The 71,420-nt window shown below is 50.4% G+C and overlaps 1 protein-coding gene, 1 long non-coding RNA gene and 2 pseudogenes across 5 annotated transcripts; 2 read left to right on the forward strand and 2 right to left on the reverse strand.

The window, feature by feature from the left end:
* Positions 1-3,930: 3,930 nt before the first annotated feature.
* Positions 3,931-16,511, forward strand: LOC136513220 (respiratory burst oxidase homolog protein A-like). Its single transcript, XM_066507210.1, has 14 exons — positions 3,931-5,003; positions 5,096-5,255; positions 5,378-5,426; positions 9,121-9,234; positions 11,593-12,015; positions 12,844-13,227; positions 13,313-13,408; positions 13,485-13,600; positions 13,704-13,871; positions 13,955-14,114; positions 14,323-14,520; positions 14,616-14,744; positions 14,941-15,019; positions 15,726-16,511. Exons 1-14 carry the CDS (start codon positions 4,322-4,324, stop codon positions 15,833-15,835), a joined length of 2,868 nt encoding a protein of 955 aa, XP_066363307.1. The 5' UTR covers positions 3,931-4,321; the 3' UTR covers positions 15,836-16,511.
* Positions 16,512-21,525: 5,014 nt separating this feature from the next.
* Positions 21,526-23,148, forward strand: LOC136511783 (anthocyanidin 5,3-O-glucosyltransferase-like; annotated as a pseudogene).
* A 3,151-nt stretch (positions 23,149-26,299) lies between these two features.
* Positions 26,300-32,431, reverse strand: LOC136511787 (uncharacterized). 4 transcript variants are annotated; one of them, XR_010772849.1, is made up of 6 exons: positions 31,889-32,430; positions 28,827-28,917; positions 28,402-28,712; positions 27,947-28,148; positions 27,152-27,220; positions 26,905-27,079 (listed from the first exon to the last, which is right to left on the reverse strand). It is a non-coding gene; the product is annotated as an uncharacterized lncRNA (long non-coding RNA). The 4 variants fall into 4 exon arrangements; XR_010772850.1 differs by lacking the exon at positions 26,905-27,079 and adding an exon at positions 26,300-26,579 and having other exon boundaries at positions 28,402-28,917; positions 31,889-32,431; XR_010772848.1 differs by having other exon boundaries at positions 28,402-28,917; positions 31,889-32,431.
* A 36,838-nt stretch (positions 32,432-69,269) lies between these two features.
* Positions 69,270-71,420, reverse strand: part of LOC136511785 (anthocyanidin 5,3-O-glucosyltransferase-like) — a 2,173-nt pseudogene continuing 22 nt past the window's right edge.

Raw genomic sequence — 71,420 nt, forward strand, 5'->3', positions numbered from 1 at the left:
GAGCCTCTGGTGTTATTGGTCCATCCCCTACCCTAACTTCATCTGCTGCATCTGTTGGTTGTGAGCTCACAACTTACCTGGACAGTGACAATATCACTACATATGAAAATGACTTTGATTTGCTTCTCTGGTGGCGTGACCACAAATTAACCTTTCCTGTTTTATCTATAATGGCAAAAGATATAATGTCTGTTCCAGTGTCTACTGTGTTTTCAGAATCATGCTTCAGCTTGACAGGAAGGATACTTGAAGAGCGGCGCCGACGTTTGTTGCCAGAACATGTGGAGATGCTTGCTTGTATCAAGGATTGGGAGTTGGGAGAACGAAGACTGCAGCATTCAACAGACAACCAAGAGTTGGCAAGCTACTTCGAGCATCCATATCTTGATGAAGAAATTCAGAGTGCATCTGGGGCTCCTTCGGCTAGTACATCAGTGGCTTCTGCATCTACTTCTGCTGGTACTTAGTGTTCTCTGTTCTGAGAGAGTTGAGAGATGAGAGATGAGAGTGAGTTGAGAACTTGAGATTGAGAGGAGAGATGAGAGATGAGAGATGAGAGTTGAGATGAAACTGAGTGACATTTGTATCTGAACTTTGAACTTATCATTATAAGAGCTGTGCTACCCTCTTTTTTTCTTTCTAGGGTTTCTCACAAGAATGAATTTTACCTAGAAAGGTTTTTAATGAGACAGCATTGCACACAGCTCAATTATCTTTTTAAGTCTTGTTTGTGCATTGTTATTTTATGATTGTGAGTTGTGAATTTGTTAAGATACTTCATACTTGTGAGTTGTGACTGATCACTGGTCAATGGTCTAGTTGTTAATTGTTATCTTTGAATCCGGTCTAGTTGTGAACTTGTGATTGTGAGTTGTGATTGTGAATCTGTGATCTCTTATCCTTTATGTTTTCTGTGAAATTTGATTCTAAATTTGAAAACTGAAGTTAGAGCTGAATTTGCTGGTGTGTTTATAGAATTGCGGGTTGTGGGCTGGCACGGTCCGAAAATCAGCCCGCAGGCCCGTGTTTGGGCCGAATGCCAGGCACGAGGCCTGTGCTGGCACGGCCCGCAGGCACGACGTGCCGTGCCGGCCCGAGAAGTTACGGGCCGTGCCTGGCCCGTGCCCGGGCCGGGGCGTGCCGGGCCGGCCCGATGGCCATATATACCCCCCTGATCTTCTTATTTTAAGCATGGTTTTTACTGTTTTATTTCCAGCTGGAGAAAAAGAACTCTCTTCCTTGAAAATGTTGCTTGCCAAATGCCACTGTGTCGTCCAGCAACAACAAACAAAATAATGTGGAACGAAACAAGTGCGGTTGACATAGGAGTACTATATATAAATGATCCACGGCAGCTGTTGCGGATTATGCGCAATGTCCACCGCTTGCAGGACACGCATTCCCCTGTCCTGCTGTCTCGCTCCAAAGCTCTTTGCCATTTGCTACTCAGCTGTAGTTGCAGGAGGAGTACCATCAACTCCGCCACTGGCTTCTGGCTATGCCATTTGCTACAGTCAGATGCTGCCTGTTGAGCTTCAGACGGAGCCCCCCTCAACCTCAACTCAACAACCAATGATGCTGTCACCACACTCACCAAAGGGCTCGAGTACGCCTCGACGACGAGCTGCCGTGCCGAGCAATGATCGCCTGCCCCGCCCGGCCCCCTCAGAAACCTGGCGTCGTGGGCAGCGTCGCGCCTAGCAGGAAAGTGCCGTGCGCTCCCGCACCCGCGCCCCGCCCGCGCGGCCACACGGCACGGCACATGCGCCCGCCGGGCTCATGATGGCGATACTACTATCTTCTTCTGGGCAAGGGCAGGGCAGGGCGGCTGCAGCGCAGGGCCGGCGCCGGCACTATCCACCCCCGCGATCTCACCTCACCGGTCACGTTAGGTGCGCCCACCCAGACGGACACGTCGCCCGGCCCCGCGCGCGCGCGCGTAGGAGGTAGGATGGCGCCCGCGCGGCCGCGCCCCGAACGAACGAAGCGAACGGTCGGGTACTGGTGGTGGCCTGGTTGGTGGCTTTCCGTATCGTCGCTCGGCGAACGGCGCGGCGGGCGTGTTGGGAGCCCGCCTGGGACTGGGAACGAGACAACTCACCGTGCACGTACGTGCGCGCCCACGCGGGGGTTGAGAGTTGACGGCGAAAAGGGAAGTTTTTTTTTTTTGGGTGGGGGGGGGGGGGGGGGGGGGGGGGGGGGGGGGGGGGTGGCGGGATTGCCAGGGGAAAGGAAATGAAAGACGTGAGCACTGTCGTAATCGTAACGCACATCCTGGCGGCGAGCGCAGCGCAGCAGCCGGAGGCGGCCAGGTAGAGTGTCTGGCTCGGCGCACGCATGCCCACGCGCTAGAGGAGATTCTGCCGTGCCAGATCATCGCAGTCCCAGCAGCCATGGCAACTGGCCTGCGGTGGTTACAGGTCAATTCCGTTCTTCCCAACCGGATCGTCCCATCCATGGTCGGTCTCGGTCGGCGCTCTTCTTACGGCCTCCACTGCACGCGTCCGCTCCTTTTTCCCCCCCTCTTTTTTCAGCTCTGGAGCACGTCACGTCATCACGCAACTTCTGCATGCAAATGTGCCTGCCTATTTGATGACTCACTTGGAACGACGAGTAGTAGTATAGTACTGTAGTAGTAAACAAAAAAGTTTAAATACCATGAAAATGTTCACGGGCAAGTGCGAACGCGTACAGATCATCACACTTTAAAACCGGACAGTAAGGGTGTCTCCGACAGACTACGCATCCCATAACCCATACCTAAAATAAGCCGTATACACGGAAAAAAACATCCTCCAACGGACTACACAAACAGATTACCTATTTTATGTCCACGGTAAGAGGCAACCCAAAACTACGTTGCCTTCTCCTCGCTCTCCTCTGACGCTCCCCCTCCCCGCACTTCCCTCCCGCGCTCGCGAACGCCGGCGTTGGTGTGCTGGACCTCTCCTTCACCTCCACCTCGTCCTTCACCACCGTCACCACCTTCAGCGTGTGGAGCTCGCTGTCGCTGCCGTCCTTCTCCTCCTCCACATCGCTCTTCCCGCACCCGCACTCCTCCTCTGCGTCCCCGTACTGGGCGCACCTCGCCGCGGCATGCACGCCACGGCCGACGCGCGTGCTCCGCCTCGCGCACCTCCACCTCGTCCGCGAGCTCGGCCACGACCACCTCACGCGCTTCTTCCTCTAGCAGCGGGGTTCACAGCGCCCCGAATGTGGGTGTCGTGCGCTCCGGCGACGAGGGCCCTGCAGCGGGCACCGCGCACCTCGGCGGCGGATCGAGGCAGTACAAGGCACGGATCGAGGCGGATCGAGGCATATGCGACGGCGTGCGGCCGGATCCCTCCTTCCTCGGCCAGATTCGGCATGGAGGCGAGCAAGGAGGAGGCCAGAGTGGAGGCGGGCGGCGCTCGGCGGGGAGGGAGACGGGCGGCGCGGCGGGGAGGGAGACGGGCGGCGCTCGGCAGGGGAGAGAGGTGGGTGGCACTGTTGCAAGTTTCGCCGGTTTGGGTTCGCTGTTAGAGTTCGTCAGTTTGGGTTGCATTTTTTCTTCGCTGTGCGTGACTCAAATGCTTGTGTTTGGGTAAGGACCTCTTTGACAGTGCTCCTGCGTGCTCCGGCTCTGTCGCTATTCATGTACTGTAGCCAGAGCCGCAGGAGCCGAGAAACCGAGATTCGCCGGCTCCACGAACAGTGTTCCGTGAACCGTGCGACAAAAAAAGCAACCGAGAGAGAAAAGCGACGTTAGTGAACAGTTATGCTACAGTATAGAAGAGTGAAAAACAGCTTCATAAACAGTGCCGTGTCCGTGAAAGCCGGAGCCGCGGGAGCCGAAACAAACAGCCCGTAAAGCTGGCGGTGGCGGAGCGCATACAGGTGCCGCGGCGCCGCAGCACCACCAACTTTTTTACGTTAGTTTTCGGGCGGCGGCGTCGCGTCGGCTAGCCTGTGCTTGTCACGGATAAATTGCTAGCCCTGTCTCCCCTGTCGTCCTCCGCTCCGCTCGGCCCCCCGGCTACTAGCTTGGACTCCGCTCCGCTTGAGCACGAGCACGAGCACGAGCACGGGCACGAGGGTGGCTTTCTTTCTTTCTTTCTTTCTCCAGGCACACACGCGCGCGCAGTCGAGGAGAGAGAAAAGGAGGAGGGTGAAGGGTGATTACGAGCTACCGCGTTTAGGTCGCGCCGGCTTGGACTGTTGCGTGAGCTCTCTCTCTCTCTCCCCCAAATCGTCAAAGGGGGTTTGGTGCTGCTGGTGGCTTCATAGCTTCAAGCAGCGGCCAGTTGGTGAGGAGGACAGACAGGCGGGGAGGAGTGGTCCGATGCGAGGAGGAGGAGGGCCGGGTGTCGGCACGCCGGGGCGCCCGCGATGGGGCTCGGGCGCCACGACGCCGCGGTCACTGAGCACGGGCTCCTCGCCGCGCGGCTCCGACCGGAGCTCCGACGACGGCGAGGAGCTGGTCGAGGTCACGCTGGACCTCCTCGAGGACGACAACATTGTGCTGCGGAGCGTCGAGCCGGCGGCGGGCGCCGCCGCGGTGGCGGCTCCGCCTCGCCGCCACCCGGACCCGACCCCGTCGTCGTCCGCGGCGCCGTCGCGGTCGCGCTCGCCCGCGATGCGCCGGACCTCCTCGCACCGCTTGCTGCAGTTCTCTCAGGAGCTCAAGGCCACCGCCAGCCGCGCCAAGCAGTTCTCGCAGGACCTCACCAAGCGCTTCACGCGCACCCAGAGCCGCGCCAACCTCGCGGCGGCGGGGGAGCCGCCGCCGCCGGCCGCCGCGGCGCCGTCCTCGGGCATCGACGCCGCGCTCGAGGCCCGCGCACAGCGCCGCCGCCGCGCGCAGCTCGACCGCACCAAGTCCGGCGCGCAGCGCGCGATCCGCGGACTCCGCTTCATCAGCGGCGGCAACAAGGCCAGCAACGCCTGGATCGAGGTCCAGGCCAACTTCGACCGCCTCGCGCGCGACGGCTACCTCTCCCGCGCCGACTTCCCCAAATGCATAGGTTCACTTCAGTCCCCTCCCCCTTTCCCTTCCAGAAACCGCAGGCTGCTTCGAGCGATTAGTTCCTAACCGCATTGGAGTTTTTGGATGCAGGGATGACGGAGTCGCAGGAGTTCGCGATGGAGCTCTTCGACACGCTGAGCCGCCGCCGGCAGATGCAGGTGGATAAGATCAATAAGGATGAGCTGCGCGAGATCTGGCAGCAGATCACCGACAACAGCTTCGACTCGCGCCTCCAGATCTTCTTCGACATGTAATCCCTGCAATCTGAGAACTGCTATCAAATTAGCGCTATATGGAACACATCAGTTGTTCAGTTCTATCAATGTGTCTTCGTTTTTTATTTTGCTATATCTATTATATCATTTTAATCAGGGTGGATAAGAACGCAGATGGCCATATCACGGAGGCCGAGGTGAAAGAGGTAAACAATTCCTCGTCGTTGTGCTTGGTGTTTCACTTGCGATCTTTTTGTTTTGTTTTTGCTCTCCCGTTTGGGGATATTTTCGTACAATTATTTGGGGGTCTTTTGATAACTGGGCTGTCCATTTCCATGCCTCTGTAGTTATGTACTTGTTTTTTTGTTGCCTTACAAGTTTGTGTTCCTGGATTTACGCATAAGGATTACGGAATTGGTAGCTTGGAGAAACATTGCCGACTAATCGAGGCATCATCCCGGCGAAACTGGCGGAGAAAGCATCCCCACCACCGGCCGGTCTCCCCACATCACTATTTTTTAGCAATCGTTGTTGGTTCTAGAACGTGGGAGGGGTGTTTAGTAAATTTACTATTGATGGAGATGGAACTGACCTACAGGAGGCTGGAGGCCAGAAAGCAATAGTTGGTGGGGGCATTTCTGTCATGCTTCCTAATTAGTACTCTAATCTGCTCAAACGATGCGTGGAAAGGGGGAAGCTTTTGGATTAGAGCTTAATTTGTTTATTTAACTGAGGTCATCGTGGAAGGGGCCAGGCTAGGCTGTTTGTTTAGGTTACTTTTTTTTCCCCACTAGGTAAATACCCGTGCGTTGCAACGGGAACACATAATAGCACGATAACATATGTATGAGCGTGTGTTATATTGTTATCTAAAATAGATACCGCAATTATAATGTTCTAATCAATATTACATAAGTCTTCACGAAAGATAGATAGTTAAATTATAACTCTAAATTTGAATGCAAAACTAAAACATCAACTTCAATTGTCGCATCACTTCATGCCTACAATACGCAAAAAATAAGCTTGCACTTCTTTAGGAATCAAGTGCTACGGAAAGATAATCATAACAAGTTTGCGTTTCACAATATATGTTTTAGAATCTATTCTACAATTAAGAATCTAATCTATCAATAGTTCGACTAAGAGAACGTGCTTTGCACGAATACCAAGCTGCAGTTGGTTTGCATGGCAGGATGAGGACTGAATTGGCGATCATCAGGCAGTGCAAAAAGCTCAAAATTCCAACCAAAATGGATGGACTAAAACCAAACAAACTCACTGCAAATTACCCAAACAACACGACATATGTTCTTGTTCAAACAAATGAGCTCACTCTGAACTATCCAAAATGCACTAAATCTAAAGTATTGCCATATTGCAGAGATAGAAAAAAAAAAGAAAAGGAGCACATTTAGCTTCCAGTCGAGTAGTTGACCATGGTGTAATGAAAAATGTAATTATAAACATTATGGTCTCGATAACCGATCATGCAAAGGGAGACTATTCTAGTTTCATAAACACCCTCAGAAAATTGTCAACAACTAACATGATGTTCATTAGAATGTCCACATAAAAAACAAAACACTGACAGGTCCATGAACCATGGATCGGCAATGTGGTGTGTGAGCGGTCCACCATGGACCGAGTCCATGCTGAAGGGTATGGGTCCTTGTATTTCCAATGTATTTCCTCTTTTTTTCTTCTGAAGGAAAACGACAAGAAAGTGTGGACATGTCATCCTGATGTCATCAAGCTAGCAAGCTAGGAACGCTCGTGCAAAGCAGAGCACGGAACAGAGCACGACCGGTGCTCGGCCGCCATTTCCCAGCAACGCGAGCTTGCGGTTGCGCAGTGTGCCTTGTGCGCGCGCGTGCGTGGAGAAGGAGCGCAGGGGTGCGGGGAAGCTCACCTGCGGCTTACCAAGGGCGGAGGAGCAAGGCCGGGACTGGCTGTTCCCTGGAGCGAGCTCACGCCTGGCAATGGCGGTGCGGCGCAGGAGTTCGTGGGCGTGATGCTTGTGCTGCCCAGCTGGTAGTGGTGGGCTGGTGGTTCACGCTAAGGAGCTGGTAGTGTTGCTGTTAGGATTTGGGTTTGGGTGTTCCGTTTCGCATAGCTGGAAGGGAAGATAGATGGGGATGTAGGGTTCTGGTGACGTACCTGGTGGGTGCTCGGCGTCGTGACAGGGTATGCCAGCGTCAGCGGGCAGGGCAGTGAGGCGGCAGGTCGAGGCGACGGGGACAAGATGGGGTGTCAGACGGGGCCGGTACGGGGCAGGACGTGGACATGGCGTGATTGAATGATGGCGTTGATCGGTGGACGGCGTGTGCGATGGCGAAGGTGGCGGAGGGCCAGGCATGAGGAGGTGAGGACGCGGTGTCGTGCGCTGCAGAGTGCTAGGGAGGTCGCGGTGCAGGTGACGGCGTGGTCTCGCGTGATCGGCGGCGTGGGGTGATCGCGGAATTGATCACAATTGTTACGGGAATTGATTTTTGCCTTCCTGATTTGCTGTGGCTGTTATGGGAATTGAGCTGATCGCATAGAGCGAGTGCGCGTTGCCTTCCTGATCTGATCGCATGGAGCGGCTTTGGTGTCGCACCTGTGGACGAAATAGTTATGAATGTTTTAGTTGTAGAGATAGAGAAAAGACGACCTCAACTCCTCAAGGCTTACGACCACCCATTTTTACACGCTACGGATGCCTTTATCTGATCCGCATCAGCCAGGGAAAGCGTGACGTGCTGGCAAAGGTGAGCTCCATGATATGCAGTTATTGTGGTGTGTGCCGGCACAAAATCTTTGGCGAACACTGATCGAACTGTGCGCAAGTGGTACAGAGGATAGGGAAATTGACGTCGACGACGTGCCTACGGCGATGCGACGGCCGGATCTGTACAAGAAAGGGGTGGCAACACATCCTCAGTTATTGAGTCGTCACACGATAGTTTTTTTTTATATAGAAAAGGAGTCACACTATCAATTCAACATGTATATTTGCAAAATTGAACTGAACAAAATTTAACATCCTTTAGCATCCTTTAGCAGTATATTTGGAAATTTGCGGCACATCCTTTAGCAGTTTAACTGAACACAAAATTTGGAAGTATATTTGTTCCATGGAAGGTGTATGTATCACATCCGCCGGCAGATCAACAATGCAGCGCTTTCTTGATGTTGCCCAACGTGCAGAACACCAGACGCGTTACGACCTTCACCGCATCCGTCGCCGACGAGCCAGCCAGCGCCTGGAACACCAGGGTGACCAGTGACCCGGTGGACTCCACCGCCGTCCTGCCCTCCTCCTTATCCTTCCTCGACATTGTCACCGCCGGCCTGGCCTCCTGCCCGTCCGGCATCACGGCCACGGCGCTGGAGTCGTTCCCATAGACCACCGGCTGCAGGACCGCGGCGTCGACAGGCTCGTACGTGATGGTCGACTCGCAGGGGCTGGTGCTGCTGTCCTGGAGGATCCACTTGCCCCTCAGCTCCTCCGCGGAAGGTTCCACGGTCGCACGTCCGAAAAGCAGCAGTGTGAGCGTGACTCACATAAGTACATGGCATGATTGGAGTGGTTCCGTCGGAGACGAGCTGAAACTTACGTATGCCGTGACGCGGTTACCGCGGTCCTCCCCCTTGCGCACAGTCACGTAGCTCTGGAATTGATCACGATTGTTACGGGAATTGATTTTTGCCTTCCTGATTTGCTGCGGCTGTTATGGGGATTGAGCTGATCGCATAGAGCGAGTGCACGTTGCCTTCCTGATCTGATCGCATGGAGCGGCTTTGGTGTCGTACCTGTGGACGGAATAGTTATGAATGTTTTAGTTGTAGAGATGTGTGAAAACTGAAAAGTATGGTTTGTGATCAGTTGATTGAAAGATGCCACTGTTTTGTTTCCAGATCATTATGCTGAGTGCTTCTGCTAATAAATTGTCGAGGCTTAAGGAGCAAGCTGAGGAGTATGCAGCCTTGATCATGGAGGAAATTGATCCTGAAGGGCTTGGTTACATTGAGGTAACATAGCATGTCGTTTTATCCCATACTGTGTATGATCTGAGACAAATAACTGATTCTATGACTCTTATATTGCATGATCCCATCAGTATCCACTGATTTTGAAGGTGTTTAGGAGAAATAACCTGACTAGAAATTGTTGAATTATTGAGTAGTGTGACAAAACTAAAGAGTTTTGACTGCACGTATTTGGGTCTGTCCAGTAATAAATTGATACTGCAGGGCTGCATTAACTTGTTTTAACCAAACAACATCACAGGGTTGGTCAGTTCACCAGCTACTGTTTCTTATTTGGTGAAAATTGAAAGCGAAAGTTAACCAACTTTTTTATTGAAAGAGTCCTGGGTCAGTATCTGAAGGAAGATTTTGTTTTCTTGCTCCTGCCTAGTCAAACCCTTCCACTGATCTCCTCCAACTTTCCTACATGCCAGTCTAATTTTGGTCGTCCCTGCTTGCCTTCTGTACATCTTCTTAACATACCAGAATGCAGTGGTGTGTGGCCATAACCATCTAGCTCATGTTTGGTCTGAAAAGAAGTCTCTTATTTTATTATTTCTCCTAGTGCTTGCTCCTCCATTATTTTTAACTGTGTGGTTGGGTTTCTTTCTATGATAAAAGGAGATGGGTCAGCTGGAGCCGTTCTTTCTTTAAAATGTAACCACCTGACTTCATCTAAGGAGACTCTTTGATCTTATCTGAAGACATTATACATGGGTTCACTTGAGGTTGCATCTAGTAGCAAAACTGCAAAAGTATTTTAGCTCTAGCCAGCACATTGTAGGAGTATATTGTAACTAAAACATCTATGTTGTCAGCACTCATATTACACCAGGGAGCCTATCCATGGCAGCTTAAATTGTTTCCTAGCTGCTGTAAAATCTGATGAGAACACCAAGCTCCAGCTGCGGGGACCAAAAATCTACAGGTCGCTCTCATCAACATGATATTTAAATAATCTGAATTCTTGATAAAAACCTCTATATTTAAATAACCAGCTGTATGGAGAAACTTCAATCCATCCTCTATTTTTACTCTTCAGCAAGGCAGAGCACACAGTATGATGATTGTTTTCAGTTGATATAAGATCATGTTTCATATCTAATACAAAACTTTTAGTGAAAAAAATGAATCCTATCAAGAAAGATACGAATTACCATCCCATACTGAATCTTAGACTTAGATTTTTTTTTTTGCAAATGAAGCATTATGGTAGGGATGAAAATGGTAAGAAGCGCTACTATAATATGGAAACAAAAGCGGTCAGTATGGGATTTTCCCTTTTTTATCAAGATAACTAATGAAAAAAGGTAAAAAACGGCTGTGCAAAATCATGAAATGACAACTTGTTTTGATAAAAATGTAAACAGTATCATAATAGAAAAAACGCATTGGTCGGTACGGGATTTTCCTGTACCGCTTTCATCCCTCACAGGGCATCTGCTTCTGCATTTAGTCCCAAATGGCTGCATTTGTCAAATGCAAGACTAGGTGTCTAGAACTCTAGATGTCATTCCTTGAAGGACAACAGTCATAACAGTTGCTGCCAATAGTTCTATTAGGTGTCTAGTACTAATTATATTTTGTTGAACAAAGTAACACATCTTTTTTTATTTCCAGATAATCCTGTGCAGTATTGCTGTTTTTGTACTTGAGTAATTTCAGTCCTCGGATAGTACAACTGAGAGCTGAGAATCAAGTTCCATGTCCCACCTTTTCACAATGGAATTATTGCGTGCATGTTCTACAAGATTGTGGCATGTATGGTGGGCTCATATGGGAGCCATGTGCGCCACCAGATGCAATTATAATCTTGAGGGGACCACCTGCAGTCTGGTGGAGTGTTTGACTTTTGTCCCTTAGACTGACGTGTATGGTTAATCTGCTTCTTTTTCTCCTGAGAAGTGTAATTAAGGATTATCAGGAGATGACACTATGAACTATTATTGTTAATCAACTTAGGTGCGATCATATTTATGTGCTAATAATTGAAATTATTGTAAGCATAGAATCATTCATAAAGTTAGCTATCAAATATCTAATCATTATGCTGAATCCGAAGCTATACCTATGCAATTGAGCAGTTATACTTCTCTGAAGTCAACAAGGATATTTTTGCTTTTCCTTTTATCTACTGAGATCCTCACTGCACAATATCCTAAAAGGTTTTTGTAGTTTTGCTCTTTAATTTCAGTACTAAATTATCATATGCACCACATTTTAAATGCACTATGTTTACATGTACGTCTGTACATATTATTATTATTTTTATATATATGTGCCAAATTGGTCTGGTGTTAGGGATGTAGAGTGCAATTATGTGACATATTGATTTTTTTTTTCTTTTTATTGTCATTGCAGCTTTGGCAATTGGAGACACTACTACTGCAAAAGGATACCTATGTGAACTACAGCCAGGCCTTGAGCTACACAAGCCAGGCACTAAGCCAGAACCTTGCTGGTCTAAGGAAAAGAAGTCCAATCCGAAAAATTAGCAGCACATTGAACTACTATCTGGAGGACAATTGGAAACGTCTCTGGGTGCTTGCAGTGTGGATTGGAATAATGGCTGGGTTGTTCATTTGGAAGTTCATTCAGTACCGTAACCGTTATGTCTTTGATGTGATGGGCTACTGTGTCACAACTGCGAAAGGTGCTGCAGAGACTCTCAAACTGAACATGGCACTTATTCTCTTGCCTGTATGCCGCAACACTATCACCTGGCTGCGGAATACGAAAGCTGCACGAGCATTGCCGTTCGATGACAACATAAACTTCCACAAGGTTAGCCCTAGACTCCAATTAGTTCTTTATTGCCCCTTCAAAATGGGGCTGGAGGGTCGTGGACTCGTAGCTTTAGGGTTTACAAATGGTTGTGTGTTTGTGAGATATGTTACACATTTTCATCATCTTTACTTCGTTTCTATAGCGCATGCTGGTCGTTCTGAATTCATGTGAATGTGATTCAAGAAAATTGGTTAAATGAATTGTCCCTTGCATTGCATGGTTATCACATCTGGGGCTGCTTTATCACATATGTCTCGAAGATCGAAAAGAGACTTAGGTACTATACCTATTAGATATACAGCTCAATTGATGGATTGTTCCTCCATGCATTTTGTTTGAAAGCTTTATTTAACGTTCCTACAGTTAGGACATAGTCTAGATTGTGTTAACCCTATTAAATATTCATTTTGTGCCTTTACGGTAGATCATATTCACCTAATATTGTTCTTGATCGGTAGCCAGTGTTCTGCCTGCTCCTTGGCTTCAGCTAACAAAGAACATGATTTTGCTGATGGAAATATATTCATGCCAGTTAAAGATGATACCGATAAGCTAAAACCATTTGATTGTACGTGCGCCATGATTTGATCATAGCAATTTAGCTAAAAGTAAAAGTCGGGCAATGCCATGTCAAGGCTACTCATGGCTGACCTTTTCTTATTGGCTGTGAATGTAACAAAAAATTAATCATAAGTATAATGTGGGCATTAGTGGTGCCTGATAAGGGTTTTTTCATAATAAGGACATATATGTGACATGTGATTCAGCCAGATCAAGAATATAACTAAAAGAACAATTTTTCTTTTGCTTGTTTTGTAATGGCAGACTATTGCAGCAGCAATTGTGGTTGGTGTTGTTCTTCATGCAGGGAACCACCTTGTATGTGATTTTCCACGGCTCATACGTTCATCAGAGATGAAGTATGCTCCGCTGCGCAAATACTTTGGGGAAAATAAACCAACATATCTAGCTCTGGTAAAAGGAGTGGAGGGCATAACAGGGGTAATCATGGTTGTGTGCATGCTTATCGCTTTTACTCTAGCAACAAGGTGGTTCCGCCGTAGCCTGGTGAAGCTTCCAAGGCCATTTGACAAACTAACTGGCTTCAATGCATTCTGGTACTCCCATCATTTGTTCATCATTGTGTACATAGCACTTGTTATTCATGGAGAGTGTCTATACCTTATCCACGACTGGTACAAAAAGACGGTGAGCTAATCTTCATTTTTTATTCTGTGTACTCTGTGGACCTCAGTAACTTTTTAAGTATCTAATATCCTGTTATTTTGTACAGACATGGATGTACCTTGCTGTTCCTGTTGGTCTGTATGTAGGGGAGAGGACTCTGAGGTTTTTCAGATCAGGCAGTTATTCTGTCCGGTTATTGAAGGTAACCTTCACATATTTAGAAATCTGAGTACAGTATTAATTTGTTTACAGTCCTCTGACCCATGGTTCTTTTGCAGGTGGCTATATATCCTGGTAATGTTTTGACATTGCAGATGTCTAAACCTCCCACATTCCGTTACAAGAGTGGGCAGTATATGTTTGTTCAATGCCCTGCAGTTTCACCTTTTGAATGGTGTGTGGATCTTCTTTGTAACTAAACTCGAGCTAGCTCACAAAGTCATGTTTCTGGAGTCTGGACACTAGAATATGTAGTTAAACACTTGTTCTTCTTTCAGGCATCCTTTCTCAATTACTTCAGCACCTGGGGATGACTATTTAAGCATTCATGTTCGACAACTTGGTGACTGGACACGTGAGCTCAAGCGGGTATTCTCAGCAGCTTGTGAGCCACCGGTGGGTGGGAAAAGTGGCCTTCTTCGAGCAGACGAGACAACTAAGAAAGCGTATGTTAATTCCCCATATGCATCTCAACACTTAATAATATGTTTTTTCTATTTGAGGCTTCATGGTTTTTTGGGAAATGCAGGTTACCAAAACTTTTGATTGATGGACCATACGGTTCTCCCGCACAAGACTACAGCAAGTATGATGTTTTACTACTTGTCGGATTAGGAATTGGTGCCACACCTTTTATTAGCATACTGAAAGACCTGCTCAATAACATCATCAAAATGGAGGAAGAAGAAGTAAGCGATCTTTCTCATATCCCCAACTGGCCTCTTATATTATATTAAAAAACAAAAACTGGCCTCTTATTTTCTGTTTTGTGATCTAGGAATTAACAATGATTGTAATTCTTGTTTTCTTTGTGTTTGGTTAGTCATCTATTCAAACATTCTTCCTCATGAATACCAGACTAGACCAGTAATTAATTTATTCACGTAAAATTTGCAGGAAGCTTCAAGCGATCTTTACCCACCAATTGGTCGCAGCAAGACACATGTTGATCTTGACACCCTTATGAGGATTACCTCAAAACCAAAGAGGGTACTGAAGACAACAAATGCTTACTTTTATTGGGTGACACGTGAACAAGGGTCTTTTGATTGGTTTAAAGGGGTCATGAATGAAATTGCTGAACTAGATCAGAGGGTATGTATCATCAAGCCGTTTATCTTTTACAAATCATGCTATTTGGTTTTTCCCTTTGCAAATTTGTTCTTACAGATGCTCTTGTTCAATACTAGAATATCATTGAGATGCACAACTATCTCACAAGTGTTTACGAGGAAGGGGATGCCCGGTCAGCACTCATTACGATGCTACAAGCTCTCAACCATGCCAAGAATGGTGTTGATATAGTTTCTGGAACTAAAGTAAGTTCCAGCACTCCAATATGCATCACACCCTAAAGCGTTAAATCTTCATTGTAGTACAGGTTAAGAAAACATGTGGAATAACTTGTCATTTGGTACCAAATGATATGTTGTTCTTTCTTTTTTTTTTTGCCTACCCCAACTCGCTTGGCAGAAAAATCTTTGTTTTTGTTGTACTGATAAGCTGTTTTTGCAGGTGCGGACACATTTTGCAAGACCAAATTTTAAGAAGGTCCTATCTAAGATAGCTACCAAACATCCATATGCTAAGATAGGTCAGATACGTTTCATATTCCTGATATAGTTGAAGGCTATCTTTTTTCATTTTTAGCTGTGAATATCCTTCAGGATGGTTTTGTTAACTCCTTTATAAAACTTGAACTAGCTCATGCATATAACTAAAGCAAGAAACTTCCTAGATCTCAGTAAAAGTAGGTGGTTACTATGAACTTAGGGTGTGTTTGGTTGGAGGAATCACTCCATTCTAGATGAGGTGGTCATGAATCCATTCCTCATACTATTACTAATACTTAGCTTGTGAGGAATGAGGTGATGATGCATCAACCTATTCCATTCCACAAACCAAACAAAAAAGTGAGGAATGAGTAGATGATGGACTAATTCATTTCTCAAACCAAACACACCATTAATGAGCAGACATGGGTAAGGACTTGAAAGCCTCCTTGCAGAAACAAGGACTGTTGGAACTCTATACTTTTGTTTCTGGCTAATTTTGGGCCTGTATAGTTCAGACCATGGGAAAGCTGCCTGGCCCAGGCAGCAACCCCAGCCGTCTGATTTTGAGCGCCTAGGGTGGGATGGTGCTGCCTGGGCCTGGCCAGGGCAACGAAGCATGTCCATATATCCCAAAAAGAAATATTTAGGGGTAAACAACGGCCACTTCTGGTCGAATCAGTAATCTTGGTCCCATCTTCTATGATATGATCACTGTAAGAAGGTAATTGTTGTTATTGTGTACAGGAGTGTTCTACTGTGGGGCTCCAGTTCTGGCACAGGAACTAAGCAAACTCTGTTATGAATTCAATGGCAAGTCTACAACAAAATTCGAATTCCACAAGGAACATTTCTGACATATAACAAGGTGAATACAAAATAGGGGAACAAGGGGATGAATAATGTTGTATGTAAGTCGCTTCTGCTTTAACATGTTGCTTTCTTCACAATGAGTTGGAAAGAGCAAGGGATTCTGCTCATGGTGTTGTATCGCCACGGCTTACTCCACACTTGTGATACTACCTCCAGTTACAACTGCGTTATCTATTGCTTGAGATACTAAAATACAATAAGATCGCATAGAAAGGGAAATGGGGGTCTGCTGGCACAATACACAAGGCTTCCATAAAAGGTTGAAGAGCATATTTTCCAGGTGGAGTAGCAAGGGAATCTCTCCCATGGAATCCACAACCATAAATTGTGATTATAAGCAGCGTGATGTAGGACATAGAATGAAGGCCAGGATGTCACAAGGCTATCTAACTGTATATTTGCATGCAGCTGAGTGGCTGACTGAGGCCACAAGTTTGATCTAACTTTGTACTTATACACAGGGATGAAAAACAGGAAAAAAAGTATAGTTAGTTTTTGTAAGTAGTGTAGGTTGGTAGTGACTAGGCCCAGATTGGGGGGCTCAAGTTTTATTCAAGCTTGTTTCGTTGCCTTGTCGAGTGAGAAGTTGCAATTTTTTGAGGATATGGCTGATTCATTGTATTGATGTATATCTTTAGTGAAGCCCATGTTTTTAAAATTTATGCTGTTGTCGAGATGTTGATATGGAAAGGATTAAATGTGGAAAAGGATATGTATTCCTGTGCTAATGTGGCGGCAGATTTCGATAGGCTGGCCTTCGTGTCAAAATCCGAGCCACGTGAATGTGTCAGTGATTAACTAGAAAGCGCGACGCTGTCACGTGGGTCACAAGCAGTGTTTTCAGATCAGACGACTAATTGTGATTAGTCGTCCGTAACTATGTGCTCGATAAGGGTCCTCGTTTAGTTTAGACTGACTAGAAAACTTATTGTCCGATAAGATGCGACTAATCACGATTAGTCGTCTGATCAGACTAGCCGGACGACTAGTTGGGTAGGAAGAATTCGGCTCAGCTAAAGAATTTGGCCCACCTTTAGTTGGCCCATTAGGGTAAGAAGAAGAGGAGTGAGCAGTGACTTAGTGAAGGAGCTGCAGTCGCCGCACATTTCTAGCTCCCGCTCGGCACGTTTCCAGCTTCCGCTCTGGCTCTGCTCTCTCGCAGCCGTCGGCACCTCCGCCCGCGTCTCCTCCGCCTACGGCCTGCCTCTCTGGATCTCCCTTGCCGGCGTTCGCAGCTCCGTCCACGCCCCTCGTCGGCATTCGCAGCTCCGTCCGCGCCTCTTGCCGACGTCCGCAGCTCCGTCCGCGCCTCTCGTCGGCATCCGCAGCTCCGCCCACGCCTCCACCTCCGCCCGCTCCTGTCACCTTCCCTGCCGGGACCCAGTAGCTCCGCCCGCCTCTGAGGCTCCGTCGCTTTGAGCTCCTTCCTCGACGCCTGGAGGATGGACGCGGGAGGCCTCAAGCATCAAGATGAGCCACCACTCTGCTTCCTCTGAAGGTTATTGTCTATGTCTGCTACTCTGCTGTTGTGTATTGCCTGTTGCCACCAATTTGTGACACATTTGTGTGGCTTTGCCGCTCTGCAGAGGATGCTCGACGGCGTGCAGCTGTTGAGGTAATTCTACCTAAGAATGAAGCTGTCTCAGGAGAGGCTACCTCAGCGTCGTTAGCTGCTCCAACTGAAGCATCTCTGATAGCTCAAGCGATAGCTAAATTGCCGCCAGATCTTGCTGCCATGGCTGAAGATAAGAAGAGGAAGGCAAAATCATCAGATCCTAGATGGAAACATGGGTTTTGGCTAGACATAGGGAAGAAAGAGTTCATCCAATGTATTTTCTGCAAAAAGGTTGTCCTTGCAGGCATTAAAAGGTTCAAGCAACACCTTGCTGGGGGCTATTTTGATGTAGTGAAATATGGTGAAGCACCTAGACTAGTTAGGCGTGAGATGAATGGTTACTTGGTCACAAGGTCAAGGACTCAGGTTCAGGTACCTGCGGACACTGGGGTGGAGACAGAAACAGAAGAAACAGATCAAGGTGGAGGTGGTGCTTCTGTTGCTGCTGAAAATGAACCAAATGCTAGGACAAAGTCAAAGCAAGTTCCAAGTTCTGGGACAAAATCAAAGCAAGCGAAAAAGATAGCTCAAGCATCAATCATGAACTTTGTGGTTTCTGCTCCACCAAAACCTCACACATACAAGCATTCCAAGTCAGTGTGTTCTTTGCTTTGCAAGTGTCCAGAAGAAGTGGTAGAAGTGGTTGTAGAAAGGCACAAGTCCAAGATGTCACAGCCCACTCTTGAGTACTCCACAAAGAGCAAGGAAGCAAAGCAAATTGTAGATGACCATGCGGCTGATTTTTTATGAGAATGGAATACCATTAAATGCTATTAACTCAAGAAGCTAGAAGATTATGCTTGAGTCCATTGGGCAATATGGTCCTGGGTATCGCTCACCTTCATACCATGAGATCAGGAATCCACTACTTGATAGGGCAGTGAACTAAGACAAAGGAGCTGAGAAAGAAGCATGAGGACGCTTGGAAGGAATATGGCTGCACAATCATGTCAGATGGATGGACTGACACTAGCCACCATCATCTCATCAACTTTCTTGCGAATAGCCCAGCTAGAACATTCTTCTTAGGTTCAGTTGACGCTTCAAGTGAGATAGCCAATGCTTCTATGTTAGCAGACTTGTTAGAGAAATAAATTGACAAGGTTTCAAAAAATTCGTGAGCTCGGTTCTAAAGGCAAGAAATCCAACCCATTGCTGCTAGAAGAGTTTCAATGGGAAAATGAGTGGGTAGACATCAACCGTGACCCAGTTCATGCATGTAATGGCAGTGATATGCTTTGGACACATGTTGATGAAGCTGTTGGTGCAACCGACCAGCTTAGAGGCCGCAATATGTCTAGGGCGACTTCTGCTCGTGCGAGGAATACTGTCACCCACACATATGGGAGGAATAACAAAAGGAAGTGTCCAACTCCAAGGTCAGATGCACCAGCAACTGAAAGCAGTGATCATGAAGAAGAGGAAAACAGAGTTGCACCAGAACAGCCACAAGGTGCAAGTGCAACAGATGAAGAAATGGAGGACCAGGGAGGGGTGGAAGACTCAAGCGGACCTACAACAAATGATGGAAATGAAGACTTCCATGTGGATGTAGATTTACTTCTCTAGATGGCTGAATTGCTGGTTCTATGGATTAGTAGACTGGATGTTTAGAACTATTTTCATTTCAGACTTAAGAACTTGTTTAAGTTTATTAGTTTACTTATGTTGTGTACCGCTGTGCATAGTGTGCACTGTGCTAAACTGCTGTTAGTTCTTATTTGTTAAATTTGTGTACTTGGTTAAGTTGTTTTGCCATGCTCTATTGTCTACTACTCTTTACATTTTCTTTAATCTTTACATTTTTGTTTTTCTGCTATTTTGCCTATTTAACTGATTAGCTTCTTTCTTTGTAATTTTAGATTCAGTCACAAGTCATCAGTCAGCACTCACCATCAGGCATCAGCAAGCAACAGTTACAGGTAAGTGGTCAAATCACCATGATAATGATTCATTGCAAACATGATTACATGCCAAACTGTGCTTGATTGCTTGCCTCTAACATTTACCTATTTATTATGGCCATGTCTACATATATTTACATCATATATATAGTATATACATGGTCGATCAGGCCATCTAAGCACAAGGACGACTAAATGTCCAACTAGCCGATTAGACCGATTAGGACCAACTAATCGACCCTTATCGATGATTAATCACGATTAGTCGTCTGATCGGTGGTCATAAGACTAGCCTCGATAATAGATCTGAAAATATTGGTCACAAGTCACAACTCTCCAATTTTTGATATTTGAATCTTTGAACTTGTAGGCGGTGTCATTCAGATTTTCAACTCTTAATTTTTTTTATATATTTGGGTCCCTATCCTTTTTACTCCCTCTATCCCCGAATAAATCAATTTCTAGAATCCGGGTAAGTCAGACTATCTTAAGTTTAACTAACTTTATATGAAAAGCAACAACATCTATGACAAAAAATACGCATATTATGAAAATGTATTCTACGGTATATCTAATGGCACGAATTTGATGTCATAAATCTTGACATATTTTTTTTAGAAATTTGATCAAAGTTTTAAAAATTGACTTAAGACAACTCTAGAAATTTCTATTTAATCAAGGATAGAAAGAGTATGTATTTGGGTCCCTAAACGTCTATTGTGGTGTCATTTAGATCCGTTGACTTGTCTCGGACGCATTGGTACAAATAGACATGGTATGCTATCTACTTTCCTCTGTCCCTTTTAAGAGTAGGTATTCGTAAGGGTTAAGCTTTCTTAGGTTTAATAAGTTTGTAAAAAATATTAGCAATATTTGTATCTCTAAACAAGTTTATTATAAAAATAGATTTAATGATATATCTAACAATACTAATTAGTACCGTAAATATTATTAATATTTTCTTGTACTATATATTTGGTAAACATGCCAAGATAAAGCCTATTTGGACCAATGTTGGCATTTAGCCATTTAGGGCAAGTTCAGTGACACCGCCATACAGGTCTAGGAATTCAAATATCAAAACTCAAAGAGTTGGTAACTCAATTGATACCGTCATACAAGATTGCAGGCTCAAATATCAAAGATCGAAGAGTTAGAGACCACTGATTACCGCTGTACAAATTTAGAAATCATTTGCGAATCATGCGTTTGTCTAAACATGTTATGGTGGGAGTTCCTGTGCTTTTCACTGATTGGTGATGTTGGTGCAGGTACTCTCTTCATTCTTCAAATTGCAAGTCGTTTTCTCCTTGCGTAGTTTCGCTAAGCATTTAGTCTACATATATGGTATATTTAAATATAGAGTCGATGTAACTGAGGTTCGAGTGTTTGGGGTGAGGAGAGGAACGCTCGATTTTTAGCACTGTTCATCTTCCTCCTCGCCCCCATTGCTGCCCAGCGCCCCACTGTGGCCGCGGAGCTCCAGTGAAAGCCTAGCGCAGCCTCGGCGGCTTCCTTCTTCCTCATCTCCTCCTTCTGCTGTGAGCTTCAGCCATGGACGCCCCTGCCCCGACCTTGCCCAGCCGTCTCCATCGTTGCCAAGGCCCCTAACCACCTAGCCGGTCTACCTCCCCGGAGCCCCCTTCTAAGGCCGCCGGACTTGGAGAAGATGAACAGGAGAGGCCGGTTCTGCAGGCATCGGCGGTGGATCCGACGGCCAGGAAGGAACCGAGTGCGGGCAGCGCGAGAAACAGCTTTTTCTCGTAGATATAAAGCAAAAACTGGATACTTAGAGAAAGTTAAAAACAATTTATAATTTGAAAGGAAGGAAGCAGTAACATTTTGGCTTCACCTTTGCAAACGAGAATCGTAGGCGTGTGGTGGGAGTAGGTAGTTTACGACGCTAAGGTGCGCACACGTGTATCCTTTGTTCAAAAAATAGAAGAATATAGCGGGATGCAATGCAACATGCAAGTCCTTGCACACATCCAAGATCGAACCAGCCACGGTCGCTGATGTACGTTCCTTGTTTCCCGTTTTGTCATTTTCACACGCGTTGCACAAGAGCCATTGTTGTAGCTGGACTTGTAGATATATAGTAGATAGTACAAGTCTCAATCTCCAGTGCACGCCGCCATATGCGACTGCTGCAGGGTAGACACCCCCGTGGGCCAGTCGGAGTTTAGCGTGATGAGAGACACGGTGGTTCTGCACCCAGGCCTCGGCGTCGGCCACCTCCTGCCGATGGTGGAGCTGAGCGGGCTCTTCCTGCGGCACGGCCTCGCCGTGACCATCGTCGTCGTCGAGCCGCCTGCCGCGTCGACGGACGCCTCGACCTCAGTCGCGCGCGCCGCTGAGGCCAACCCGTCCGTCAACTTCCACGTGCTGCCACTGCCGCCACCCGACACCACCGTTCCCCCGGCCGCCGCCGAGCAGGGCCAGGGCCAGGAGCCGCCGTGTGATGCTTTAGCTCTCCTCCGCCGCGCGAACGCGCCGCTCCGCGACTACCTCCGCTCGGTGCTCGCTGCCGCCTCCGCGCGCGCGCTCGTCCTCGACATGTTCTGCGTCGACGCGCTTGACGTCGCCGCGGAGCTCGGCGTGCCGGCGTACATCTTCTACACCTCCTCCGCCAGCAGCCTCGCCGTCAGCCTGCGCATGCCGCACAAGCCGGCCAAGGTGAACGCCAGCTTCGGGGACATCGGCGACGCGCCGCTCTTCTTTCCGGGCGTTCCCCCGTTCAGACCCACGGAGTTCCCCGAGAACGGCCTCGACCGCGACAACCAGGTGCACAGGAAGTTCCTGCGCGCGTTCGAGCGGGTCCCGAATTCCCGCGGCATCCTCGTCAACACGTTCCAGCGGCTGGAGGCCAGGGCGGTGGCCGCGCTCAGGGACGGCGCGTGCTTCCCGGGCTGTTCCACGCCGCCGGTCTACTGCGTCGGGCCGCTGGTCTCGGGAGGCGGAGAGGTCGAACACGAAGCACGAGTGCCTTGCGTGGCTGGAGGGCAGCCGGAGAACAGCGTCGTGTTCCTCTGCTTCGGGAGCATGGGCTCGTTCTCCAAGAAGCAGCTCGAGGCGATCGCCACCGGGCTCGAGATGTCCGGGCACAGGTTCCTGTGGGGTACGAAGCCCGCGGCGCGACGGCAGGAGCTTGTTCGCCTACGGTAGTGATCGTCAGCTACCTGAACCTGACCTCGGCGAGCTCCTGCCGGAGGGGTTCTTGGGGAGGACCAAAGCGGGGTTGGTCGCCAAGTCATGGGCGCCGCAGGCGGACGTGCTCCGGCACAGGGCGACGGGCGCGTTCGTCACCCACTGCGGGTGGAACTCGGTGCTGGGGGGGATAACGGCAGGCGTGCCGCTGCTGTGCTGGCCGCTGTACGCGGAGCAGAGGCTGAACAAGGTGTAGGGTTGGGGTGGAGATGGCAGGGTACGACAGGGAGGTGGTCACCGCACAGGAGGTGGAGGCGAAGGTCAGGTGGGTGATGGACTCAGAGGACGGACGTGCACTCCGTCCGCGAGCAATGGTGGCGAAGGAAAAGGCCCTGGAAGCTCTGCAGCAAGGTGGTACATCGCACAACGCTTTGCTCGAGCTCTTGGCGGATTTGGGTTTTGATGAATGTGCATCACACTAGCGTGTGAAGTTGTCAGGCTCCAGGCATCGTTGGAAAAGGATAAATTATGCACGTGGAAGATGTAATGTCAATTGCAAGGTCAATGAATGCCTGATGCACATTATCCGATTTATGTAATATCAATCCAAAGTCGTTTGACTTCTCTTGTATTCCTTCCATCCAAAAAAAAAAAAAAGAGTTATGACTCGTGCTAATCCAACTTTCTTAAATTTGACCTAGCTTTGTAGATAAATTATATCTTTTTCATACGATCTTGGATGAAGATGATTTTTATATGAAAATTGTAGTTCTCGATGAGATCTACAACTTTCTAGTTTTTAGTTTTTTCATTTGAGGTCTTTAAGATGCTCAAAAAATTAAACAAAGTTTCAGCGATATATTAATCGCGTAGAAACGCTTATTGCCTTAGAAAAATCATATCTTTCTTTCATGTTATCGAACGAAGATACTTTTTAAGAAAGTTGTACGACTTTTTATTATTTACATGTTAATTGTTATGCACTTGGTCCTATGGATCAATATTTCGTATACCTACCGTGTTCGACATAATTTCGCTCGAATTAGTTTGTTTTCGAAATTCTTGATATTCCGTAAGTTCGTATTTGTTTTCGTGTCTGGTTTTACCGCGTTCGCTTTTATTTTCGTATTCAAATGTACAAGTAAAAAACGGTTGAGTGATTTTCCGACCGTTTCAGACCGTTTTCATCCATAGGTAGGTGTGTTGTTGTACTACTAAAATGAACATCTAATGTTTATGTTTTTCTATCCATATCGATAGTTTTTAAAATGGTTACTATGAGGCTACAATGTATAATATTTTTTCTCTCACAACAAAACAGCATCAGTCGGTTTATCGACCGCAAAATTCATCAGCAGTACAGCTTCACATGCTAGACTATATGGCTACAGTGTACAGATAAGTGACAGCCTGTTCGTTTGACTGTGGCTTGTCGTAATGATCGTAAATTTCCAGCCAGAACAGTATTTTTCTTTCACACAAACCGGCCAGCAGTACTTCTTCACGAACCAGCAACGATATGAACCAGCCATCCGAACAGGCTCCACTCTTTGATCGTCTGTCTTTAATTTTTTATGTCAACTGCCTTTTTTATGTCCATGGCCATGTTGAACTCCACGTAATATCGGAGACAAAGTGCGCAAGAGAGAAGACACTGCAATCACTGGGAGACAATATGAGCCGTTCGACGCTAATATCATATGGAAATAAGGCTTTGTTTGGTTCCATTTAGTCTTAGCCAGTTTGGTTTAAGTGACTAAATACCACAAAAGTTGTTGACAAAAAACCACAACATCCTTATTAAATGTCCCTAATATTTGCTCCTCGCTGGCCTACATGCTCCTGCTATGCTCTGTGTTGTTCTTTCCCGGTTACAAAAATGTTCATACACTCACAAATAAGGTTCATACATTACACAAATCTTCATTATTACAAACCATTTCAGTTTCACTAACAAACAGGGCCTAAGAGCAAGGTTAATAATAGAGCAAAGTGTTTAACTATAAGTCAAGTTATAAAAGCCAAACTATACAATAGTTAGTCTTCTATTTGTCTACAAAATTTCTTTATTATTATATGGTTCTATTCTTTTTTCTATTCCTCCTCACACACGTCTCTAGTGGAACCCACTCGTGTATATGCTTTCGTGCTCAGCTTGGTGCTTACATGAAAACCAAGCTCTCTTCTCGCTCTTTTCTTCTTTCTTCAACATCAGCAAAAATATTAATTAGTTTGACTATAAGCCAATTGTTGTGCTTGCTCTAAAGTAATCGCCGAGAAGACCCTGCAAATCTTTGGGAAAGACACAAGCGGACAGCTAGCCTAGACGTCATGAGCATAGGTCTACGCAACAAATTCACGGTGGTTAGGGGGTGTTTGGATACAGGGACTAAAGTTTAAGAGGTGTCTCATCGGATGTCATATGGGGTGTCACATAAGCCTGGGCAAAATACCCGATACCCATTACCCGTACCCGAATTACCCGAACCCGGACCCGAATTACCCGAACTCGAGGTACCCGATCCCAAATTCGGATAGCGATTTTGATTACCCGAAATTAGTTTGGGTAATTCGGGTAATATCCCCTGGTACCCAAACTACCCGAACTACCCAAAGATTTATTTTGTCTTTGTATTCATCATGTGTTGTTAGCTGAACCATTTAACTTATCACTTTATTAGAATATAATTCTCTCTATTTGAATGAGTGACTGTAATATATTATTCTCTACAAATTGCTATTGAAATTCTATACAAATTGCTGCTGAAATTATGTATAGATCGCTACTGAAATTTAGTGTAGTTTGTTGTTTCTGTAAATTTGGGTATATCGGGTAATACCCGAACCCGAACCCGAATTATCGGGTACCCGAATTTGTGGGTAGTGTTTTTTCGGGGGTAATATCGGATAGCAATTTTTATTACCCGAATTTTGAATTACCCGAATTACCCGACCCGAAAAAATCGGGTAACCCGAACGCCCAGGCTTAGTGTCACATGGGGTATTCGGATACTAATAAAAAAACAAATTACAGAATCCGTCAGAAAAAATTATTAAGCCTAATTAATCCGTCATTAGCACATGTTTACTATAGCACCACATTATCAAATCATGGACTAATTAGGCTTAAAAATTTCGTCTCACAAATTAATCTCAATCTATGTAATTAGTTTTATAATTAGTCTATATTTAATACTCCTTGCATATGTTAAACATCCGATGAGACATCGACTAAAGTTTAGAAGGTGGAACCAAACACCCCCTTAGTATAGTGGTTACACAGAAACGACGCGGTCTGTCTATTTGGAACTTAGGTGATTTGACCCATTTGAACACTCGAGCAATTTGAGAGGACAAATCACATAAATGAGACAAAAAAAAACAAAATTGTGTGATTCAAGCCTAATGCTCACACGAGTAATCATACATCAGAAAACACACGAATAACCAAATAAAAAACTCAAGTGAAACAAACCTGAATTTCACTTGGATTACCAAAGACCACCAAACACCTTCTCGCACCACCACTACAAAAGTTGAAACAAAAAATATTTAAAATAAAAGCAAAAAATAAAGAACAGAATCAAAAACCAAAAAGTTTCTATGAACTGCAAAATCACATAAAATTCTAAGGGAACTGCCTCAAACAACAAAAAAGAAATACAAAAAATAAAAAACTAGAAAATTTCTATGAAATGCAAAATTACAAAGATTCTGAGGGAATTGCCTCATACAAACATACCAAACAACAAATTTTTAATATGGAAAGCTAAACCAAAAGAATTATGAGGTCATTATATTAATCAAACAAACTTCAAAGAATGATAATACAAAAAAAGTAAAAATCATAGGAATAAGTAATGAATTTTTTGCACTTAGTACTACTTACATAAATAATACCCATAAATTACACCTGATGAACACCTGTAAGTGAAGTTGAACTCTACTGTAACTAGAATAATTATGTAGTTAACAATCATGGTAAATAAAAAGAAAGCAAAGATCCAATCAAATCTTAGAGCAGTAAGCCACACCCTTGTCAAGCAAGTAATCATAATACACCTGTTATAAGAAACACATGAAAGATTGATAGTGGACCCAAGACTTATAAGAGCCCAGAATTATAGGGCTAGCCTGGATGTAGCCTTCTTTGCTTATTGCTATGTGAAGTTTGACATATACCAGTACTGTGAAATGGCAAGCAACTGATCAAGGATTACATTTCACTTCTTCTATACATGATACGTTAAACTAAATATAGATGAAAAAATGGCAGCGTGATCACACAATGTGGCAGGACTTATATTATTTAAGCTCTAAATTTCAGAACACCCAACACTACATGGCATACACGGTAGAAAGAACTTCAACTGATCTGACACACACATTAAAGATTTGAAGATAGACAGACAACATAAAAGCAATGACTGAAAAGGAAGTCTTATGAACAATACAGAAATTCAGATTAAAGTAAGGTTGCATTGCCTTAAAGTACCAATAAATATAGGAAAGCAACAACAAACGCACAAACCAACATTTTAGAACCTGCAAAAGCCTCAAACCTAATGTATGGGAGAAACTATGTCAGCAAAGAAGAGTGGGATAATTGAGATGATGAAGGAGTAGAGTAGTACCTCAGATTTGCAAGTGAGAGCATCCATACATAGTGAGGGAGAAGGACATTTGGAGCCAACATATTAGACCTAACGTACAAAAATTGAGATCAAATCATGGAAAATGATATAGAATATAATAAATGAACAAATAATGAGAGCATGAGAAATTGAGGTCAAAACAAATAAGAAAAAAACAAAAAACGGAAATTTTCTATAGTTTCCAAAATCAAAAAGATTCTGAGGCCATTTCCTCAATCAAACAAAACAAAATAAACAAAGTCCATTCAAACTATTAACCAAAAATGAGCCTAATAAAATTATTAACTTAGTATTATATACATCAGTAATACCTAGCAAATAGACCTGATTAAAAATTGAAAATATAGTTGAACAATAGTACTAGTTACATAAAAAATACCAAGGAATTACACCTGATTGACCGCTCTAAGTGTAATTGAACTCTAATGTAAGTACAAAATTAATCCATAGTAACATGATAGTAAATTAATTAAGTGCATTTACCAAGTGGGGCCATTCTTTCTTACTATATACAGATTTTTCTACTACATTTAACAAGAAGAAAGCAAGATCAAAAACACCATACAGATCAAGCTGAAAAGAAACTACAATACTACAGCATGCTGAACAACAACACTTGAGTTGTTACAAGCATCGAATCAAACTGAAATTACTAGCCGGTATGTATGCATACAGTTAATTAAATAAATCAGGTAACAATGAGATAGAAGATGGAAGTTTGGGTCGATGGATGTGCAATGCAGGGATGGAAATGGCAAGAAGAAGCTAGCTTACTTTGGAGGTTCGGCGACGTGCAGCGCTAGAACTGGATGGCCGGGGAGGAGCAAGTGTCGGCATCGCTCCCTTCCTCGCCATTGTCGTCATTGAAGGAGAAATCCAGAACCGACATGGGGCTCAGCTGTTGGTTGTCCTCCACCATCATGTTGGCCCCAATCTTTCGCCCCACCGCGGAGTCGTTGTCCGCTACCGCCTGCACCTGCCATCATCCACGCCATTAGCAATCGTCAACACTACCGCATATGAGTCTCTGCGCGCACGCAATAAGTACACGTCTACTGCTACAACTACAACAAGTCCAGAACACAAGACTGTTGGTTGCAGCAGAAGGTGCAGATACAAAGCATGCATAAAGTTTAATTCATAGTCCATATAATAGTAAATTTGCCAAAACAAAACAAGATAAAAAAACACAAACAGACAAAAAATGTCGTGTAGGCATTGTAGTGTACCTGGTGGCACTGAAAGGGAGAGTGCACCTTGAGAAATATGCAGCACAACAAACACATAACAATGTTTCAGAATAATAACAAGAGCTGCTGCCATTATCACATTGCCGCTGCAACAAGGCAAAACTCATGAGCGAACCCTAACAACAAAAAATATGAGGATTCAAAGGAAACAAAAGGAGTGAGCCTTGCAGCCTCATGGAATTGCCTCTCACAAGTCCAAAGTGACACGGCAAAGAAGACGATGCGCAAATGAAACAACCGCAGAAAACACAAGCGACTCCCAACTTTAACAATAGAACTAAGAGTGAGTCCTGCATCCCCCATATATTGAGACAAAGAAAGACAATAACAAAATAAACACAATACAAATAAATTATTACAAATACAAAGAAAACAGAAAAAACATAAAATTTCTATGGAACCACCTCCATATCAGGAACACCATCAAGAACCACCTCCATATCGTGCTCTCTGCTACACTGGAAAACAACTCTACAACCACATCCTCCACCACATCTAGCTCCAACTCAACATACCAAATAGACAAATGAACAAAATTTGAGATTAAAACATCAATAATGATACAGAATATAACAAATGGACAGAAAATCAGAGCATGAGAATTGAAATAAAATAGATCAATTGTATCCGTGAGTCTTGCTACAAACATGTTGTTTGGCAAAAATAACTAATGGATAAACAATCTAAATTTAATAGAAAAGAACTTCAAGAAACAAAAAGAGAATAATAAAAACCATCACCAAATAAACAAAATACAAAAACCAGAATTTTCTATGGAAAGCAAAACCAAAGAGATTCTGAGGGCATTGCCTCAAACAAACAAATCAAAATAAACATAGCCCATCCAAACTATGAGCCAAACATGTGCCTAATAAACTTTTTTCACTTAGTATTAGATACATCAATAATAACTAACAATTACACCTAATTAACCACTGTAAATTTAGTTGAACTCTAGTGTAAATACAAAATTAATTCATAGTAACATGATAGTAAATTAATTAAGTGCATTATCAGGTGGGGCCATACCTTCTTATTAGATGCAGATATGTGCTAGTAGATTTGCCAAGAAGAAAGCAAGATAAAAAACAACAAAGAGATAATCAGAAAATCAAAACTTGAAATCAAATAAATTTCTATAGAAATCAAATTCAAATAAATAGATACAATGAAAAATTAAAAGACAAAGGAATTAAAATACAAATTACAGTACTCCATATGATGAATTACACCAAAAATAGTCATGTAAAACTACTATAAATGATATGTAAATAAAAAATACTAATCCACGAGCAGCTTCTAATAACACATAGTAAGTAAAATCAAGTAACCAAGTCTGAACATGGAAACACATTCATAGTAAGACAAAAAAAACTGAAGGGCATGTATCTAATCATGCAGTGAACAACAAGGCAAGAAAGCAACAGAACAGGCAAGATAGTAAGCACCAGACGAAACAACTCGTGAGGAATTAACCCGATTTTTGTAAAAAACATAAGGAAGCATAAACGACACAGGATGAAATGATCAGCTATGAGGCATCAGCAAGCTGCCAAAGTTATAAAATTGGAGAAGCAGCAAGCAGCAAGCACAAGCATGGACCAGAACATGGTAGCCAAAAATGGCAAGAGCAACATGAGCTTTCAGCCGGAAATTAACAGTTAACAACCAAAAAGGGCAATGAATGATTAGAAAACATAATGTGCTATGTGTGGGGTGGCATAACAAAGACGGTCACAAGCAATACTAAAATCACTACAGTGATCTATAACTACAATTACAACATCCAAGATTATGTAAATAAAATAAAATAGATATGTAAGGACAGACATCACAAACGCATTCCTATTCACATGGATCAGTATACAATAAGAATGATCTCGGCACATTAAAATCACTAGAAAAAAACATATGCATCAGTAAATAAAAATAATCACTTGACATATTCACTCTAACTACTACTATGAGAAAAGCAATATTCTCTGTTAAAAACACATATCATTACTACCGAATCAGGCAAAAGAACTCAACTAGACGCCCTCAGATAACTACTATACACACTAGCCCACCCAAGCATAAAGTAGGATCAATGAATTGGTACGTATTGGAGGAAAGCATATACACACGACAAATAATCAAAGTGACGAAATTTAAAATTAATTTATGGATGCAAAATAACATAATTACTTGGCCTTTAATAAACCAAACATATCAAAAAGAAAAAAAATACAAAAACTATATTCTTTTTATGAATTGCAAATACAAACAAATTTGAGGGCCTTGAATCAAACAAACAAATCAAAGTAACAAAACTACATGTCATAAAATAAAATTCAGATTAATGAACTTATTAAATTACAGTGAACTAAGACTACATTTACACCAAATAATGCGATGTAACTTGAATAAAAATATATCTGTAATTAATGACATAGATCAAAGTTTTTGAACTAAAAATATAACAAAATGCATGGCTAAGAAAATTAATAAAATAATAAGGGCCAACTAAATTGGTGATAGGAGTAGGCAAAGTGGAATTACAAACACATTTCTATGCAAATAGAATAACTGCAGGAGAGAACATGTGCGCACTCAACCTAATTCAGTAACATATCATGTGCTAAGAACACATTTATATTATTCAGTAGGTCAAAATGTCAAATAGACTTGTATAACAGTTGCCAGAAAGAAGATTATGTACAAATGCACATGATGCAAATATGAAATAAACACACAAAAAAACATTATGGTTGGCCCCATCTTATTGGCTTCCTAGTTGTCAGAACAAAAAAAACAAATTATCAAATAATAAGGTGCAACAAATCTATAAATAATGTGTAATGACTTATGACTTGAATATAACAGCAAGAAGCTAGTCTGAAATCTGCAATAAATTAGCTCAGACATCCAAAGCAAAATGAATAACAAAACAAATGCAGTGATTCGAAGTGGAATCAAACACTGTCAGAACAACAACTATGCTTCTGTAAGCGTACATCTTATACAATTAGTAATCTGAACTCTAAAAATAGATAGCATCATTCAGTGTTATCTCTAATAAGCACACATATAATTTTTCAAATCAATGGTACCAGCAAAGTACAGAATCTGCTGGCATATAAATCATCTAACATAATGCGAAATGAAACCTTGAAAAAGGTCCACTGATCCATGAAACTATCAATAAGAATGTCAGATGTAATCATTCACAATAAACAAAATCTAAGACTTCGCCACATGCCCAAGGACAACTTTCCCAAAAGCAGTTTCATACAAAATTAAACAACACTTAGGATAAAACTAAATTTCCTCATAGCATCACTTGAAAACCCCAGTTTCTGATCCTAGTGAATCATATCAGAAGAAAAATTACATATAGAAACCAAATAGGTAATAACATTATACAAACAAAAAAACAGGCCCATCCACACAGCTTCTACTGGGTAATCAGAAGCTTAGAGCTCACATTTATGGAGGAGGGTGACCTCCTTGGACTTGGCATGGTGGCCTTAGATCCATGCCGGTCCGTGGCTAGACTACTCTTTGCGTACTTGCGAGGCCAAAGATGATCGTGGCAGCGATGGGGACAGCTTGGTGGAGATGAACGCTTCTATAGTTGCCTCTGGGTCTGGGACGTGGTGTCGAGGCTCTCTGTGTCGGGGGATCGAAGCTGCCACCGCAATACGCAAAGGCGACGTCGCTACGCTAGGGGTGGACGACGGCGCGATGGCGCTGCAGAGAAGAAGAACTCACAGAGAGGGCTCACCACCGGCGACCTGCTCTCCTTCGAATATGCTCGGATGAAACAAAGACAAACACAAAAATCAAATACAGATAAACAACCTACGGAGAGGAAACGACAGATCAGGACCGCATCGATCAGATCTACAAGATTCATATGAGAAAAGCTAAGAAAAACTCACAAACGAAGTCGAATCACCGAAAATGGAGCTCGCTCCACACCCACCTGAGGAGACGTAGAGAAATGGGGAATTGAATGAACACAAGAACGACAGGGAGATGTAAATGGCCTGTTTTCCAAAAACATGATGACAGGTGGGACCCACTTGGGATGGGCCGAATCAGGGAACAGTGCGACAGAAAAGATGGATGTCCATGATGCGAGCAAACTGCAGATCCAACGGATAACAAATCGTGTGACGAAGGGACCAAAATCACACGGGCAAAGCATAGCTTTCCTGTTAATTAAACCCCTCGTGGCCTATATCTTCGACACAATATTCCATTGCTCAGCGCCTCGCGTCGCCTATATCTTCGACGTGGTTACGTAGCAAGCAGTTTATCTTGGTCGCTTTTGAGGAAGAAGCATGCGAGGTCTCTATGGATAGCAGACAAAGCTTAGCCACTTTTAGCATCTCAGGAACTAGCTTTCTCAAAGAAAAAGTCTAAACGACAGAAGGGTTCATGTTTCGATCGATCAACCATGGATATAAGATTCTAGAGGGTGGTGGAACTAACATTGGTGGTGAAGACCGGGTGCTCGAAACATAAAGTAGTGATCAATGAGAATAAGTGTACGTGTGGAAAACCGACCATATACCATAGTATCCTCCAGTTGACGGCGGCGGTGGCAGTGGCGATGGAGAAGGCTACACCTGTGTTTTGTCACTTCATCTAAATGCAGTACATCACTCTGATATTAATTCATTGCGTATACGGATACAACAGTAAACGAATCTAGGCTTTTCAGTGAGTTTTCAAATAGACTTTTCATTGACTGCAACAGTACTTGTAGCCCTTTCAGTGACTGCAACAGCACAAGTAGCCTTTTCAGTGATACAAACAGTAGCACTACAGTCCTAGGATAGTTAACGAAGTACAGGGCATAAGACCATCTGAAATAAAGCATAGTGCATTACATAGTTCATTACAACATAATAAAAAAAGTCCAGGAAATAAGTTCATCTGAAATAAAGCAGAGTGCATTACAACATAGTAAAAAAAGTCTAGGGCTACACGACATCGCTCATGAATAAACCAAATACCTACTGAGTGCAACGAGGTCACTTTCTCTTCCTCTGGGCATCGGGATTCTCCTCCATCGTTGCCTTCGCTCGGCGACATGCTCAAGCTTCTTCTCCCTCTCCGCCTTGTACGTAGCAACACGCCTCCTTTCCTCCTCTTCCTTATGCTCCTTTTCTATAGCCTCCTGTCTGCGTCTCTGCTCAAACATCTCCTTAACCTCCGCATCCCACTCCTTCAGGCCTTCTAGATGCTGCTTGTCCGACTCCTTGATCTCGGTGTCAATCCACTGCTCAAAGTCACACAGTGGGGAACGGTCCGCAAGAAAAACAAATTGTTATAAAACAAATAAATAAGCAATACTTAATATCACAAGAAAATTAATTAACACACAATAAAAATTCCTCACAATCGATGCACGGCGCTGTTGCTTTGTAGGTTCACATGCATAATTGGGATACATCCAGTACCTCTGTCTATATGTTTCCTCATCTTCAGATATGTCTACCTTGCAAGGATCACCACAAAAGCACATGGGTCGACGAACACCTTTAGAGAGAGGCTTTAGGTCGTAGGGATTTACCCTCTGACGACCATAGCTACAATTGAAAGAATTTAGTCATATTAACGGAGAACCAAATCTAAACCTAGGATTTTCTATTTGTTGCACAAATAATGAATAAACATTGGGATTATCTTGGAATACGAGCTTTACCACGCCTTGGCATCCTAACATTACGTAGAAAAAAAATCAATCCAAAGTACCTTGCAACGAATGTAAAGCTACTAACACTAAATCACCATACCTCTCAAATAAGCTTTCATTACAAACCCTAAGCAAATTTGAATCCCAACAAACACAAAATTTAACTCAATAATTATAAACTAGAACATATACAACAACAACCATACATTTGGGTCATTCAATCATTTGAACCACCATACATTGCACGAATGACATGAACATAACCAAACCTATAATGCCAAGTTCAAAAAAAAACACAAACAACCGAATCTAAATGGATGAAATGAAATAGGGGAAATAGGAGTACCTTGGCAAATCGTCAAAACCCTCGGTTTGGCCTCCCAAGAGCTGGATTTAGGATTTAGGGTTCGTGGGAAGAGAGAGGGAGTGGGAAATGGCCACCTGTTGGTTCTGAATGGAGGAGGAGGAAGAAGGGGGCCGCGGCGCGGCATCAACTGACCGAACCTCGGCGTTGAGTCGAGCCGCCCGAGGTTAGCGTCTCGGCGTCAGCTGATCGCACGCCGCCTCTTGGCCCACGAAGCGTTGTTGGGCCGCCTGGGCCGCGCGCCGGATGGTGCCAAGAGTCGGCGTGACTCCCCACCGCGCTGAAGTTAGGCCTGTGGCGTTGGCTGACACGACACCGACGTACTGGGCCCCATGCGCCAGCCCCGGAGTCGTCGGTGACGTGGCAAGGACTCGGCGTCGTGTCAGTCGACGCCGACCTTCATACCTCGACGTGATTTCCTAAGACGCTTAAAAATGGTCTATTTGTAGCAAAAGTTTTAGCAGGGGTCTTTTTATAAAAAAAATGTTTTAAAAAGAGACCGAAATGCAAAAATTTCACCTACCCGATCATCCAAGAGTCCAAGACCTCCGGCGAAACTGATGAGAGATTGCGTGTGTTGGTCGTCGTCTCTTACTTTCGAATCTAGAGTTCAAGCTCCAGCATATTATTGGGCCACGTCACCCTATTTTCACCACCGTTAGATCCCAAGTGGAGTTCCCATCCGGCCGTTGGTCAGGCCTCGATTGCTAAGTCGTAACGTTTCGAGAGGGCTCGTCGTTCAGCCCTTGCGACTTTTCTTTCTTGCCGCAGTCGCGTCCTCGCGAGCTCCGGCCAACCCAGGCCATCGACAGCGAGCACAACTCCACAAGATGCGACTCCAACGTCGCTGCCTCTTTCTCCATCTCACGTGCATCGATGTCGCCACCCCTCCTTGTGGGGCTCTGGCTCGCCGTCCTCCTCCTTGTGGGGCTCTGGTTCGTCGTCTTCGCCTTGCTACGGGCGCAGAGATAGGTTGAGCAGAATGTGAAGACTGAGGAGGTGTCAACAAAGGAGTGAGAAATTGGGGTACCAGGTCGCTGGCTGCTTTTGTAGTATGCACGAGCGCTAGCCGCGACCGTGGAGGCTAGCATACCCCTGCGGTGAGCCGGTGATGGGGCGGCGGTGGTGCAGATCGAGTGCCATATGGGCAGCGCATCCCGCGGCGGTGGCCCGTAGCGACGCAGAGTCGAGCGTGATATGATGCGAGCGAGGATCTACTTGAGGTCGTTGGCGCCGCCTCTATCACACATAATTATTACTTGTATCACTGTGTTCGCTGAAATTCCTGCCCAGAACGTGAATCTACAATTCTCTCTATCCTTCCCCACCGCTTACTACTGCAGTCCTGCTTCAATGACTTTCAAACAGATAAGGGCCTTGTTTAGATGTAAATTTTTGCAATCTGGACACTGTAGCACGTTTCGTTTATTTGACAACTTTGTCCGATTATGGACTAACTAGGCTCAAAAGATTCGTCTCGTGATTTACAATCAAACTGTGCAATTAGTTACTTTTTTTACCCACATTCAATGCTCCATACATGCGTCCAAAAATTGATGTGATGGAGATAGAGTGAAAAAAACTTGAAACTTTGATGCAATCTAAACAAGGCCAAGGTTTGTCAAAATTCTAAGTTTTTTCACTCTCTTTCCATCACATCAATTTTTGGACACATGTATGGAGCATTAAATGTAGATAAAAAAAATAACTAATTACATAGTTTGGTTGTAAATCACGAGACGAATCTTTTGAGCCTAGTTAATCCATGATCGGACAAAGTTTGTCAAATACAAATGAAACGTGCTACAGTATCCAAATTGCAAAAATTTGCAATCTAAACAAGTACCCAGTAAAATTTCTTACGTGCACATGTATGGCTCACCTTTACATGCTCTGCTGTCTTATTTGTCTCTCAATTCCCAATCATGATAATATCACTGAGCAACTAATTTTTATTTATGTTACCTGAAATTGGAAGTTAGTAGCCGCTTACATTCTGCTGTCCTTTGTGCAGGGCTGTAAAAACTAATTTCAAAAGTATATACACGGTGTATACTTTAGTTTATATATGTATTCTAAGACATGGAAAGTTCTATTAATCATTCTTTTGTGGAAAGAATTCTATAATACTGCTATTATGAAAGTTGAGACATTAGGAACTTCTCGAAGTTCTCGCGAGATTTGACATTGCCAAATGTTATTCAACCTTTAAATGGCAAAAGCCTTTGTATTCATTGTTTACCCTATACAGCTATAGCATGTTCAATTGTCTTATGAACGGTACTGTCGGCTACCGTGAGAAGGGGTACCCTAAGCAAGAACCAAAAAACGACTGCCTTAGAGCTTCGTAAAGATCGAAACCAGCTAAACACCGCTGGCCTCGGCCGAATTCTCCGACTCGCCCGAGGCCCCCTCACCGCTGACCTCGGGCGATCCCCCACCGAAGGCCTCGGCCGACCCCCTCTCGTCGCAGGCCTCGGCCGGGTCCGCCGACCCTCCGTCTCGCGCGAGGCGGGCTCGGCAGCACTCCGCTGCCTCTTCCTTCACCCGTCCCTCTGACAAAACGTCGTGTCGCATTAACTCAGCCAACTGCTGCCCCTGACATCGGCCGCATGCTCGGCACAGTACAGCGGAATGGCCGACGGGACAGGAGGCAGGACTGGGCAGGGGTTACACGCCACTGTGCAACCGCTATGCACATGGTTGACGCCCATGCCTCACTGTGCCTGCCAACTCCTGCTCGAGAACAACGCAGGTGGGGAGCCACGTCTGGGATACTGTGGCCTCGGAATCAGTACCCAGGACCAATAATTCCCTCCAAGGCCTCGGCAGTTTGCTTCAGGGGCTCGGCAGCCTGAGGATCCATGTCCGCCGAGCCCCCCACGATGGCTCGGCCTCGGCATCTGCAGAGCCACGGCTCCCTACGACGTCATCGCACGATGACCAGCACGTCGCCCGCCATGTCCTGCCTCAAGCTGTACTGGAGCCCCACGACGCACAAGACCAAGTATGACCGGCGCGTCACTTCTGCACGACAAGGACGGGGCCACTCCATCGACCATACCACAACAGTGGCCGGCTACAGGGCTCGGACACGCCACCCCCATTTATAGAGCGCTATGTAGCAACATATGTACGTTCCTGGTTCTCCCTTAGAGTATAAAAGGGAGGGACCGGGGCCATTTCTAGGGAGGGCAACGAGCAGAAAGACGAACACACCGATAGAACTACACACTTCTACGCTGCTTGAGAACAACGCCTCAAGCAGCCCGCACCACCCTCGCCGAGACCTGGGGCTAGCTCCCTCTCTCACCTAGCTTGTAACCCCCTACTACGAGCACTCCGGTGCAAGGAATACAAGATCGATCTCTCAGACTGGACGTAGGGCCTCGATTGCCTGAACCAGTATAAACCTTGTGTCTCTTTGCATCACCATCCGGTTCAGGGAGCACGCAGCACAAATTCACTCGTTGGTTGAGGACCCCCCCGGTCCGAAACACCGACAGTTGGCGCGCCAGGTAGGGGCGCTGCGTGTCAGCTTTCGTCATCCCTAGCAGGATCCGGATGGCAGACCCCATACGACCATTGCGTCTCGGCACCGTAGTTTGGTTCGGGAGCCTAGAGTTCATGTCTCTAGGGCATGAGTACGACATGGTGCTCCTCACTCCTCGAGCCCCACCGTCCGACGATGAAGTCACGCCCCGGCAGCCCAGGCGCAGGCGGCGCCCGGGCGGCCGCTCTCGCCGCGCTCGCCAGGCACGACGCGAGCAAGGCCACCCCGACGCTACGCGAACCCGGGGCGGCACGCCACTCCCCGCCGATATCCTACGACCAGCTGTTGGTACGGGGTCCCTGGCTGGGGACCTGTCTGGCCTGAGCATGGACAAAGGAAAATCGCCGGTGGCTCGCGGCGATGCCCAGTCGTCTAGCTCCGCTCCACCACTCCCTGAAGAGCCGACCCCGGCGGGGCAGAATCTGGAGACGGCACCGTCCCCATACCCCTTTGGGTTGAGAAATGCCGCCGCCTCTTATGCCTACGCTTACACTGCCGCTCACGAGCACCCCTCGGAACGCCGCCAGCGCTTCGCTCTCGACCTGAGCACCCACTCCGACTCCTCGGACGAGGACGAGGCATGGCCCGGGGTGGATTTCTCCGAACTCCACAACCCTGGGGCTTTGCGCCAATTCTTGGCCGCAAGCGACTACTGCCTCGGCTATTCCGACTCCGACGACGAAGGGACTTACGATCCATCTCGTGAGTGCTTCCACGTCGGGCTCGGGATGCCAAGGGCGGGCGAAGAGGACGAGAGGACAGGCAACCATTCCCCGCCCCGGGCAGGGGCGGGCGATGCCACACCTCCGCGTCTCGAAGCCCCGACAGCACGGAACGAGAATCCCGTCCGCGGGGAGCATCGACGCCCAGACCTGGAGCAGCTCCGCGAGCTTCAAGCCAAGGTCGAACAAGACCGACTCCTTCTGCAACAGCTTACGGGACACTCTCGAGCAGGAGCAGCAAGGGCGCGGTGAGGGCGGAGGAGCCCGACGGAGGGCCCGCGACGTCCATCACCGCATCAACGACAACGAGGGGGATGAGCCACCCCCAATCTTTAATCGCGCTAGCCAGAATGTCGCAGCGGCTGCGATGCTGGTCCGAGCAATGCCCGAGCCCTCCACCACCGAGGGGCGACGGGTCCGCGGAGAGCTCCGCGACCTCCTCGAGACCGCAGCGGTGCAGCAGGCCGAAAGTTCCGCCTCCCGCCGGCGCGGAGGCACTTCGGAGCAACCCACAGCGCAACCTCGCCAGGGCCAGGATGCCTCGGTCCGTCCCGAGGCCTGCTCGCGCGCCGACGGTCAACAGGGCCCCCTCGGTGCGCGATCGACCTGGAGACCAACGCGAGGCACAAGGCGACCACGAAGTAGTTGGCAGGCGACGGCGCCACGACGACGGAGCCGCCCGGGGCTACCACCCACACCGAGGCGGTCGCTACGACAGTGAAGAGGACCGCAGTCCTTCTCCCGAGCCACCTGGCCCTCGGGTCTTTAGTAGAGCCATCCGCAACGCTCACTTCCCAGCCCGGTTCCGGCAACCTGCCAACCTCACAAAGTATAGCGGCGAGACGAACCCCGAGCTATGGCTAGCCGATTATCGCCTGGCTTGTCAGCTAGGTGGTGCGGACGATGACCTGCTCATCATCCGCAACCTCCCTTTGTTCTTGTCAGACTCAGCGCGAGCCTGGCTCGAACACCTTCCCCCCGCACAGATCCACGACTGGCGCGACTTGGTGAGGGTCTTCGTCGGGAATTTCCAGGGCACCTACGTGCGCCCCGGGAACTCCTGGGACCTCAAAGGTTGCCGCCAGAAGCCGGACGAATCTCTTCGAGATTTCATCCGGCGCTTCTCCAAGAAATGCACCGAGTTGCCCCGCGTCGGTGACTCGGAAATCGTCCAAGCATTCCTCTCTGGCACCTCCTGCCGAGACCTGGTCCGAGAATTGGGCCGGAACGTACCAACCACAGCGGCCGCACTCCTCGACATCGCCACCAACTTCGCCTCGGGCGAAGAGGCGGTTGGGGCCATCTTCCCCAACAACGACGCCAAGGGGAAGCAGAAGGACGAGGCCCCCGAGGCCTCGCCCACCCGCGTCCCCAAGAGAAAGAAGAAGGGTCGCCCAGGGAAGCAGGAGGTCCTCGAGGCCGGCCATGTCGCCACAGCAGATCGCAGGAATCCCCGAGGCCCCCGGGGCCCCGGGCTATTTGACGACATGCTTAAGAAGCCCTGTCCTTACCATCAAGGTCCGGTGAAGCATGCCCTCGAGGAGTGCACCATGCTCCGGCGTTACTACGCCAGGCTTGGGCTCCCCGACGACGATGACGCCAGGAAAAGGGGCGCCGGCGAGAGGGACGGCGATAAAGATGATGGGTTCCCCGAGGTACGCAACGCCTTCATGATCTTTGGCGGACCCTCGGCATGCCTCACGGCGCGCCAGCGAAAGAGGGAACGCCGGGAGGTCTTCTCGGTCAAGGTGGCCACCCCCCGGTACCTCGACTGGTCTCGAGAGGCAATCACCTTTGATCGGGATGACCACCCCGATTATGTTCCAAACCCCGGGCAGTACCCGCTTGTCGTCGACCCGATCGTCGGCAACACCCGGCTTACCAAAGTGCTCATGGACGGAGGCAGCGGCCTCAACATCCTCTACGTCAACACTCTGGAGCTCCTGGAGCTCGACCAGTCACGGCTCCGAGGCGGTTCCGCGCCCTTCCACGGCGTCGTGCCAGGAAAGCGCACACGACCCCTCGGGCGCATCGACTTACCCGTCTGCTTTGGCACTCCCTCCAACTACCGCAAGGAGGTCCTCACCTTCGAGGTGGTTGGATTCAAGGGGGCTTACCACGCCATCTTGGGGCGCCCGTGCTACGCCAAGTTCATGGCGGTCCCCAACTACACCTACCTCAAGCTCAAGATGCCAGGCCCCAACGGCATCATCACCGTCAAGTCCACGTACGAACATGCATACGACTGCGACGTCGAGTGCATCGAGTACGCCGAGGCCATCGTGGAGGCCGAGACCCTCATCGCCGATCTCGACCAGCTTGGTAGCGAGGTTCCCGACGCCAAGCGGCGCGTCGGGACCTTCGAGCCCGCGGAGGCCGTCAAGCTCGTCCCCGTCGATCCCACCGTCCCCAACGGCCGAGGACTGAAGATCAGCGCCACCCTCGACAGCAAATAGGAGGCCGTGCTCGTCGACTTTCTCCGTGCGAACGTCGATATGTTCGCATGGAGTCCCTCGGACATGCCGGGCATACCAAGGGAGGTCGCCGAGCACGCCTTAGATATCCGGGCGGGCTCCAGGCCGGCAAAGCAGCGCCTGCGCCGGTTTGACGAGGAGAAGCGCAGGGCCATCGGCGAAGAAGTGCAGAAGCTCATGGCAGCCGGGTTCATCAAGGAAGTATTCCATCCAGAGTGGTTGGCTAACCCTGTATTAGTCAGGAAGAAAAGTGGCAAGTGGAGGATGTGCGTGGACTACACTGGTCTAAATAAAGCGTGCCCGAAAGTCCCATTCCCACTACCACGAATTGACCAAATCGTCGACTCCACTGCAGGATGCGAAACCCTCTCCTTCCTTGATGCGTATTCCGGTTACCACCAAATCAAGATGAAAGAGTCCGACCAGCTCGCGACTTCTTTCATCACTCCATTCGGCATGTACTGCTACGTAACCATGCCGTTCGGCCTCAGAAACGCAGGGGCTACTTACCAGCGGTGCATGATCCAAGTCTTTGGCGAACACATCGGGCGAACCGTCGAGGCCTACGTGGATGACATCGTAGTCAAGTCCAGGAAGGCCGGTGATCTCGTCGGCGACTTGGAGGTTGCCTTCACATGTCTCAGAGAGAAGGGCATCAAGCTCAACCCCGAGAAGTGTGTCTTCGGGGTTCCCCGAGGCATGCTCTTGGGATTCATAGTCTCGGAACGTGGAATCGAGGCCAACCCGGAGAAGGTCTCGGCCGTGACCAACATGGGCCCGATCCGAGACCTCAAAGGGGTGCAGAGGGTCATGGGATGCCTTGCGGCCCTAAGCCGCTTCATCTCGCGCCTCGGCGAAAAAGGCCTGCCCCTGTACCGCCTCTTGAGAAAGTCCGAGCGCTTTTCTTGGACCACCGAGGCCGAGGAAGCCCTCGCCAGGCTCAAAGCACTGCTCACCAACCCCCCCCGTCCTGGTTCCGCCCACCGAGGGCGAGCACCTCTTACTCTACGTCACCGCGACGACCCAAGTGGTCAGCGCGGCCGTAGTAGTCGAGAGGCAGGAGAAGGGACATGCTCTACCCGTCCAACGACCTGTCTACTTCATCAGCGAAGTGCTCTCCGAGACTAAGACGCGTTACCCCCACATCCAGAAGCTGGTTTACACCGTAGTCTTGGCTCGACGCAAGCTGCGTCACTACTTCGAGTCCCACCCGGTGACTGTGGTGTCGTCTTTTCCTCTGGGAGAGATAATCCAAAACCGGGAGGCCTCGGGTAGAATAGCCAAGTGGGCTGTCGAACTCATGGGGGAAACCTTGTCTTTCGCGCCTCGGAAAGCGATCAAATCACAGGTCCTGGCCGACTTTGTAGCCGAGTGGACCGACACACAGCTGCCACCCGTTCAGATCCAATCAGAATGCTGGACCATGTACTTCGACGGGTCTCTGATGAAGACTGGGGCTGGCGCGGGCCTGCTCCTGGTCTCGCCCCTCGGAGTACACATGCGCTACATGATCCGGCTTCACTTCGCCGCCTCCAACAATGTGGCCGAATACGAGGCCCTCGTCAACGGCCTGCAAATCGCCATCGAACTTGGAGTGCGACGTCTCGACGTACGGGGTGATTCGCAGCTCGTCGTCGATCAGGTGATGAAAGAGTCAAGCTGCCATGACCCCAAAATGAAGGCGTACTGCACGATAGTACGTCGCCTAGAGAACAAGTTCGACGGTCTCGAACTCAACCACGTTGCGCGAAAGTTCAACGAGGCCGCAGACGAACTGGCAAAGATGGCGTCGGCGCGGACCCCGGTCCCCCCGAACGTCTTCGCCAGAGACCTCCACAAGCCATCCGTCGACTACGCCTCGGCGACGGAAGAGGGCCCATCGGCCGAGCCCACCGCAGGGCCCGAGGCCCCCTCTGCCACCGAGACCCCGCCAGCCAAGCCCGAGGCCATGGCGATTGACGCAGAGCCTCCCAAGGCCGACCAAGGAACGGACTGGCGAGTCCCTTTCCTTGATCGCCTCGTTCGAGGAGAGCTTCCTGCGGACAGAACCGAGGCCCGACGGCTTGCGCGACGAGCCAAGACTTACGTCCTCTGCAACGGCGAGTTGTATAGGCATAGCCCATCTGGTATTCTCCAACGATGCATCACCACCGAGGCTGGCCAATCCCTACTTTGGGACTTGCACGCGGGAGTCTGCGGGCACCACGCGGCGCCTCGGGCGCTCGTGGGTAACGCCTTCCGCCAAGGTTTCTATTGGCCAACGGCGGTGGCCGACGCCACGAAGCTAGTACGCTCCTGCGAGGGATGCCAGTACTACGCTCGACAGACGCACCTCCCGGCCCAAGCCCTCCAAACCATCCCCATCACATGGCCATTCGCTGTGTGGGGGCTGGACATGGTTGGGCCTCTGCAGAAGGCACCCGGGGGCTATACCCATCTGCTGGTAGCCATCGACAAATTCTCCAAATGGATCGAGGCTCGTCCGATCACTCAGATCAAATCCGAGCAAGCGGTGCTGTTCTTTACGGATATCATCCACAGGTTCGGAATCCCAAATACCATCATCACCGACAATGGGACGCAATTCACCGGCCACAAGTTCCTGACATTCTGCGACGACCGCCACATCCGTGTGGCCTGGTCGGCCGTAGGACATCCCAGGACAAACGGCCAAGTAGAACGTGCGAACGGCATGATCCTACAAGGTCTCAAACCTAGGATACACAACCGGTTGAAGAAATTCGGCAAGAAATGGCTTGCCGAACTCCCATCGGTCATTTGGAGCCTGAGGAATACACCGAGCCGAGCCACGGGATTTACACCGTTCTTCCTTGGTCTATGGGGCCGAGGCCATCCTCCCCACTGACCTGGAATACGGTTCCCCGAGACTACAGGCCTACAACGAGCAAAGCAACCGCACTGCCCGCGAAGACGCCCTCGACCAACTGGAGGAAGCCCGAGACGTCGCGCTGCTACACTCGGCCAGATACCAGCAAGCCCTACGACGCTACCAAGCCCGGCGCGTCCAAAGCCGAGACCTGAAGGTGGGCGACCTGGTGCTGAGACTGAGGCAGAGCAACAAGGGCCGCCACAAGCTGACCCCACCCTGGGAAGGGCCGTACATCGTCGCTCAAGTGCTGAAGCCCGGGACCTACAAGTTAGCCAACGAGAAGGGCGAAATCTTCACCAACGCTTGGAACATAGAACAGCTACGTCGTTTCTACCCTTAAATTTCCAAACGTTGTTTACATTGTTTCTCGAAATACAATAAAGAAGCGTTCTTAGTTGTTATAATCTTTCGAGGAACCCCCTTATAGACAAGTCGATTGTATAGAACCTAAGGACCGTACGATCGTCTCAAAGGTGAAAAGGCCGGCCGAGCCGTGAGAACGGCCTACGCCTCCGGGCTACGGCAGCTCCCTCACCACCTTTTCACCCAAAGGACAGCGTAGGCTCCGAGGAAGTTCTGTGCAGAGAGCTTGTCTATCAATAGGGGCTCGACGCCACAATAGCGCTATAAGGGAGACTCGGCTCTGCCTCTGCAAAGCCGAGCCTCCCTCGGGGGCTAAAAAGGGGGAACCCCCTAAGTCCCGAACACCGTTTGTTAATGGTCTTTCAAAAAATTTCTACGCCAAACTCTCTCGCGCTCCGACGGGACCTTCACAAGAAACCCAAAGACCAAAAGCTTGTCTCGAGGCCAAAGGGCCGGTCGAGTCGTGAGAACGGCCTACGCCTCTGGGCTACGGCAGCTCCCTCACCACCCTTCGCCAAAGGACGGCTTAGGTTCCGAGGAATTTCTTTGCGGGTTCCCAAGATCGAGACAGAGGGCACAGGCTCGGAAGTAGAACAGAAAACGGTTAAAAGACGCACATACGCAAATACTTTAAAGGCCTCGACGGCCACAAAAACGTCACGGTATGGCAACTAACTCAATCCGGTTACATGGCCCCTTTTGGCCCAGGTCAAAGCTCAAGGGTCGGCGGCCGGCGCGGGAGGGACCACCTCTTCTTCAAATAGACCGGCCAGCGCTGTGCCAGGTGCCTCGGCCGCCTCCAACAGCTTCACGACCTCTGCATCAGCCTCCTCGTCATCTTCTGGCAACACGTAGCCGTCGCTGACAGCCTCGAGGTTGATGGCGTAGTGCGAGGAGACGACGGCCAGGGCGCGCTTGACGCCCGTGTGCAACGCCTCCCGGAGCCTCTCGTGGACGCGGCCGCTCAACGCAATCAGGCGGCTCCCAAGGGAGCTGGCTGATTGGACTCCCTCGACGTCCAGGGCCTCGCAGGCGGTACGGACAGCGCTGCGCAGCGCCTCGTGCTCCCGGACCTCAACATCCAGCGCCGCTTGCGCTGCGACGGAGGCCTCAGCCGCCTGGGAGGCCTCTTTCTCCAGATCTACGTCGCGACTAAGGGGTCAGGAGTCAAACGCGAACCAGAACAAAAAGAACAAGGAGCACGGTTCAGCGGAACTTACCCTCGGCCTTGCTCTTCCAGTCTAAGGCCTCGACCCGAGAGGCCTCGGCCGCCTTGGTAGCCTCTGCCAAGGCGACTTTCGTCAGCTGATGCTCGCTCTGCTCCGCACCCAGCTGCCCGGCTATGGCCTTGGCAGAGGCCGTCGCTTCTTGGGCCCGAGACCTGGAGGCGTCTCGCTCCTCCTCCAGTTCCTTGATCTTCGCCACCAGAGGGGCAGACTGCTCCTTAGCCGTGGCCAACTCGGCCTGAATGTCAGCACAACGAAGGCGGAGGTCCTCCACTTCCGCACTCCGCGCCGACAAAAGCCCCTGGGCATCGGCGAGCAGGCCCTTCTGCCGCCGGAGCTGGTCCCAGATATCCCTCTCCCTTCGTAGGAACACCGATTTCCCAAGGGATCGGGTCTCGAGCTCCTAAGGAGGCAAAACAAAAAACGCACGTCAAACACTGCGAGGGGGCTCGGAGAGAAAACAACGCGGCACGAGAGAGGAAAGTACTTACCTGGGTGACACCGGGCAAGTCCCCTCCCATAATAGTCATCGCTGTCTGCAGCGACCGCACTGCCAGTTGGCGGTACTGCTCGAGGGTATCCCATCGCCCCCCCTCTGCGATATCTTCAAGGGCGAACACGGGCTCCCCCTCGGGTCAGCCCGGTTCCGCCAGAAAACACGCGGGAAGTTCCACCCACGGGGCTCGGGCCGTAGCCGGACAAGGGCCGAACTCCCCTCGGCGGGATCTAGGGACTGGCTGCTCCAGCGGTACTGGCCGCCTCGACGTCCGCCGCCTCCTTCCCATGGGAGGAATCATCAGACGAGATTGTCTGAACCAGGGGCGGCGCCAAAACTTGCTCCGTCTCCATCTCCATCGCCTCGGCCTCGACGGACCCAGGGGCTCTGGCCTCCGCCATCTCTACCTCGGTGGCCCCGGCGTCCACCGCCCTGACTTCGGAGGTCTTGGGGGCTCCGGCCTCACCCTCAATGGCCTCGGCGAATGGTGGACGCCCCAGCCTCCTTCGCCCCAAGACCCACGACATCGCGGGGCGCTGGGCTCCTCCTCCTCCACTCGCTCCGCGGCCGCCTCGGCACCCTTTTCCTGGGCAGCCGCCTCCTCCGAAACGGCCCCGCCCGACGCCGCGCCACGCTGCACGCCAGCCTGCGCCTCCGCTGCCTGATGGGCGGAGGAGCTAACGTTCACCTTGAGCGCCTTACGGGGCGCCAAGGCAGGATCTTCCACCAGATGCTTCTGGCTGGAAGCAAAGACACTCCCAAGGTCAGCATGCGACCAAGGGGCAAACAAGAAGTACTACGGAACTCCACCAGAAAAAGACGCTTACCGCGAACGGGGATGCAGCCGCTTCGACACCGCCAGCCTCCTCTGCAACGGCGGCGGTGGCAGCAGCAACACGGCCTCGTGTCCACCGGTGCCAGCTGGCCTCCGCCGGACCCCGGCACCTCCTCGACCCTTCGCGGAGACAATGGGGTCGCCCCCACCGTCGCTCGCTCCACCTCCACCATCGAGCCCATCGGGCTGACGGCACGCTCCTCCGACACCCGCGCTCGGGCGTGTCGGCCTCGGCCCCGGGACGGGCCGCCACCGGCCCGGGACACCTCCTCCTCGAGGCGTCAGGCTCCTTGCCGGCGCCCCGGGCACCATCTCCCTAATGTCGGGGAGGTGTTCCAGGCAGGCCGTCCCCGCCTCGCGCCCGCCGCCGTCACCCGAAGAATCCGACACCGACGACGAGGGAGACGGCTCCAACGGGAGACCGTCGAGCTTCTGACGCCGGCGACGGGCGTCCAGCTTTTCGCGCGCGAGGAGCTTCTTCGTGCGCTTCGCCTCCTTGGCATCTTTCTTCTTCTTCTCCTCCTCGGCGCGCGCCCTGTTCACGGCTCGCCGCCGGGCGTCCTCGGGAACGGGCGGCGGCGAGTCTCGCACGTCTCTTATCCCCTGCGGGAACGACGAAGTAAGACAACAGACAAAAAAGGCGGAAAACAAGAAGGCCGCGAAAGCCTCGGCAACATCCAACTTACCAGTGAAATGTGCCCCCGCGACGGGCGCATCGGGAACGGCATCAAATCGTCGAGCTTCGGCTTCCCGTCTACCGCCTCTCTCACCCGACGCAGGGTCTCGTCGTCGGTAAGGGCGAAGGCGGACATCTTGATACCGGCAATCGGGTCGCTCGGGGTCATCTCGAACAGCCGCCGCCGCCGGGCCATCAGCGGCAACACCCTCCGGCGGTGAAAGGCCGCCACGACCACGGCCGCCGAAAGGCCGCGGTCACGCAGCTTCCCCAAGGCCCTCAAGAGCGGTTCCAGCCTAGGCTGATCGACCTTGATGACGCCGTATCCCCATTTCTCTGGCTGACTCTCTACAACCCGCCCGGTATAAGGGGGAAGTCCTCCGTCGTCGTTGCGGAGGTAGAACCAGCTGTCATACCAACGGACGGTTGGACGATGACAGCTGGGCCGGGACTGTAGAGGGACTGCCGGTCTTGGCGCACGTGAAGAGTGCAGCCGCCGGCCCTCAGCAACCTTCCGAGCCCCCTTCGTTCCCCCCGGCTTGGTGGTGAACGTCGCTCGGAACAAGTGGAGCCACAGCTCCCAGTGGGGAGCGATTCCCCAAGTACCCCTCGCAGACGGCGACGAAGATGGCCGCCTGCGCGATGGAGTTGGGGCTGAAGTTGTGAAGCTCCACGCCATAGTAATGCGGGAGCGCCCGCATGAACTGATCCACCGGCGACCCGAGGCCTCGCTCGTGGAAGACGACGAAGCTCACCACGTAGCCGTCACGCGGCCTCGGCTCCGACTCGTTCCCCGGAGCTATCCACTCCGGCTTGTCAGGGTCGGTGATCGGGCGAAGAAGACCGGCCTCCACGAGCGACTGCAGCTTCTCCCTCGGTGACGTCAGACCGCTCCCAGGGATCCGCCGGGAGGATGACGGGACCACCTGCCATTGCGCAGTGGAGGACGCTGCTACGGCGGTAATCTCTCTCTCTCTCTCTTTCGTTCGGTCTCTCTCTCTCGCCCTTCTCCTCCCCGCTCTATGCTCTCAACGACGGCACGGAGGCAGCGAAAGCGAACGCGGAAAAGGTAAGGAGGGGGAGGGCGAGGCTCTTTGCGTATTTATGCAGGGACGAGACGAAACCACCGGGCGACGAAATCGGGGAAGTTTTCCCAAAAAATCCGCTGCGGTTACCCCGATCCGGTCTTACCGCCCACGCGCCCACTCCCTCCTCATTAATTGCGCGTGCAGTTACATCCCATCGGCTGACGCCACGTCGCGTCCAACCGCAGCAGCAGCAGGCGCCGTTTCACCTCCCCGAAAAAGCCGCCTCAAAAGACGCACCTGCCGTTGTTAGCCGTAGGGAGAGAGATAGCCCCCACCCGATTCCTTTCAGGCAAAGGAACTGGGCACCGAGCCCGCTACGGTCTAGGGGTTCGAAGGCTGGGCCCTTAGGGGTTTCGACAGCCGCCCTAGGGCAACAGAGTCAGGGGCGACTACGGGCGAGCCTATGCAAGGCCGAGGCCCAAGCAAGCGAAATGCTTGGGACGCCATGTGTTGCGTCCGAGACCGGCAGGGAGGTCTCCGAATGGGATCCCACCGTAGGGAGGCACCGAGCCACCGAGGCCCAGCGAACGGCCTCGGCACCCACTAGAGAAACCCTCCGGTACTCTTGGAGCGTGTCTCCGGACCGCTAGCCGACCCCCAGCGAATGGGGTACGGGCCTCCACTCGGACTCACCCGATAATAGCTCACCGGAAATGCCATCGCTCGCGCCCACCGAGGGTAGCGTGGCACATTCCACCCCTCCTTCCGAGCGAAAAGGAAGCGTGAGGGTCGAATAAAAAGTCAGGAGAATCCCTGACGGCCCTCCTGCTCCGCGCAGAGGCTAAGGGACTCTTCCTTGCAAAACATTGCCGAGGCCCAGCGACTTGGGCTCGCACATGAGGGGGCTCGGCAAAACAAACCCTCCTTCCGAGCGAAAATGAAGCGCGAGGGTCATTCAAAAAGCCAGAAGAACTCCTGACGGCCCTCTTGCTCCGTACAGAGGCTAGGGAGCTCCTTCTGCAAAAGACGCCGAGACCCCGCGACCTAGGCTCGCACCTGAGGGGGGCTCGGCAGACAGACCCTCACGCGCGAGGGGCGAACCAAAAGCCAGGGGGACCTCTGACCGCTCTCTCACTCCGTGCGAGAGACTCGGGGGCTCCTCCTGCAACTTTGCCGAGACCCAGTGGCTCAGGCTCGCACACGAGTGGGCTCGGCAAACAGCCCCCCCGTCCGAGCGAAAAGGACGTGCGGGGGACGGACAAAAAAGTCGGGAGGACCCCTGACCGCCCTCTCGCTCCGTGCGGAGGCTCGGGGGCTCTTCCTGCACCCAAGATAAAGACAAGCGACCCGAGCCCGTTACGGTCTAGGTGTTCGAAGGCTGGGCCCCCAGGGGTTTCAACAGCTGCCCCAGGGCAAAAGAGTCAGGGACGACTACGGGCGAGCCTGTACGAGCGCGCCCCGTGTCGTGTCCGAGACCGGCAGGGAGGTCTCCGAATGGGATCCCACCGTAGGGAGGCACCGAGCCACCGAGGCCCAGCGAATGGCCTCGGCACCCACTAGAGAAACCCGCCGGTATTCTTGGAGCGCGTCTCCGGACCGCTAGCCGACCCCCAGCGAACGGGGTACGGGCCTCCACTCGGACTTACCCGATAACAGCTCACCGAAAATGCCGTTGCTCGCGCCCACCGAGGGTAGCACGGCATCCTCCACCCCTCCTTCCGAGCGAAAAGGAAGCATGAGGGTCGTACAAAGAGCCGGGGGAACCCCTGACGGCCCTCTCGCTCCAGGCGGAGGCTAAGGGGCTCTTTCCGCAGCATCGTCGAGACCCGACGATCCGAACTCACACCCACGGGCCCGGCAAACACAATAAAAACCCCTCACTCAAAAGAGAAAAAAGCCCCTGGAGAAGTGAAATCACTCCTCCAGGGTCTCGGGGGCTACACCCGGCGGGTGCGCTCGCGCGCACCCACCGAAACCTTGAGTACAAAACGTCATCCCGGCAGGAACTATCAAGAGCCAATTCTCATCAGAACCTCAGGGGGAGTGCCTCCACTCCCCCCAAGGCTCGAGGGCTACTGTCGGATACCGTGAGAAGGGGTACCCTAAGCGAGAACCAAAAAACGACTGCTTAGACTTCGTAAAGACCGAAACCAGCTAAACACCACTGGCCTCGGCCGATTCTCCGACTCGCCCGAGGCCCCCTCACCGCTGACCTCGGGCGATCCCCCACCGAAGGCCTCGGCCGACCCCCTCCTGTCGCAGGCCTCGGCCGGGCCGCCGACCCTCCATCTCGCGCGAGGCGGGCTCGGCAGCACTCTGCTGCCTCTTCCTTCACCCATTCCTCTGACAAAACGTCGTGTCGCATTAACTCAGCCAACTGCTGCCCCTGACGTCGGCCGCATGCTCGACACAGTACAGCGGAATGGCCGACGGGAGAGGGATATCTGGGAGCTCGAGACCCGATCCCTTGGGAAATCGGTGTTCCTGCGAAGGGAGAGGGATATCTGGGACCAGCTCCGGCGGTAGAAGGGCCTGCTCGCCGATGCCTAGGGGCTTTTGTCGGCGCGGAGTGCGGAAGTGGAGGACCTCCGCCTTCGTTGTGCTGACATTCAGGCCGAGTTGGCCACGGCTAAAGAGCAGTCTGCCCCTCTGGTGGCGAAGATCAAGGAACTGGAGGAGGAGCGAGACGCCTCTAGGTCTCGGGCCCAAGAGGCGACGGCCTCTGCCAAGGCCATAGCCGGGCAGCTGGGTGCGAAGCAGAGCGAGCATCAGCTGACGAAAGTCACCTTGGCAGAGGCTACCAAGGCGGCCGAGGCCTCTCGGGTCGAGGCCTTAGACTGGAAGAGCAAGGCCGAGGGTAAGTTCCGCTGAACCGTGCTCCTTGTTCTTTTTGTCCTGGTTCGCGTTTGACTCCTGACCCCTTGTTGCGATGTAGATCTAGAGAAAGAAGCCTCCCAGGCGGCTAAGGCCTCCGTCACAGCGCAAGCGGCGCTGGATGTTGAGGTCTGGGAGCACGAGGCGCTGCGCAGCGCTGGCCGTACCGCCTGCGAGGCCCTGGACGTCGAGGGAGTCCAATCAACCAGCTCCCTTGGGAGCCGCCTGATTGCGTTGAGCGGCCACGTCCACGAGAGGCTCTGGGAGGCGTTGCACATGGGCGTCAAGCGCGCCCTGGCCGTCGTCTCCTCGCACTACGCCATCAACCTCGAGGCTGTTAGCGACGGCTACGTGTTGCCAGAAGATGACGAGGAGGCTGATGCAGAGGTCGTGAAGCTGTTGGAGGCAGCCGAGGCACCTGGCACAGCGCTGGCCAGTCTATTTGAAGAAGAGGTGGTCCCTCCCGCGCCGACTGCCGACCCTTGAGCTTTGACCTGGGCCAAAAGGAGCCATGTAACCGGATTGAGTTAGTTGCCATACCGTGATGTTTTTGTGGCCGTCGAGGCCTTTAAAGTATTTGCGTATGTGGGTCTTTTAACCGTTTCTTGTTTTACTTCGAGCCTGTGCCCTCTGTCTCGATCTTGGGAACCCGTAAAGAAATTCCTCGGAACCTTAAGCCATCCTTTGGCGAAGGGTGGTGAGGGAGCTGCCGTAGCCCAGAGGCGTAGGCCATTCTCACAACTCGACCGGCCCTTTGGCCTCGAGACAAGCTTTTGGTCTTTGGGTTTCTTGTGAAGGTCCCGTCGGAGCGCGAGAGAGTTTGGCGTAGAAATTTTTTGAAAGACCATTAACAAACGGTGTTCGGGACTTAGGGGGTTCCCCCTTTTTAGCCCCCGAGGGAGGCTCGGCTTTGCAGAGGCAGGGCCGAGTCTCCCTTATAGCGCTATTGTGGCGTCGAGCCCCTATTGATAGACAAGCTCTCTGTACAGAACTTCCTCGGAGCCTACGCTGTCCTTTGGGTGAAAAGGTGGTGCGGGAGCTACCGTAGCCCGGAGGCGTAGGCCGTTCTCACGGCTCGGCCGGCCTTTTCACCTTTGAGATGATCGTATGGTCCTTAGGTTCTATACAATCGACTTGTCTATAAGGGGGTTCCTCGAAAGATTATAACAACTAAGAACGCTTCTTTATTGTTTTTCGAGAAACAATGTAAACAACGTTTGGAAATTTAAGGGTAGAAACGACGTAGCTGTTCTATGTTCCAAGCGTTGGTGAAGATTTCGCCCTTCTTGTTGGCTAACTTGTAGGTCCCGGGCTTCAGCACTTGAGCGACGATGTACGGCCCTTCCCAGGGTGGGGTCAGCTTGTGGCGACCCTTGTTGCTCTGCCTCAGTCTCAGCACCAGGTCGCCCACCTTCAGGTCTCGGCTTTGGACGCGCCGGGCTTGGTAGCGTCGTAGGGCTTGCTGGTACCTGGCCGAGTGTAGCAGCGCGACGTCTCGGGCTTCCTCCAGTTGGTCGAGGGCGTCTTCGCGGGCAGTGCGGTTGCTTTGTTCGTTGTAGGCATGTAGTCTCGGGGAACCGTATTCCAGGTCGGTGGGGAGGATGGCCTCGGCCCCATAGACCAAGAAGAACGGTGTAAATCCCGTGGCTCGGCTCGGTGTATTCCTCAGGCTCCAAATGACCGATGGGAGTTCGGCAAGACATTTCTTGCCGAATTTCTTCAACCGGTTGTGTATCCTTGGTTTGAGACCTTGTAGGATCATGCCGTTCGCACGTTCTACTTGGCCGTTTGTCCTGGGATGTCCTACGGCCAACCAGGCCACACGGATGTGGCGGTCGTCGCAGAATGTCAGGAACTTGTGGTCGGTGAATTGCGTCCCATTGTCGGTGATGATGGTATTTGGGATTCTGAACCTGTGGATGATATCCATAAAGAACAGCACCGCTTGCTCGGATTTGATCTTAGTGATCGGACGAGCCTCGATCCATTTGGAGAATTTGTCGACGGCTACCAGCAGATGGGTATAGCCCCCGGGTGCCTTCTGCAGAGGCCCAACCATGTCCAGCCCCCACACAGCGAATAGCCATGTGATGGGGATGGTTTGGAGGGCTTGGGCTGGGAGGTGCGTCTGTCGAGCGTAGTACTGGCATCCCTCGCAGGAGCGTACTAGCTTCGTGGCGTCGGCCACTGCTGTTGGCCAATAGAAACCTTGGCGGAAGGCGTTACCCATGAGCGCCCGAGGCACCACGTGGTGCCCGCAGACTCCCGCGTGCAAGTCCCAAAGTAGGGATTGGCCAGCCTCGGTGGTGATGCATCGTTGGAGAATACCAGATGGGCTACGCCTATACAACTCGTCGTTGCAGAGGACGTAAGTCTTGGCTCGTCGCGCAAGCCATCGGGCCTCGGCTCTGTCCGCAGGAAGCTCTCCTCGAACGAGGTGATCAAGGAAAGGGACTCGCCAGTCCGTTCCTTGGTCGGCCTTGGGAGGCTCTGCGTCAATCGCCATGGCCTCGGGCTTGGCTGGCGGGGTCTCGGTGGTAGAGGGGGCCTCGGGCCCTACGGTGGGCTTGGCCGATGGGCCCTCTTCTGTCGCCGAGGCGTAGTCGACGGATGGCTTGTGGAGGTCTCTGGTGAAGACGTTCGGGGGGACCGGGGTCCGCGCTGACGCCATCTTTGCCAGTTCGTCTGCGGCCTCGTTGAACTTTCGCACAACGTGGTTGAGTTCGAGACCATCGAACTTGTTCTCTAGGCGACGTACTATCGTGCAGTACGCCTTCATTTTGGGGTCATGGCAGCTTGACTCTTTCATCACCTAATCGATGACGAGCTGCGAATCACCCCGTACGTCGAGACGTCGCACTCCAAGTTCGATGGCGATTTGCAGGCCGTTGACGAGGGCCTCGTATTCGGCCACATTGTTGGAGGCGGCGAAGTGAAGCCGGATCATGTAGCGCATGTGTACTCCGAGGGGCGAGACTAGGAGCAGGCCTGCGCCAGCCCCAGTCTTCATCAGAGACCCGTCGAAGTACATGGTCCAGCATTCTGATTGGATCTGAACGGGTGGCAGCTGTGTGTCGGTCCACTCGGCTACAAAGTCGGCCATGACCTGTGATTTGATCGCTTTCCGAGGCGCGAAAGACAAGGTTTCCCCCCATGAGTTCGACAGCCCACTTGGCTATTCTACCCGAGGCCTCCCGGTTTTGGATTATCTCTCCCAGAGGAAAAGACGACACCACAGTCACCGGGTGGGACTCGAAGTAGTGACGCAGCTTGCGTCGAGCCAAGACTACGGTGTAAACCAGCTTCTGGATGTGGGGGTAACGCGTCTTAGTCTCGGAGAGCACTTCGCTGATGAAGTAGACAGGTCGTTGGACAGGTAGAGCATGTCCCTTCTCCTACCTCTCGACTACTACGGCCGTGCTGACCACTTGGGTCGTCGCGGTGACGTAGAGTAAGAGGTGCTCGCCCTTGGTGGGCGGAACCAGGACGGGGGGGTTGGTGAGCAGTGCTTTGAGCCTGGCGAGGGCTTCCTCGGCCTCGGTGGTCCAAGAGAAGCGCTCGGACTTTCTCAAGAGGCGGTACAGGGGCAGGCCTTTTTCGCCGAGGCGCGAGATGAAGCGGCTTAGGGCCGCAAGGCATCCCATGACCCTCTGCACCCCTTTGAGGTGTCGGATCGGGCCCATGTTGGTCACGGCCGAGACCTTCTCCGGGTTGGCCTCAATTCCACGTTCCGAGACTATGAATCCCAAGAGCATGCCTCGGGGAACCCCGAAGACACACTTCTCGGGGTTGAGCTTGATGCCCTTCTCTCTGAGACATGTGAAGGCAACCTCCAAGTCGCCGACGAGATCACCGGCCTTCCTGGACTTGACTACGATGTCATCCACGTAGGCCTCGACGGTTCGCCCGATGTGTTCACCAAAGACTTGGATCATGCACCGCTGGTAAGTAGCCCCTGCGTTTCTGAGGCCAAACGGCATGGTTACGTAGCAGTACATGCCGAATGGAGTGATGAAAGAAGTCGCGAGCTGGTCGGACTCTTTCATCTTGATTTGGTGGTAACCGGAATACGCATCAAGGAAGGAGAGGGTTTCGCATCCTGTAGTGGAGTCGACAATTTGGTCAATTCGTGGTAGTGGGAATGGGACCTTCGGGCACGCTTTATTTAGACCAGTGTAGTCCACGCACATCCTCCACTTGCCACTTTTCTTCCTGACTAATACGGGGTTAGCCAACCACTCTAGATGGAATACTTCCTTGATGAACCCAGCGGCCATGAGCTTCTGCACTTCTTCGCCGATGGCCCTGTGCTTTTCCTCGTCAAACCGGCGTAGGCGCTGCTTTGCCGGCCTGGAGCCCACCCGGATATCTAAGGCGTGCTCGGCGACCTCCCTTGGTATGCCCGGCATGTCCGAGGGACTCCACGCGAACATATCGACGTTCGCACGGAGAAAGTCGACGAGCACAGCCTCCTATTTGCTGTCGAGGGTGGCGCTGATCTTCAGTCCTCGGCCGTTGGGGATGGTGGGATCGACGGGGACGAGCTTGACGTCCTCCGTGGGCTCGAAGGTCCTGACGCACCGCTTGGCGTCGAGAACCTCGCTACCAAGCTGGTCGAGATCGGCGATGAGGGTCTCGGCCTCCACGATGGCCTCGGTGTACTTGATGCACTCGACGTCGCAGTCGTATGCATGTTCGTACGTGGACTCGACGGTGATGATGCCGTTGGGGCCTGGCATCTTGAGCTTGAGGTAGGTGTAGTTGGGGACCGCCATGAACTTGGCGTAGCACGGGCGCCCCAAGATGGCGTGGTAAGCCCCCTTGAATCCAACCACCTCAAAGGTGAGGACCTCCTTGCGGTAGTTGGAGGGGGTGCCAAAGCAGACGGGTAAGTCGATGCGCCCGAGGGGTCGTGTGTGCTTTCCTAGCACGATGTCGTGGAAGGGCGCGGAACCGCCTCGGAGTCGTGACTGGTCGAGCTCCAGGAGCTTTAGAGTGTTTACGTAGAGGATGTTGAGGCCGCTGCCTCCGTCCATGAGCACTTTGGTGAGCCGGGTGTTGCCGACGATCGGGTCGACGACAAGCGGGTACTGCCCGGGGTTTGGAACATAATCGGGGTGGTCATCCCGATCAAAGGTGATTGCCTCTCGAGACCAGTCAAGGTACCGGGGGGTGGCCACCTTGACCGAGAAGACCTCCCGGCGTTCCCTCTTTCGCTGGCGCGCCATGAGGCGTGCCGAGGGTCCGCCAAAGATCATGAAGGTGTTGCGTACCTCGGGGATCCCATCATCTTTATCGCCGTCCCTCTCGCCGGCGCCCCTTTTCCTGGCGTCATCATCGTCGGGGAGCCCAAGCCTGGCGTAGTAACGCCGGAGCATGGTGCATTCCTCGAGGGCATGCTTCACTGGACCTTGATGGTAAGGACAGGGCTTCTTCAGCATGTCGTCAAATAGCCTGGGGCCCCGGGGGCCTCGGGGATTCCTGTGATCTGCTGTGGCGACATGGCCGGTCTCGAGGACCTCCTGCTTCCCTGGGCGACCCTTCTTCTTTCTCTTGGGGACACGGGTGGGCGAGGCCTCGGGGGCCTCGTCCTTCTGCTTCCCCTTGGCGTCGTTGTTGGGGAAGATGGCCCCAACCGCCTCTTCGCCCGAGGCGAAGTTGGTGGCGATGTCAAGGAGTGCGGCCGCTGTGGTTGGTACGTTCCGGCCTAATTCTCGGACCAGGTCTCGGCAGGAGGTGCCAGAGAGGAATGCTTGGACGATTTCCGAGTCACCGACGCGGGGCAACTCGGTGCATTTCTTGGAGAAGCGCCGGATGAAATCTCGAAGAGATTCGTCCGGCTTCTGGCGGCAACCTTTGAGGTCCTAGGAGTTCCCGGGGCGCACGTAGGTGCCCTAGAAATTCCTGACGAAGACCCTCACCAAGTCGCGCCAGTCGTGGATCTGTGCCGAGGGAAGGTGTTCGAGCCAGGCTCACGCTGAGTCTGACAAGAACAAAGGGAGGTTGCGGATGATGAGCAGGTCATCGTCCACACCACCTAGCTGACAAGCCAGGCGATAATCGGCTAGCCATAGCTCGGGGTGCGTCTCGCCGCTGTACTTTGTGAGGTTGGTAGGTTGCCGGAACCGGGCTGGGAAGTGAGCGTTGCGGATGGCTCTACTAAAGACCCGAGGGCCAGGTGGCTCGGGAGAAGGACTGCGGTCTTCTTCGCTGTCGTAGCGACCGCCTCGGTGTGGGTGGTAGCCCCGGGCGGCTCTGTCATCGTGGCGCCGTCGCCTGCCAACTACCTCGTGGTCGCCTTGTACCTCGCGTTGGTGTCCAGGTCGGTCACGCACCGAGAGGGCCCTGTTGACCGTCGGCGCGCGAGCAGGCTCAAGACGGACCGAGGCATCCTGGCCCTGGCGAGGTCACGCCGTGGGTTGCTCCAAAGTGCCTCCGCGCCGGCGGGAGGCGGAACTTTCGGCCTACTGCACCGCTGCGGTCTCGAGGAGGTCGCGGAGCTCTCCGCGGACCCGTCGCCCCTCGGTGGTGGAGGGCTCGGGCATTGCTCGGACCAGCATCGCAGCCGCTGTGACATTCTGGCTAGCGCGATTAAAGATTGGGGGTGGCTCATCCCCCTCGTTGTCGTTGATGCGGTGATGGATGTCGCGGGCCCTCCGTTGGGCTCCTCCGCCCTCACCGCGCTCTTGCTGCTCCTGCTTGAGAGCGTCCCGTAGCTGTTGCAGAAGGAGTCGGTCTTGTTCGACCTTGGCTTGAAGCTCGCGGAGCTGCTCCAGGTCTGGGCGTCGATGCTCCACGCGGACGGGATTCTCGTTCCGTGCTGTCGGGGCTTCGAGACATGGAGGTGTGGCATCGCCCGCCCCTGCCCGGGGCGGGGAATGGTTGCCTGTCCTCTCTTCCTCTTCGCCTGCCCTTGGCATCCCGAGCCCAACGTGGAAGCACTCACGGGATGGATCGTAAGTCCCTTCGTCGTCGGAGTCGGAATAGCCGAGGCAGTAGTCGCTTGCGGCCAGGAATTGGCGCAAAGCCCCAGGGTTGTGGAGTTCGGAGAAATCCACCCCGGGCCATGCCTCGTCCTCGTCCGAGGAGTCGGAGTGGGTGCTCAGGTCGAGAGCGAAGCGCTGGCGGCGTTCCGAGGGGTGCTCGTGAGCGGCAGTGTAAGCGTAGGCATAAGAGGCGGCGGCATTTCTCAACCCAAAGGGGTATGGGGACGGCGCCGTCTCCAGATTCTGCCCCGCCGGGGTCGGCTCTTCAGGGGGTGGTGGAGCGGAGCTGGACGACTGGGCATCGCCGCGAGCCACCGACGATTTTCCTTTGTCCACGCTCAGGCCAGACAGGTCCCCAGCTAGAGACCCCGTACCAATAGCTGGTCGTAGGATATCGGCGGGGAGTGGCGTGCCGCCCCGGGTTCGCGTAGCGTCGGGGTCGCCTTGCTCGCGTCGTGCCTGGCGAGCGCGGCGAGAGCGGCCGCCCAGACGTCGCCTGCGCCTGGGCTGCCGGGGCGTGACTTCATCGTCGGATGGTGGGGCTCGAGGAGTGAGGAGCACCATGTCGTACTCATGCCCTAGAGACACGAACTCTAGGCTCCCGAACCAAACTACGGTGCCAAGACGCAATGGTCGTATGGGGTCAGCCATCCGAGTCCTGCTGGGACGACGAAAACGACACGCAGCGTCCCCTACCTGGCGCGCCAACTGTCGGTGTTTTGGAACCGGGGGGTCCTCAACCAACGAGTAAATTTGTGCTGCGTGCTCCCGAACCGAATGGTGATGCAAAGAGACACAAGGTTTATACTGGTTCAGGCAATCGAGGCCCTACGTCCAGTCTGAGAGATCGATCTTGTATTCCTTGCACCGGAGTGCTCGTAGTAGGGGGTTACAAGCTAGGTGAGAGAGGGAGCTAGCCCCAGGTCTCGGCGGAGGTGGTGCGGGCTGCTTGAGGCGTTGTCCTCAAGCAGCGTAGAAGTGTGTGGTTCTATCGGTGTGTTCGTCTTTCTGCTCGTTGCCCTTTTTTCCTCCCCCTAGAAATGGCCCCGGTCCCTCCCTTTTATACTCTAAGGAAGAACCAGGAACGTACATATGTTGCTACATAACGCTCTATATCTATAAATAGGGGTGGCGTGTCCGAGCCCTGTAGCCGGCCACTGTCGTGGTATGGTCGATGGAGTGGCCCCGTCCTTGTCGTGTAGAAGTGACGCGCCCCGTCCTTGTCGTGCAGAAGTGGCGCGCCGGTCATACTTGGTCTTGTGCGTCGTGGGGCTCCAGTACAGCTTGAGGCAGGACATGGCGGGCGACGTGCTGGTCATCGTGCGATGACGTCGTAGGGAGCCGTGGCTCTGCAGATGCCGAGGCCGAGCCATCGTGGGGGGCTCGGCGGACATGGATCCTCAGGCTACCGAGCCCCTGAAGCAAACTGCCGAGGCCTTGGAGGGAATTATTGGTCCTGGGTACTGATTTCGAGGCCACAGTATCCCAGACGTGGCTCCCCACGCTGCGTTGTTCTCGGAGCAGGAGTTGGCAGCACAGTGAGGCATGGGCGTCAACCATGTGCATAGTGGTTGGCACAGTGGCGGGTAACCCCTGCCCAGTCCTGCCTCCTGTCCCGTCGGCCATTCCGCTGTACTGTGCCGAGCATGCGGCCGACGTCAGGGGCAGCGGTTGGCTGAGTTAATGCGACACGACGTTTTGTCAGAGGGACGGGTGAAGGAAGAGGCAGCAGAGTGCTGCCGAGCCCGCCTCGCGCGAGACGGAGGGTCGGCGGCCCGGCCGAGGCCTGCAACGAGAGGGGGTCGGCCGAGGCCTTCGGTGGGGGATCGCCCGAGGTCAGCGGCGAGGGGGCCTCGGGCGAGTCGGAGAATCGGCCGAGGCCAGCGGTGTTTAGCTGGTTTCGATCTTTACGAAGTCAAAGCAGTCGTTTTTTTGGTTCTTGCTTATGGTACCCCTTCTCACGGTATCCGACAGTACCGTTCATAAGACAATTGAACATGCTATAGCTGTATAGGGTAAACAATGAATACAAAGGCTTTTGCCATTTAAAGGTTGAATAACATTTGGCAATGTCAAATCTCGCGAGAACTTCGAGAAGTTCCTAATGTCTCAACTTTCATAATAGCAGTATTATAGAATTCTTTCCACAAAAGAATGATTAATAGAACTTTCCATGTCTTAGAATACATATATAAACTAAAGTATACACCGTGTATATTACTTTTGAAATTAGTTTTTACAGCCCCTGCACAAAGGACAGCAGAATGTAAGCGGCTACTAACTTCCAATTTCAGGTAACATAAATAAAAATTAGTTGCTCAGTGATATTATCATGATTGGGAATTTGAGAGACAAATAAGACAGCAGAGCATGTAAAGGTGAGCCATACAGTGTGCACGTAAGAAATTTTACTGGGTACTTGTTTAGATTGCAAATTTTTGCAATTTGGATACTGTAGCACGTTTCATTTGTATTTGACAAACTTTGTCCGATCATGGATTAACTAGGCTCAAAAGATTCGTCTCGTGATTTACAACCAAACTATGTAATTAGTTATTTTTTTTATCTACATTTAATGCTCCATACATGTGTCCAAAAATTGATGTGATGGAAAGAGAGTGAAAAAACTTAGAATTTTGACAAACCTTGGCCTTGTTTAGATTGCATCAAAGTTTCAAGTTTTTTCACTCTATCTCCATCACATCAATTTTTGGACGCATGTATGGAGCATTGAATGTGGGTAAAAAAGTAACTAATTGCACAGTTTGATTGTAAATCACGAGACGAATCTTTTGAGCCTAGTTAGTCCATAATCGGACAAAGTTTGTCAAATACAAACGAAACGTGCTACAGTGTCCAGATTGCAAAAATTTACAATCTAAACAAGGCCCTTATCTGTTTGAAAGTCATTGAAGCAGGACTGCAGTAGTAAGCGGTGGGGAAGGATAGAGAGAATTGTAGATTAGCACGTTCTGGGCAGGAATTTCAGCGAACACAGTGATACAGTAGATAATTATGTGTGATAGAGGCGGCGCCAACGACCTCAAGTAGATCCTCGCTCGCATCATATCACGCTCGACTCTGCGTCGCTACGGGCCACCGCCGCGGGGATGCGCTGCCCATATGGCACTCGACTCTGCACCACCGCCGCCCCATCACCGGCTCACCGCAGGGGTATGCTAGCCTCCACGGTCGCGGCTAGCGCTCGTGCATACTACAAAAGCAGCCAGCGACCTGGTACCCCCAATTTCTCACTCCTTGTTGACACCTCCTCAGTCTTCACATTCTGCTCAACCTATCTCTGCGCCCGTAGCAAGGCGAAGACGACGAACCAGAGCCCCACAAGGAGGAGGACGGCGAGCCAGAGCCCCACAAGGAGGGGTGGCGACATCGATGCACGTGAGATGGAGAAAGAGGCAGCGACGTTGGAGTCGCATCTTGTGGAGTTGTGCTCGCTGTCGATGGCCTGGGTTGGCCGGAGCTCGCGAGGGACGCGACTGCGGCAAGAAAGAAAAGTCGCAAGGGCTGAACGACGAGCCCTCTCGAAACGTTACGACTTAGCAATCGAGGCCTGACCAACGGCCGGATGGGAACTCCACTTGGGATCTAACGGTGGTGAAAATAGGGTGACGTGGCCCAATAATATGCTGGAGCTTGAACTCTAGATTCGAAAGTAAGAGACGACGACCAACACACGCAATCTCTCATCAGTTTCGCCGGAGGTCTTGGACTCTTGGATGATCGGGTAGGTGAAATTTTTGCATTTCGGTCTCTTTTTAAAACATTTTTTTTATAAAAAGACCCCTGCTAAAACTTTTGCTACAAATAGACCATTTTTAAGCGTCTTAGGAAATCACGTCGAGGTATGAAGGTCGGCGTCGACTGACACGACGCCGAGTCCTTGCCACGTCACCGACGACTCCGGGGCTGGCGCATGGGGCCCAGTACGTCGGTGTCGTGTCAGCCAACGCCACAGGCCTAACTTCAGCGCGGTGGGGAGTCACGCCGAGCTCTTGGCACCATCCGGCGCGCGGCCCAGGCGGCCCAACAACGCTTCGTGGGCCAAGAGGTCGGCGTGCGATCAGCTGACGCCGAGACGCTAACCTCGGCGCGGCTCGACTCAACGCCGAGGTTCGGTCAGTTGATGCCGCGCCGCGGCCCCCTTCTTCCTCCTCCCTCCATTCAGAACCAACAGGTGGCCATTTCCCACTCCCTCTCTCTTCCCACGAACCCTAAATCCTAAATCCAGCTCTTGGGAGGCCAAACCGAGGGTTTTGACGATTTGCCAAGGTACTCCTATTTCCCCTATTTCATTTCATCCATTTAGATTCGGTTGTTTGTGTTTTTTTTTGAACTTGGCATTATAGGTTTGGTTCATGTTCATGTCATTCGTGCAATGTATGGTGGTTCAAATGATTGAATGACCCAAATGTATGGTTGTTGTTGTATATGTTCTAGTTTATAATTATTGAGTTAAATTTTGTGTTTGTTGGGATTCAAATTTGCTTAGGGTTTGTAATGAAAAGCTTATTTGAGAGGTATGGTGATTTAGTGTTAGTAGCTTTACATTCGTTGCAAGGTACTTTGGATTGATTTTTTTTCTACGTAATGTTAGGATGCCAAGGCGTGGTAAAGCTCGTATTCCAAGATAATCCCAATGTTTATTCATTATTTGTGCAACAAATAGAAAATCCTAGGTTTAGATTTGGTTCTCCGTTAATATGACTAAATTCTTTCAATTGTAGCTATGGTCGTCAGAGGGTAAATCCCTACGACCTAAAGCCTCTCTCTAAAGGTGTTCGTCGACCCATGTGCTTTTGTGGTGATCCTTGCAAGGTAGACATATCTGAAGATGAGGAAACATATAGACAGAGGTACTGGATGTATCCCAATTATGCATGTGAACCTACAAAGCAACAGCGCCGTGCATCGATTGTGAGGAATTTTTATTGTGTGTTAATTAATTTTCTTGTGATATTAAGTATTGCTTATTTATTTGTTTTATAACAATTTGTTTTTCTTGCGGACCGTTCCACCACTGTGTGACTTTGAGCAGTGGATTGACACCGAGATCAAGGAGTCGGACAAGCAGCATCTAGAAGGCCTGAAGGAGTGGGATGCGGAGGTTAAGGAGATGTTTGAGCAGAGACGCAGACAGGAGGCTATAGAAAAGGAGCATAAGGAAGAGGAGGAAAGGAGGCGTGTTGCTACGTACAAGGCGGAGAGGGAGAAGAAGCTTGAGCATGTGCGCCGAGCGAAGGCAACGATGGAGGAGAATCCCGATGCCCAGAGGAAGAGAAAGTGACCTCGTTGCACTCAGTAGGTATTTGGTTTATTCATGAGCGATGTCGTGTAGCCCTAGACTTTTTTTACTATGTTGTAATGCACTCTGCTTTTATTTCAGATGAACTTATTTCCTGGACTTTTTTTATTATGTTGTAATGAACTATGTAATGCACTATGCTTTTATTTCAGATGGTCTTATGCCCTGTACTTCGTTAACTATCCTAGGACTGTAGTGCTACTGTTTGTATCACTGAAAAGGCTACTTGTGCTGTTGCAGTCACTGAAAGGGCTACAAGTACTGTTGCAGTCAATGAAAAGTCTATTTGAAAACTCACTGAAAAGCCTAGATTCGTTTACTGTTGTATCCGTATACGCAATGAATTAATATCAGAGTGATGTACTGCATTTAGATGAAGTGACAAAACACAGGTGTAGCCTTCTCCATCGCCACTGCCACCGCCGCCGTCAACTGGAGGATACTATGGTATATGGTCGGTTTTCCACACGTACACTTATTCTCATTGATCACTACTTTATGTTTTCGAGCACCCCGGTCTTCACCACCAATGTTAGTTCCACCACCCTCTAGAATCTTATATCCATGGTTGATCGGATCGAAACATGAACCCTTCTGTCGTTTAGACTTTTTCTTTGAGAAAGCTAGTTCCTGAGATGCTAAAAGTGGCTAAGCTTTGTCTGCTATCCATAGAGACCTCGCATGCTTCTTCCTCAAAACGAACCAAGCATTCAACTTGTAGAAGGTGAATGAGGCAATAGCAGTCACAGGCAGACCACGACAACCTCTTAGAAGGCTATTGAACATCTCTGAAGCCCCATCTCCAACCTCTAGTGTCAAATGCAAGTGACCATTTATCCTTCGACGCCATCAACTCGCTCAAGAATTGCCTGTCATCAACATTTGTGGCTAACTTCAGGGCATCTAGCTTGTCTTTGAATAATTAAACCTCTTGCTACCTACAAACCTCCTCAAATAATTTGAAGTTGTCCTTTGTGTGATCACGCCTTATAAGATTCTGAGCAATGTGTCTGGTGCACCACCGGTGATGTGTTTGGTCGTAACTAGGAATCTCTTGTTCTACGGCATTTAGAATGCCAGCATGCCTATCGGATATCACACAAACATCACGTCCTAGACCAATTACCACTTGTCTTACTAGCCTGAGAAACCAACACCAACTATCCGTGTCCTCCTTCCGAACAATCGTAAAGGCCAATGGCACAAGCTGGTCTTCTGCATCTGTCCCAATACAAATAAGCATTGTGCCTTTAAATTTCCCTATAAGAAAGGTCCCGTAAATTGAGACGACGGGCCTGCAATGCTTGAATGCTTCGATGCTCTGCCCGAACGCCCAAAAGGCCCTTCTAAATACCTGGCTACCATTCCTTGTTTCACCCTCCTTAGGTAAATACTCAAAGTGCATCCCAGGATTTACAGCCCTCATTGCATTCAACATAACAGGGAGGCGCTCATAAGCTTCTTCCCAATTTCCAAATATTATTTCCAGTGTACGTTGCTTTGCCCTCCATGCTTTTCCATACTTGACATAGTAATTGTACCGTTGGAAGATGATCTCAACCAACGCGGACACCGTAATGGTTGGCATATGCTTCACCACGGGGCATAACTGCCTTGCAATGAACCTAGAATTGAGCTGCAGATGGTTCTCTTCTGCCTCAGCAGTGGCACAAACATGTGGTTGCTTCATTGAGGTAATCTTCCATTTGCCTGCCTTCGTCTTCCTAGCACATACTCTCCAACCACACTGTTGTTCTTCACAAGCAACAGTGTACCTCTTCTCCTTGAATGAATTGATGACCCTAAAAGGTCGGTTGTGTATAATGGAGTACTCTTGCAACCATGTTTTCAACTCATCCATGTTAGCAAACAATATGCCCTTCCGTATGATGAGGCAACCGCTAACATCAGGCACTATTGTATCACTTGGCCCACCATCAGCTACTACCCTGTGACCATGGCTAAGGTCCTCGAAATCACCAACTAGTGGATCTCTCCAAGGCAAGACTCTAGACAATATCTCTATTTCCCTAAAATTGAGACGACCAACAGGACGATCGTCATCAGAGTCTTCGGCTATCTCCTCTACGAAGGATTCATCATCTCCAGCTATCTCCATGTCAAAATGGTTCGTAGCCCTAGCATCACCAAAGTCTTCTTCACCACTAAGATCATCTTCGTCGCTAAGCTCATCCTCAATTGAAAAGTCTCCGCTAGCGTCGTCCAAACCTTCTTCTGCATCACCAATTACATAATCATCATCCTCTTCATCACTATCATGATTGCCCTCACCATCGGCAACCGCATTCTCCTCCTCATCTCCACCGCCCTCAAACCAACCTCCATCATGCTCGAGCGATCCAAACACTTCACCACCACCGTAGCCTAGTTGTGTGACAAGTATTTCTTCTTCAGACAAAGGACCATAACCTATGTGAGCGGGGAAAGATGGGCATGCTTCGAAGTTATCATTTTCTAAGCCGGACTCCTTACTTACTACTAAATCTAAAGATCGCACTTCTGAGGCCAATACAACTGCTTTGTAATCATTCCATTCAGACTCGCTTGTAATTTTGAGCAACCGCTTGATCCGAGGACCCTTCGATGACCCAACATCTATGACACCTTCAAACTGAACATGCACGTCTCCTTCATTTCAGCCTAACTTAACCTTCACTCGCTCCACTAACTGGGTCAAAGATGGTGTTTCAGAAAAAAATCAACAACTCCTCACACATGTCCAGAAATTCCAAACTATCATCTCTTGTCCTAACAATACGGCCTCCATGATGCAACCTCACTAATTTATCCATCTACAGCCATCACACAACAAGTAGTGTCATATATCAATATATCATGCGAGTTTCAATCCAATAAGTAGAAACTAAAATATATCATTTCATCTTTTTCAACCCAACAATATAATCATTTCTAGTCATAAAAAATTGAAATCTAATAACCAACAAATAACTAAAATACATACTAACCCTAATGACCAACAAATAACTAACCCTAATCACACCTACAATAAACAAAGAACCCTAATGACCAAAATAACTAGAAACAAAACTAACCTAACATGTTCAGCACATAAAACAGTTAAACAACAATGCACTTAATCAACCTAAGCCATACATTTTGAAAATGCAAATACACATATACCAAAACACCATACCCCCATGATTCCACATGATTAGAGACAATGCAAGCACATCTACGCGGATAGATTGGAGGAGGGGAGGGACCATTACCTCGAGGAAGCTTCGGGAGACGAGATCCGGGCACCTAGGGTCGCATTTGGGGGTTAGGGTTTCGTGGGGGCCATGGGGGGAGACGAACAGAGAGCCGGCGCTTTCAGAATGGAGGGAGGAAGAAGAAGGGGGCCGCGACGCGGCTTTAAGAGTCCAGACCTCAGCGTTGAGTCGGGCCGCGCCGAGTCTGGTGGCTCGGCGTTAAGTGACCCCGCGCCGAGCTATTGGGCCACGAAGCGTTGTTGGGCCGCCTGGGCCGCACGCCGGATGGTGCCAATAGCTCGGCGTGTAGTCCCACCGCGCCGAGGTTGGGCCTGTGGCGTTGGCTGACACAACGCCAACGTGTCGGACCCCATGCGCCACCGTGTCGCCGTCGACCGAGGTCGTCCGTGACGTGGCAAGACCTCGGCGTCGTGTCAGTCGACGCCGACCCTCATACCTTGGTGTCATGTTCTAAGACGCCTAAAAATGGTCTATTTTCAGCAAACGTTTTGGCATAGGTCTTTTTATAAAAAATATTTTCAAAAGGGACCAAAATGCAAAAATTTCACCTTGGGTAGAGCCGTAGAGGCGTCGTAGTCGCGTCCTCCCTCCATCCATCGTATTGAAAGCGTCGTTTTGGAATTTTAATTTCTTGTTTGATTGTTCGTCTTATTCAAAATTTTTATATAAATATTATTTATTTTATTATGACTTATTTTATCATTAAAGGTACTTTAATAAAGATTTATTTATTTTATTATTTGTATGAAAAAATCGAATAAGACAAACGATTAAACAAGAAGTATGTCAAAAACAACACTTCACTTGGACGGTGGGATGTATGTAGAGGGCGAGATCTCCCCACCCCACACACACTGAATTTAATAGACTTTTTAGTGAAACTGAGTATATTTCTTGCAATTTCTATACACCTCTTGTGAATTTTTATAGATTTTTTTAGTGAAACTGAGCTGATTTTCTCCCTGAATGTTCCGCTGGGTTGAATCTGATGTATGTTTGCCGAGAACAAAAGACTCGCTTTGAGTGACGCCATCACATTTCTTGGCTGAGCTTTGTCTGCATGTGTCATGTGTCTTGCATCACTCGCTGATCGTTCTTTATAAAAGGACTCTACAGTCAAGAGTCCGTGCTCGAGATCCATTCCCCATATAAAGGCAAGATGCAAAATATATACTTTATGATACTTTAATTAGTACAAAAATAAACAGCATACATTTTGAACCGGAGGTGGAATTCAGGGGATGTTTGGATGTTGGCCACAAGTTGGCACACGCCTAACATTAGGCACGCCATGTTCGTTTTGGTAGCTGTTTAGTTAAGCACATTGGTATGGCTCGCCACTGCTCCAAAATCATCTCGCCACGGTTTGCCTCCATAAAAGTGTGGCGGATGTTTCTGCCGCCACACTGCACGTGGCGCACCACAGCCACCCCTGCGCAGCCGATACTTGCGGAGGAAGCTAGGTTCAGGCGCTGCCCCCCCCCCCCCCCCCCCCCCCCCCCCCCCCAAGCTGCAGCCAGAGAAGGTATTTCCTTTTTCTCCTTTCCATTGATTTTTCGCCACATCTTAATTATCAATCAAACACTCTAAATTTTGCCACAAATTATGGCTGGCCACAAGTGTGGCTTGTACCTAACCTTAAGTGTGGCTACTTGTGGCTCGGAACCAAACATGGCCAATATCTTATCGAGTCACGGTTAGTTCAACGTATCTTGAAACACAACTTTTAGTTGCTTGCTACCATATGTAATAGTGAATGTCACTTCTCGTTTCTAAACTCTATATTGTAACTTTCTGTGGAATAATGTTGTGGTACTTCTATCACGATAAAGTCAGTCCACTAGACGATGATAACCATTGGCCAAGATGTTTCTAATCATACATTTCAATCTATAGAAAGCTTGCGGCAAGCCCAAACTAATTTAGATCACCACAGTGGAGATATTTGCCGTATAAGGATAGAGGTTTATACATAGGTTATGTTAAAGGTTTTGGGTCTCATTCTGCACATTTGTTCGTTGAACTATGAGCTTGCTTTATTGCCAAGGCAGCTATTGTAATAACGAATAAAGAATGGCTAAAACATCACCCTGATTGTACAAGAGTATTATCTGAAATAATATTAAAATTCAGGCACATGATATATAGGAGAAGTGATTTTCATGACATACCTAATTAAAATCGTAATCTTTATTATAAATTTAGTTAAACTTAAAATAGTTTGATTTGACCAGATCTAGAAGTACAATCATTGTGGGATAAGGAGAGTATATACTTTGATCACTCACAATCCAATGCATCAACTCAGTGTCAGATCCGGTCCAACCTTGCCCACGTCTGACAAGAACTGGCCAAACGCCATGCGCGACGATCCACCATCCTTCCAGACCATGTCTGCGGCCTCTTTGTGCGCTGTCACACGAGCCCTAAGCAGCTCCCCCTCCTCAGACTCCATCACTAGCCTCACCTTGGCCTCCAGTTCTTCGGCCTTGACCAACCCATGCTGCCACCCGGCAAGTTCCACACCGATCCCGATCTCCTCCACCATGAGCACCTTATTCATCTTTTGCTCCGCATACAATGGCCAGCAGAGCATCGGCACGCCGGCCATGATCGCTTCCAACACAGAGTTCCACCCGCAGTGCGTTACGAACGCACCTGTTGCCTTATGACGGAGCACCTCCACCTGCGGCGCCCATAGCTTGACGACGAGGCCACGCCCTCTGGTCCTCTCCAAGAACCCTTCCGACAGGAGCGTGTGGAGGTCCGGGTCGGCCTTGTCGCCGAACTCGCTCTCGGGGTTGTCGCCGAGGGGAGCACGCACCACCCACAGGAAACGGTGGCCAGATCTCTCGACGCCGGTGGCGATCTCCTTAAGCTGCATCTCCGAGTGGTTGCCTAGGCTTCCAAAACACAGGAACACAACACTATGCTCTGGTTGCTCTTCGAGCCATTTGAGACACTCGTGCTTTTCTTTCGTCTCAGCAGCATCCTCGACAAGTGGCCCGACGCAATACACTGGAGGCACTGTGAGCCCATTTTCGGCAAGAAAATGCGGGTCCTTGAGGGCTACCACTGCCCGGGCCTCTAGCGATGCGAACGTGTTCACCAGAATGCCACCGGCCTCCAGATTCTTGCCCAGCGAGTTTGTCACCGCCCTGTATATATCAGTCTTGGGGTCCTCGAGCACTTCGCGAACGAGGTGAGAAGCCGGCATGGGTGGGACGCCATGGAAGTTGACAGTGGTGTCTCCTATCTCCTTGAAGCTCGGCTGGCCCTTCGCACGACGGGCCCAAGGGAGTTGGAGGCATACAGCGAGGGCGGAGGCGTTGGAGGCGAAGAAGCTGTAAGCCGGGATACCGAGCTCGTCCGTGACGTCGAGCGCGGTGTTGGAGAATGAGTCCAAGATCACTGCGTGGATTCTTCGCGGAGGGATGGAGCAGAGGAACTCACGGAGGTGCTCGTTGTAGCGCCCTATCATCTCGAAGTATCCGAGGAGCAAGTTGATGTCGTTGGTGACGGTGGGAGGATTGTGGATTCGAGGGAGCGTGTGGAAGGTGGCCGTCGGTTTGGAGGTGTTGGGGTTTAGTCCTACATCGTGTAGCGATGGTGGGGGAGCACAACATATAAGGCGGGGGCACCCCGATGTGTGACTAAAGGGAAGATTGTTGGGGTTTAGTCCCACATCATGTAGCGATGGTGGGGGAGCACAACATATAAGGCGGGAGAACCCCCACCTATTAGGCTAGTCTTTTGGGTTGGGAAGGCCCAATGCGCGCAGGCTCGTGGTAACGAGCCGGGCCGGCTGGGTTTAGTCCTACATCGTGTAGCGATGGTGGGGGAGCACAACATATAAGGCGGGAGAACCCCCACCTATTAGGCTAGTCTTTTGGGTTGAGTAAGGCCCAAAGGCCTTATATATTGTCAGCTCCGGTGGACCTGGGACCTATGGGAGCGCATGCTCGTAACGAGCCGGGCCGGCTGCAAGCCAGCTCCAAGATCAAGAACTCGGTGGTCACCACCGGTTCCAACAGGAGGATGCTACACGGTCGACTGCGGCGGCGAAGGCGATGTTGTGTTCCATGGTAGCCTCGATGAGCGCGACCACGACGTCGTAGCCTTCCTCCAGGAGGACGCCGGCGAGCTGCATCATGGGGATGAAGTGGCTGACGGCGAGGCCGGGGTAGAGAACCACGGTCTTCTTCATGGAGGCGCAAAAGACAAGCAGCCAAGATAAAATGCTTG

This window comes from Miscanthus floridulus, chromosome 16 (assembly GCF_019320115.1).
Source record: "Miscanthus floridulus cultivar M001 chromosome 16, ASM1932011v1, whole genome shotgun sequence".
Classification (NCBI taxonomy): Eukaryota; Viridiplantae; Streptophyta; class Magnoliopsida; order Poales; family Poaceae; genus Miscanthus; species Miscanthus floridulus.

Bases quoted from the DNA above. Each gene is read 5' to 3' on its own strand.
- LOC136513220 (XM_066507210.1), top strand. From the start codon at position 4,322: ATGCGAGGAGGAGGAGGGCCGGGTGTCGGCACGCCGGGGCGCCCGCGA. The intron at 13,228-13,312 runs GTGAGCTAATCT...TATTTTGTACAG, and splicing joins ACGACTGGTACAAAAAGACG to ACATGGATGTACCTTGCTGT. The intron at 14,745-14,940 runs GTAAGTTCCAGC...CTGTTTTTGCAG, and splicing joins ATATAGTTTCTGGAACTAAA to GTGCGGACACATTTTGCAAG.